At 43.7% G+C, this 70270-nt stretch overlaps 1 protein-coding gene across 2 annotated transcripts; it reads right to left on the bottom strand.

Annotated features, from left to right (window-relative positions):
• Window positions 1-12848: 12848 nt before the first annotated feature.
• Window positions 12849-24054, bottom strand: LOC123080054 (sister chromatid cohesion 1 protein 4). 2 transcript variants are annotated; one of them, XM_044502913.1, is made up of 15 exons: window positions 23483-24054; window positions 20297-20555; window positions 20122-20216; window positions 19990-20039; window positions 19493-19542; window positions 17605-19061; window positions 17336-17491; window positions 16826-17257; window positions 16591-16750; window positions 15858-15994; window positions 14540-15666; window positions 14319-14352; window positions 13913-14039; window positions 13693-13822; window positions 12849-13378 (listed from the first exon to the last, which is right to left on the bottom strand). In XM_044502913.1, exons 1-15 carry the CDS (start codon window positions 23604-23606, stop codon window positions 13280-13282), a joined length of 4437 nt encoding a protein of 1478 aa, XP_044358848.1. In that variant the 5' UTR covers window positions 23607-24054; the 3' UTR covers window positions 12849-13279. The 2 variants fall into 2 exon arrangements, with proteins under 2 accessions (XP_044358848.1, XP_044358847.1); XM_044502912.1 differs by having other exon boundaries at window positions 17336-17524; window positions 23483-24053.
• Window positions 24055-70270: the final 46216 nt, after the last annotated feature.

The following is a 70270-nucleotide window of genomic DNA, read 5'->3' as shown; positions in this document are numbered from 1 at the left end:
CTAGGGTCTAGGGTGGCTCAAGGTCGACGAAACCAGCTAAACCTATCAATTAAGGTTTTGGTGGCTCGGGGTTGACGAAAACACCTAAACCTATCAATTAGGCTCTAGGGTGGCTCGGGGTTGACGAAACCACCTAAACCTATCAATTAGGGTTTTGGTGGCTCGGGGTCGACGAAAACACCTAAACCTATCATTTAGGCTCTAGGGTGGCTCGGGGTGGACGAAACCACCTAAAAGAATCGATTAGGGTTTTGGGTGGCAACATAACAAGAGAATGATGAGGAAGCATTTTAAGTAGGTGAAACTATTCCTTTTGCAAATGCATTTAAGCATCAGTATAACATAAGCATTTTCCAATGCTTTGTATGTCATCATTTTCAGCAACAAACTAGCAACCATTTTCAGCATCAGTATAACATAAGCAGACAATACTTACTGCAGTTCAATACATTATAGGCATACATAACCATTGTTCACAATACATAGTGGAGTTCAAATGCACAATCCATCCTTTTCTCACAAAAGGATGAATAGCATAACTACTTGGTAAAGAAACAGCCAGAGTTCACAATTACTAGAACCATGCATTACAGAACCATAATTCTATGTTACTAGGTCATTGCACAACCATCCTTCCCAAAAGTTCTGCAATGCCCACTAATCTCACTTCATCTTGTTCAGTTCTGTAAGATGGCTTGGATCCCCTTGATCTTCTCCTTAAGCTTCTCCTCTGCCTTCATGAGCTCACAAATCTTAAGCTCTTGCATGTACTTCTCTTCATTATGGTTTTCCTTGAGCTTCAGCAGATCAGCAACCTGAAACTTCAACTCTAGCTTCTCTTGGGTGAGCTTCTCCTCAAACTTTGTGAAATCTGCATTCTTCAACTCCAAATTCATCCTAGCCTCACTAAGCAATTCCTTCTCTTTCATATTCTTCAACTTCAGGTTCTGGATGACAGTTGCTTGAGCACTTGTCAGGTTGCACAGGAGTTCATACTTCTATTGAAGCTTCTGTGTAACTCCATCTTTCTTTGCCATTTCTGCCTTCATACCAGCCACCAATTCAGCTCTGCATTGGTGCTGATATGTGATGTTGGACTGCAGATAACTGAAATCCACAACCCTCTCCTCCTGCATATCCACAAGTTGATGCACATCTTTCACTAACTTGTCATAGTCTGCATCCAGCTTGTTCTTTTCTTCTGTCAAATGGTGAATAGTTAAAGCACTTTCAAGATTATCATTCACCCTAGCAGACTTGCTCTCTTCAACCATTTACCAAAGCTTCAACAATGCATTCTCCATTGTGGGGGGGCACTGCTCATCAGCCCACTGAACAAACCCACAATTCTGACCTTCCTGGAAAAATAACAAGGACAAAATTTAGTACAATACAACTACTATGAGTAGTAAGCAACAGTTAGTTCATGGCAGTAGCTAATGTTGGTACTGACCAACACTGAATTTGCACAGCCATGTGCTAAGCAACAGGAGCACATTGTAAAATAACTTAATGTAATCCTACAATGGGTGATCAGTATATATTTAGCAGAGTAACACTCCATTCAACTTAGCATAATAACCAACTTAGAATTGGCCATTAATATAATGGAATCCTACAGCGTGCACTACCACTGTACCAGTGAACTACTTTGCCATATATCACTAACAAACGGAACATAGATATCACTGAATGAAAAGTTATCAAACCAGACTACATTAGCCTAGCTAAATACACTACATTAGCCTGCAGCAACAAACTAGCTAATGACAGTACCTACTGTTAGGAGTAAGCAATAGTTACTTATTAGGAGTAACACATCAGCTAATGGAGGGGCTAATGTGAGTACTAAGCAACACTGCATACAAGTATAAATAAATAGCATGTGCACACAACAGAGCATGCTTGAGCCTATATTTAGCAAAAATGCACTCCACTGAACTTAATATTCAGCATTCCTACAATGAGCACTACAGTAGGGCATATATGACTAACAAAATTACCATAGACATAACTGAATCACACTTGGCAAACAAGACTCTGTCACTTTCAATGAACACATCCTGTGCATAATCAATAAGGCAAGAAAAATACCGGCTCTGCACATGCTAAGAACCTTCTCATAGTCATTGCTCCTTCAAATGCAACAAGCCTCTCTGATGGCTTCCCATGCTTCTCGCACAGCACTATCAGATCTAGCTCAAGACCCTTGTAATCCAGGTCCTCAAGTGAGAAAGGCACCTGCCCAAGCAAAATCCAAGTTACCATCATGTGCAGAGGACGAGGACAAAGCAAATCAAACGAAATCCTCACAACAAAGACCACCTACACAGAAAAATCCCCAAAGTTTCTAAACCTAACCCTAACCCTAGCTCCAATGGAGTAACCGACCTGGTTGAGCCCATCGGTGGAGGTTTCGGAGTCCATGTACGGGAGGCTTGAGTTGTCATCGCTGCTCTCGTCCTCCAAAACCGTGGCTGCGGCGGCGGCGTGTGGCGGCCGGCGGGGGCGGGCGCAGGCGGCGGCGAGGCAGAGAGAAGGAAGAAGAAGGCAAAGCAGAGCGGAGGGGAATGAGCGGGGTCTGGCTCGGGCCGCACCAACCGCGCCTAAACAGTGCGACCCAGGGCTCGTGCGAGTCAGCGCGCGGGCACGCGCTCACTGGCCAGCGTGGCACCTGACGGGCGGGCCCAACCGGTTAGATTCTCTGTCAATACGTATAAAACGCACTTTTAGCCTCTTTTGCAACGTCTCGCTCTAAACTTAGTACTGCCACGTAAAAATTACCAATTTTGATACCAATCTGCGTTCAATGCCCCAATTGTGATACTTGTGTGCAATTTACTCTATTTGCAGTTCGAAACGAAAGTGAATAAGTGATCAACCCTCCGCCGTCCTTTTTTAGCCTGGTACCTAGGCAGAGGATTAATGATCACATGCACCCGACCCATGGATTCAAGGGAGACCGTTGCACGGCCTGTACCGTTCGTGCAACAATAATGCATGCAAGCACGCATGCCCGACGCCACAAGTATCGCACAGTTGCGCGCGCGCACACACACCGGGCAATCGACGACCGTACACCTAACCCGATCGCCTTCAGAAGGAATACAAAGGAGACGAGATCAGAGTACCACCTGCCCCGGCGGCCGTACGCCCGTCTCGCGGCGCATACGATTCGGACACTTTACCCACCGAGGGCTTACAATCAGCTTGGCACGCAGCCACCAGGGAAATTAATCGAGTGTGGTGATGAGTGATGACGACATTGACATGGTACATGTACACACACATATACTCCAGTGTGTGTACATGTAGAGTACCATGTCATACCGCCAGAGTAGTAGTCATACCGCCAGTCAGTACTCAGTGTCTACTTTTGAGGTTAATTGAGCGCATACTGTACAAGCTCGAAGCTTTCGGTAGTACTAGTTGTACAGGCATGCATGCATCCATTGATTGATCCAAGGACTGAGCACTTAATTACGTACTCGCTTTCTCGCCCTGAGTTACGAGAGCCGTTGCTGACAGCAGGAAGAATCCCGTGTTATTTTTGGCCGGTGACATGTGGGTCCAGCCCGAGAATATCGTCTGCCAAATGCATGGCATTAACTTTGAACAGTCTTCCCTCGAAAAGTAAAAAACTATGAACAGTCTGACTGGACATGTGCTGCACCGGCCACCCCTCCCGGTCGAAGCGAAGAAGGCAACGAACCTTCTCCTTCATGTGGCCGCCCATGCCGATGCCGATGCCGATGCCGACGCCGATGCATGTCGGTGGCCTCGACCTCGAGAGCGGCGACGAGTCGTCTGCGTAGCGTGGATGTTGCTGAAACAGAAGGGCGGTCTGGAAAACGCGCCCTGTTATGTTTCTTAATCCCGGCGACGTACTACTACTAATCCCAACAATCGCTCTCTCGCTCCTTGAGATCGGTAAACTAAACTAATCTCTTTCAGTGGACGTACTCTGTCAGTCATCGGGGCGATGCATGGGGGCCTGTAAACTGCAGGTAAAACGTGGACTGATGCCGTGCTCGATCTGCAGGCCGGGACCGAACGACACGCATCACCGGCGCCCGTATAATATATACTCTGCACGCACAACTGCCTGTCGACGACGGTGTATACTAATGTAGTAGGAGCAGTGGGTGGTGGACTGCTTGCGATGGTAGGCTTGTGCTCCTGCGTGTTGCGACGCTCACTGCAGCCGAGAAGACAGGCAATGGAAGAGTGCCGGCCCCAGCAGATCTCGGTTAACTAACTAGCGCCATCGTTAATCATGAATCGACCGAGACGAGGAGCGCCCACACCACACGTGAGTGTCGACGGACTGACAGCTGTGAGTGAAGCGTCAGTGGCCGACGTCGTGCCAGTCGTCGAGCAGCCCGGAAGGAACACCGTCGTCCCCGTTCCCCATGCATGCATTCCCATCTCTTCTGCCTCGTTCTTGTCGTGCGCGCGCCGACGCCGAGCCGACCTCGGGGGCACGCACTCGTACACCGGAAGGGAGCGCCACGGACACGCGTCGCCGTTGGCCTCCGGGCTCCTCGTGGCACTCAAAATCCTGTACCCCTCTGCAGATCACCGGGGGTAGAATTACTCGAGTACGTAGAGTGCATGCACTCCCGCTGTCGACGCCACGGAACGCGAGCCATGGGAGGGGCTGGCTACTCTACTAGTGCTGGAGCGAATGATGAAACGATATGAGTAGTGACGGTAGCCTCAGGTGTCGACCGTATCGGACAGGACGCAGCAACCACCGGTGCCCACAAGCACACTTGTTGCGATAGCCTACATAGGATTACCATTGCATTTCATGCATGATGAGGGCGGAGCAGGCAAATGCTGGTGGGCTGGGGAGATGCTACAGTACTGTACTGTGCCGCTGTGCATCAGTGCATGCTGGTGAATGATGCTGAACAGAATCTATATATCATCACTTTCCGTGTCAGCCTTTCTCGAGGGCCTTTGGTTTTCCGGCCCCCCTTTTATGGCGAAAGCGTTGTCCATCTTTTTAATCAGCGGTGGATACATGACGCATCGAACCATGATGTAGACCGGCGAACGAACCGAAACCCCATCCGCCTCATCTAGTAGTATGATCCATGCATGATCTCTCCCCCGCCCCGGCCTTGCGTCGTAAGCAAAACAAAAGAGGAAGATCTCTACCTGCTCCGTAAGACATTAGCGTTTGTGCTTGTGCGCGCGTGAGTTGTTCCTTTTGTTCGGTCCCTTTGCTCCACCGACTGGACCGTTGATTACCCGCCTGTCATCTGTGGATTATGTCAAGGTTTACTTACCCCGCATGCATGCATGACTAACTGCTGTTTCTTGGTCGTTTTCACGAACAGTTTGTCTAATTCACATCTAGATGTTTTTAAGGATGTCACATCTAAGCTTCCACAAATATATAATGCAGCAATAAAAAATAAAAAAAAGACTAGAATAAAAAAAATAGACCACAAACAGAATGGACATCAGTTTAGATGTGCCATAACTATGTTACATCTAGAATTATTCTCCCGTCTAATCGTGAGGGAGCACGTAAAAGGCAGATGGCACGATCAGCTGATATTTACATCCCACTTAATTCCAGGGAAATCGGTTGTGATGATGTGATCGATTCGGCCATGGGGACATATAGGATGGCGGCCCGGCTGATGAAACGCAGGAATCAGCAGAGGGTGACACTCCGGTAGCAGTCACTGTGGGTTGTTGCTTGCACCGAGTACTACATCACATACACGGCCTCTCAAGTGGAGAGCCACTTGGGTATGTATCTCTCTCGATCATTATTGGGGAAGCCAAGCCAAGCCAAGCGTGTATATTTATATAATTGCGGAATGAGGACAACGCGTATCATGGTATAGTCATGCGCAAACAAGCGATGCACCGTCACATGCCATGTGCGCCTACCTACCTAGCTTACATACACATACGCCGAATAAAAATGACAAGCGAACTTTCCGCGTTTAATAACCATGTCTACGCCGCATACATGCGTACACATACTACTTTGCAGATCAAGTGGGTGACGGAAAAGCAGCAGATTCCGTCGCAGAAACTTGTAGTATGCCTGGCCTGACCTTGAGCTGAGGTTATGTCTGAGATGACCTCTCCGCTTTAAGGCTTTATTAAGCACACGCTCTGTCCTCCTCCGCTCTCGGCTCTATTCTCAGTCTGCAGCGGTGATCTGACCTCACGGTCCACTGCAGCGTGTAGCTCAGATCAGTGGTCAGTGGCAGATCGAGTGAGGTGTTTTCAGGTGGGCAGAGTGATTACGAGGAGAAAAGGGCGGTCGATGGGTGCACCGACACGGCCGGGCACGTAGCCGTTCGATCCGTTCGATCACTCCTTGGCCCGTGGTGGAGTGCGGACGAGCCGTCACTGTAGAAGAAGACTAAGCGGCGGCACCGACCGGCGACGGGACGCACGTAACGTGCGCACGAGCGGCGTACACGCAGCTGTAGGCTCCGCGAGCGTTGCGGCGTCGAGGCAAACGCACTGTTTCGGGCTTTCGGCAGCCGCGCCGGGTCGTGGTGGCGCGATCGCCGGAGGTGGCGCCACGCCAAGAGCGCGCGGCAGTGCACAGAAACGCTTACAGAAATTCACGAACAGAATCAGTGAAGCGGTGGCATAATTTCGGCACCGACTTTGGGCCGTTCGTTTCCGTCGCTTTCTTCGTCTTGAGAAGGATATTTGTTGCTTTCCGGCGTGCTCTCTGCTCCGTCCATCCAGGAGGGAGGGAGGGAGGGATGAGGCAGCAGCATCGCACAGAGACTGTTGCCTGCACGTCGTCCTCCCACCGATTTTCAGTTGGTTCTTTCATCATCATTCGTTCCTACATTGCGTCGTCATCTACGTACATCACATTTTTTCTGAAGAAAAATCTTTCCTTTTTTCATGTACAGTGAGCGACAACACTTTTTTTTTTAAAAGGAGCGTACATTAATATCATGAAGATACCAATTACACCCAGCCTCAGCAACAACGCAAAGCCCCAGCGGCTCACGGATGCACACAACCCAGAAAAAAAGAAGAATTACAAAAAAAAGAAATGTCCCGCTAAAGTGATCTATTCCTTGTAGCAGCAAACCTAACACCATCAGAACAGCACCAGAGGTCCAGCTTCTCCAAAACCGACGCAACCAAGAAGAAAACAGTGCATAAGCATCGTCGTCACCCGATTATAGATCATAGGCTTTCGCCCTGGAGAAAATCCTTACTTACAAAACAATGCCTTCAACAAGGCCATTGCCAGGCACAACTAAATAAAGCCAGACCTTAGATTTTCACCCTGCAAGATAAGAATTTGAACTTCTCATGTGCTAACGCCCCACGTACGCTGCCTCAACTCACAAAACACCAAGCCGGTTTCTCAACGCCACAAGGACTCAAACCACCATTGCTAGTCCTCATATCGCGGTTGTCCTGACATTCTCCGCATCTGACTTCACCATAGATCAACAAAGACGTGTCCCATGATGGTAACAGATAGCAGAGCTTCGCAACGCTCCCTCTGAAACCAAACGGTCAGAAAAAACACGCGTGCGCGCGACCGAATTCAATTTGATCCAGCAATCTCCAGTCATGAGGCGCCCAAGGGAGTTCGCCCGAGGAGCCTTCCGGAACACGCCGCTCTAGGCCAGAAGCGGAAAGTAAGCCGATATTCGTTTTGGTGTGTGAGAAACCCAAGGACCGCCTCCATTATACTCAAGACTAGCAGGCCCCCATGCCTCCAGTCGCCATCCAGCGAGACGACATCATAGAAGAGGGCAGAACTGTGCACGGCTTCAGGGAGACGGCGAACATCAAGATCCCACAACACCTGCCTAGGTTGGGTCAATTGGTCCATATCAAAGTCCACGAGAGGCCCAGATTGCAAACCCAAACGCCCACCAACGTGATCGGAATGGCCACCTGCGGCACGCCGCCATCTCCTCACCGCCCTCCCGCTGAAGGACATCAGGCCCCGACGGGTAGGCCGCGCCGCCCTTGCCCTCCGCCTGCGCCCCACCTCCTCCCATGAGACGCCACCGAGAGCACCTCCTGCCCACGTCGAATGGACGGGATGGGCGCCGCTGCTGCCGCCGCAATCGACGGTACCAGCGGTGGCCAAAGATCGCAGCTTGGGTGTAGACTAGGGTTTTGGGGGGAGGGTGCCTCCGGAGCCGCTCGAGAGGGGAGCGGCTCGGGAGGGGAGGACCGGGTTATGTGCCGGATGCCGAGCGACAACACCTGAATGGACGGAGGGATTGACGAGGACAAAAGATGGATGCGTGCACCGACACGGGAACGTAGCCGTTCCGTTCGATCACTTGGCCCGTGGCGGAGTACGAACAAGCAGTGACTGTAACAGACTAAGGCCTTGTACAATGTAAGGTGCTTAGGACAAGTGCTTAGCAAAATAAATAAAGTTTTTTTAAGCACCAGTGCTTATCTCTATATGAGGGGTGCTTAATTAAGCGTCTGCTGTATGCAAATAAGCACCGGTGCTTCAGGAAAACCGGTTTATTTGTCTAAGCATCTCCCCTAAGCGGTTGTACCGATCGGCCCGCCGGCGGCAGGACGTACGCAGCGTACACACGAGCCGGCGTTCCAGGCAAACGCGCCAGGTCAGGTTGTCGCGGTGGCGTAGGCGTGGGATCAACGGAGACACGACCGCCACGCGAAGACGCGCGGCGATTTCCTGGAGCACGTATGATACGTTGCCTGCTTGATTTTCCCCATAATTTGGCGTGTCTCGACGCCGGCACGCATGCTCCACCTGGCCAACCGAATGCATTTGAGGTCTGTCTGGTTGCCTGCACAACACTCGGCCAGGCTCTAGAGGTGTAATTTTGAGTCGTTTGGTTACCCGCGCGTGTATCTGTGCCGCACACTACTCAAAGCAACTCAGGGTCTAACCTTGGAGGAACGGCCGAATAAATCGTTCCCGCTCGTCAGGCCCGATCGAGCGCAAGGACGGCAGGCGGCACGCAGTCACGGACGGGAGACACCATGTTGTGTTTTTTAAGCCACGCCATGAATTTCCTCATCCATGTCTCACTGCTCACTCTCCCCTCTCTCCATTGCCACTCTCTCTCACTGGGGCGGCATCGGGCATCGGCAGGTCGAAGATCTAAACGGCGACCAATGGCTTCATCACCCTTTTGTCAATGGCGGTAATCCCTTATCTGCCCGATTTGGGGATCCATGTAGGCATCAATTTAGACTTGGATGCTTCGATTTGGGTGTGCATTTGGGTTTAGGATCATATTTAGGATTTCATACACCTCGATTAGGGTGTGGATATGGGGTTAGATTTCGGTGTCAATATAGGACTCGATTAACGGTTCATAGGGCTCAAATTGGTATGTATGATGTTCTTGTTGTTGTGGTAGATGCACATATTTTTCATGATTAGTCCATGATAGTTTGTTACATGCATTGACCTTGTTCAATTTGATTAGCATGACAAGAGCTCCAAGGCAAAGTTCTTGGTAAGGGCAGTGCCTCGCAGAGGCATCAGAGGAGGCCAACAAAATCCAGCCATTTTCATGAGTCCAACTCACTTCTTCAAGGTGATTCTACTACCGATCCCAAATGGCTTCATAAACACATGGATACCTTCCAACAGGAAATCAAACTCAGGAAGAAGACCGACTTCACCTAGAAGGTCAAGCTCCGGGAGATCAGCGAGAGACTAGCCATGGATCAAGGGTTGGCCGGCTTCGCCGTTGCTCACTAGCTCCAGATCGGCTATGTCCTTGACCTTTTCGGAGCAGAGGTGGTGGCCTCGTGCGCCTCGCACGACAAAGCACTTGCCTTGATCCCCCCAAGTTTAATGTGTTTTTGTTAGTCCATCGGTCTATGACAATCTACTTATAACCATGTTGTCATTATTATGACTATGCTTGTTAATGTAGTGTGACAGATTGTTCAAATTGCTATGCTCTGTCTATGTGTGTGCGTGCGTGCATCGTGTGTGTTAGTAGTCTGACCACTCGAACAAGAGGTTAGCACATCGCATGCCTTGAGCGTAACCAAACAGCAGGGTGTTGCATCTTAGGTGCCACATGCTTGCAATCAAACGGCGCGCTCGTTGTTCGCCTCTAATGCAGGCTGAGTTTTTATGGATAACCAAGCTAGATGTAGAATATGATTTTTGGCAATGCATTAGCTCGGCCTCAGTGAACCGGGCCACAGATGCAAGGAGAGCAAAGTCCATACGTGTAAACAACAGACCCTTGGTTACCACGGAAACCAAACCTAGCGTGTTTTACATGGTTTCTCAAGGAAAACAAAAGAGGAAGAGGGAGGGAGGCTAAGGCTACCTGCTCCATCAAACATTAGCGTTTGTGCTTGTGCGCGTGAGTTGTTCCTTTTGTTGGATTCCATTCCATCGATTGCAAAACAAAGCAACCTCATCAGACAAAAAAGGGTTACATGGATTGGACTGGTTAACTGACTCTGATCTGTGGATTGTGTCAAGGATTACTTACCTCGTATGCATGCATGGATGAATGACCGTTGTTTCGTGGTCGTTTTCAGGGGTTAATTGACAGGAGCGGAACTATTCCTCTGTCTAATCGTAAGCACGTAAAAAGGCAAATGGCAAGATCATGTGATATTTACCTCATAACTAATTCCAGATAAATCTTTTTTTTGGAACTCAATTCCTGATAAATCAGTTGTGATGATGTGATCGATTTGATCATGGGGACATGAGAGGGGGGGCTGATGAAACTCACGAATCAGCAGAGGTTGACATTCCAGTACCAGTCATTGGCCCTGTTTGGACAATCTAACTTAGCTAGAGGTTAGAGTTAGTTTGTAGCTCATGGCAACTAACTCTAACCCATGGATTGTTTTTTTTGATGGGTTAGATGAAACTAGCTCCAATCTAACCCTCGTGTTTGGATACTTTAGGGCTATTTGAGTCCCAACTAGATCAAACTAACTATAATTCATGAATCCAAACAGGGCCATCGTAGGTTGTTGCTTCCACCGAGTACTACATGGCCACTTAACTCAAGTACCACTTGGGTATGTATCTCTCTCAATCATTCTGAATCCACGCATATGTATATATAATTTGGGAATGAGGACGATGCGTATCATGGTATAGTCATGCGCAAACAAGTGATGCACCGTCACTTGCCATGTGCGCCTGGCTCATATGTACGCTACGCCGAATAAAAATAGCGTGGTGCGCTTGGCAACTCAACTTTCCGCGTCTGATCATGTCTACACATCTACGCGTACATACTTTGCAGATCAAGCGGGTGGCCGAAAAGCAGCAGACTCCGTCGCCGGAAACTTGTATCCCTGAGCTTGAGCTGAGGTTTATGTCGGACACGACATGCGCACTTTAGGCGCACGCCTTGTCCTCCGCCACTCTCGGCTAACAGCCGAATGGTAGTTGCTGTGCGTTCTGCATCTTCAGCAGTGATCTGACTGCGCTGTCGAGCAAGACGGTGCGCTGCAGCGTGTAGCGCGCTCAGGTCAGTAGCAGACGGGGAGTTTTCAGGAGGCGAAGGACGGAGGTTGACGGTGGGATTAACGACGGAGGGGAATAGATGGATGGGCGCACCGACACAGGCAACCACGTAGCCGTTCCGTTGGATCCCTTGGCCCGTGGTGGAGCACGAACGAGCCGACACTGTAGAAGACTAAGCAGTTCGCGGCTCGGAGCACGTACGTGCGGCCGCTGCCTGCTTTGATTTCCCCCTTGATCTTGCCGCGTCGCGTCGTCGCCGGTCGCCACCGCGGCGGCATGCCGATTCGGACGAGGCGCGTTCGCCGTCCGTCGGTCGGTCTCTACCCCGGCAGGCAGGCAGGCAGGCAGGCAGGGAGGCTCCACCCGGGCAGCTGAATGCTGTTGGTCGCCATGGAGGTCTAGCAGCGTGTTTTACATGGTTTTCTCGGGTTGGAACTGCAGAGGGCGTCGGTGCGTATACAGATGAACAGATCACAATGCTGACTCAGAGCCCACTGGTTCGCCAACTCCACTGCACCGGTGCCGCTGTAGCTAGCCTAAGGCCGCCAAGCAACCGCGAGACGATCAGCACGATTCCGGCACCGACTGTCGCCGCGCCGTTCGTTTCGGCCACTTTCTTCAGAGCGGAATGGAATTTTGTAGCTTTCCTGGGTGACCTTCGTGCTCCGTGCCCCGTCCATCCTGGAGGGGCATCACATCAATCAGGCAGCATGGTACACGGACTGTTGGCGGCATGTCGTCCTCCCACCGATTTTGATCAATCAGCTAGTCTGCTTTTTATCACCATTCCTATATTGCGTCGTCGTCATCTACATCGGCCCTTTCTGCGTACGAGTATTATTTTCTTTTCCTTTTTCGGCTTAGAGTGAGAGCGAGACGCTTCTCTGCCACCTTTTTTTTTTATAAAAGCGTGACGCCTCGTGCAGTTGACGGGTCGCTCTGTAATCTTCTCCTTATCATAAATGCAACGGCGGTACGGTTGCAATTTTAGGACATGTACAAAGGTAGTATATGGATACAGATACCTCATGACAAAAAGTAGTTTGAGGCATCTATATTGATTTTTCTTCAATGCAAGCTACTACTAGTGGTGCTCATCAAAGAATAGAAAACGACTCTCACTACATATACATCCCAACTCTTCACTTTCACTTCAACTTTATGCGCCGGGCCATAGTTTCCTCTTCTCTGGGCTATGCATTGGCCATGCCCTTATTCATTCATGGATCAATAATACATTATCATCACGTTCATGTTATAATTCAGAGTCAACCAGAGGACAAAAAAGATGTTATCTTCATTCAGAGAACAAACGGGCAGAGAGACCAAACAGAGAAACTTCTTGCCAAGTTCTATCTAGACAGTAAAATTCAGTACTGAAACATGAGGAAAACTTCCAAATACAAGCAGTCCAACAGATCCAGATGCATACAGTTCCCAAGGACTGTTCAAGGAAAAACAACAGGCAGTCAATAACTTCCTCTGAGCCAACGACACTACCACATTACACGGCATATAAAACTTAGCTTTACACGGGCTAATCATATGTACACTGACATGGATGGAGCACAACAACACAGCCCTACTACTTCAGCTCGGCTCAGCTCTGCTAGGCACAGATTAGTGCGGGGGGGCACGATACTACTACGGAGGGAGATAAATTTAACAACAAACAACGAAAATCCAGGGGAGTCACGACGATAACGAAGATGAAGACAATCTGTATGTTGTTGATGGTGCTGTGACAGATATTGTAAGATGTATTGTATATCATGCCACTTTTGCTAGGGCGGTCTTGGTCTAGAAATCTGTCTTCAGGAGCTTGGACACTGGCTTCACGTTTATTAAACCAAAGGGAATTGGTTGGTCCACTTGAATGTAGTCCTTCGTCGACAGGACCTGTCAATGGAGCAGAGCACGTAAGTACTGATGGACTGTGATGGGTGGTACAATCCCATGCGGCGCGGGGTTCAAACAACCAGACTCGTCACAAGAGCGTTGCGGATCTAATCCGAAAGATGTTGCAGACCGAGACTATTCAAAGACAGCACCATCTTCATGGAATATGTTGAATGTAAAATGCTATGTTAAATGAAGATGTAACTATAAAATGCGGCCTACTTGCCTGCACACCTTTTTCTACAATGGGTAGAAATGCACTAGCATCAAGCAAAATAAGGTACAAAGACCATGAAGCAAAATTGATGACGTACCAAGGTCTCAAAGAACATCCTTGAGGCTTCTTTCCGAGACTTTCCATGTACCAGATGATCAATGACAACATTCTTTCTCCCCCGACCAGACTCTTCATCAAACAGAGTCTTGAGATATCTTGCAACACCCCTGCATACGGATAAATAGCAACACATGGTGAAAAAAACTGGGAAGGGTCTGACCACAAGTCTGAAGGAATTAAAATCAAGTCCATCATACTTGGTACGAGACGACCAGCCACTAAGTGCATCATGAGACTGGAATTCGTCAGGATTTGGCTCATCGTCGTCATCATCAAGATCAATTGCCTCATCAAAGTCCCCATCATCATCATAGGGTAGAAAATCTGAAACGATATACAGTAGAACTATGTTAAAAGCTTAATAAATCTTTCGCAGCGCAAGACCGACATAGTAAGCACATGATTGGGAAGAACTTCATGTACTATAATACTAGTTAACAAAATGGATTTGGGCATCCACGTCCGCAACATTTGTGAATCCGGTGACACAGGAAAAAAGGTGTCATGAAGATACATGGGACATGCTTTTTCTGATACAGCCATAATGAATCCACACCATGCTAGGGTACAAATTCATGGTTCTTATCTGGACAGAAGAATTACCTGTGTCGACACCGTGAATTGCGCTTCCAAAATCCTGTAATTTAAACCAAATACCAATTATCATCTGGCTTTAATGACAATGAAAATAAAACAGTGTATGTAGTTGCATTGCAAGATGTGCCAGAAGCAGCCAGTAGAATACAAGCATCATTTAGCAGTTATAGAAACAAAGCATTCCGTGAGTGTGTATAATAATAGTACAAACTTCTAGGTGGACTTACACTGCATTCCTTCAGTGCAAAGTCATGCCCAGTGTTGTCCATGTCCGTGAAGTCATGCCCCGTGTTGTCCATGTCCATGAAGGATCCTGCATTGTTTCCTTGCAAGCCAGAATTTTCTCCCATGGCCGACGCAGCATTATCATCCTCTGTTGGTTGAGGAAAACCAGGGGCATGTTCGGTGAATTCCAGTCCAGTAATCTCAGAAGTGGGCATCTCCCTATCCTCAAAAGTATTAATATCATTGCGAACAATGTCACTCAATTCCCCTTCCCGGCCATCCACTGCTTGTGCACAAGCTGGGCCAGAACTATGCAAAGCAACATCAGGAGCATCTGTTATAGTAGCAGAATCATGGGTTATGTCATCTTGCACAAAGAGAGGCGTATCAGCATTTGTATTCCTCTGCATATCTGCCGAAGCATCTTGATGGCAATCCTTATCCAGTGTATCAACATGAGCAGTAATGTTTGCAGCAGCATTTGTTTCGTCAACAAGTGGGATTTCTTTCCCGTCACCAAACTCAGTTACTTTTTCAATGTTGTTATCACGTTCATCAGATGGCATTTGCAAACCAAATGCAGCTGTACCGTCAACTGTATCAGTTGCTTCTTGTAGTGTAGCATCTAATTGAGCACCATCTGGTGGTCCCATATGAAGTTGGTGATCAAGAGCTGCACTGTCATTTGCACCAGAGATGCCAGCGTTGTGAGCTCCATCTGGTAGTCCCAGATCAAGAGCTGCACTGTCATTTGCACCAGAGATACCAACGTTGTGAGCTCCATCTGGTAGTCCCATATTTAGTTGGTGATCAAGAGCTGCAGTGTCATTTGCACCAGAGATGCCAACGTTGTGAGCTCCGTCTGGTAGTCCCATATTCAGTTGGTGATGAAGAGCTGCACTGTCCTTTGCACCAGAGATGTCAACATTGTTGGTATCTGGTAGCACCACGTGAGGTTGGTGATCAAGAGCTGCACTTTCCTCTGCACCAGAGATGCCAGCATTCCTGTTATCTGCTGGGTTAGTTTCAGACATGTCTACTTGTCGTTGCGGCTCCCTGTTATGTACGGTGAATTGAGAAACAGACTCATAGGTTCGATAGTGTAAACTGTTCAGGTCCTTGTGCATACCTAATTGGGAAGCAAAACATCCATGAGTAAAGAGTGGAAACATGGAATTAACACCAGTTACACACAACCACTAAATACTATAGAATAATATTAAGATGGCAAGAGTAATGGACCAATTAACTTCTGCTTAATTTGCTTCCTCTGGGGCACGAAAGAGGATACAGAAAATCGAAACAATTTAGAGAACTTACAGGAAAATATAGGCTCGCGGAATATATCATCTTCAAGTGAACCTTTCTCGATCATCCATATTTCAGTACGGGTGCATGGAGCCTTTCTACGGATGCGCCTTATATCCTCAGTACTAATCAACTGCTGCCGTATAATACTGGAGAAGGGAAGAGTCAATAAGTAAGCTAACAGTAGAACATTACTTGGACGAAATGATCTGTACTATTCAGTGATTGTATATTCTATGTGCATATTACAGTGGAATTGTATGCTGAAGAATGACAGTCTGATAAAGAAAGGTAGCAATAGCACACTTGTGAAGGTGCAATAGCTTGGCAAGAACATTTCTTACAGGACCTGCAATCTCAAAAGCATGCCACAATTTCTCCACTACATGCCCAATGACAAGAATGTTATAATAAGAAAACCTTAAAGAAAAGTGCAGCATGTTTTCTTTAGAAGAAAGAAACAAAAATTGTACAAATAATTTCTTGAAATGGTAAGAGGTACAAGAATTAACAGGTATATCGCACTGAGGGGAATGATGAATGTTTTACTAGCAATGGTCTTTGTTTCTACTGCAGCTGATTAAGACATGAATTAATTTAAGGATCCAAGGAAAGATCATCATATTAATTTGGACCAGGAAGCAAGTGACGGTAACAAAAGGACACAACAATACGTTTTGAAAGGATAGTCACACAGTTTCCACACACAAGTTCATTAGATGCAGGCAATGAAGCATATACGTACTCAGCATGTATAACCATGGCATCATCCATTTTCACTCTTCTCTTGGGTGTCCTGGTCTTGGGTGTCAATGCGGTCTTCGGTGTCAACCTTTGGCGTTTTGAAGTTGATGCATTAGGTGGTAATGGTGTTGAATCAAGCACCAATCCAGGGGTTCTACCAACTAATACAAAAAGATGTAATTAGACAACACAGGAAGATGATGCAACAAAAATTCTGAGGATTAAATTATCCATACCTAAAATGGATGCCAGTATATCATCATCGTTAGGAATAGCATCAGTGGTTCTTTGACCATGTGGTCTGCTGGACAAATTTTCAGTAGTCCTACTCTCTGGAGCTGGCATGCTATCCTCCAAGTGACGCTTTCTGCTACTAAGGCTACCTATTTTGTTACTTCCATCAGATTCAGTGATTCCTTTCTCTGCAGTTAACTGCCCCAAGTCATTTGTCTGGTGGAATCCAATATATGGAGCTGAGAGCATTCTCTCGCGTTCTGGGAAATTTGAGGTGAACATGTCATTTGGTCTATCATTATATGACATGTATTGCGGTATTGTTCCAGTGTTCTGTTGGAAAGCTGCAGTTGATATATTACTGTGTGTCATTCCTGGTGGCATTTCTTGTAAGTTATGTCCGAGAAACACATTAGGAGCATGCAGATTATACCCTGCCAAAAAAACATATTAAAAGATCAGATGGCCACAAAATTCTGACTTTGAAAAAAATACAATAAAGTCAACTCTACCTTGCACATTTCCTGATCCCTCATTAAAATGTGTTGGATGCCCTGTCACGTGTGGCTCGGTAGGACCACTAGGCCTACCCCAACTTGCTTGGGACAAGAAGCTTTGTTGTTGTTGCCCTGTCACCCATGGCTCGGTAGAACCACTAGGGTATGGCTCTACAGATACATTAGAAGTAAGAAAATTATACCCTGCCAAAAACATAGTAAAATATCAGATGGCCAGAAGAATTCTGACACTTCGAAAAGAAAAACAATAAAGTCAACTTTACCTTGCATGTTTACTGACCCCTCATTAAAATGTGTTGGATTCCCTGTCACGTATGTTTCGGTAGAACCATTAGCGCGCGGCTCCGAAGTATTCTGAACAAATGGCACACTTCCCATGGTTGCTTTAAAAGGCAGTGTTTGACCTGATACAGCTATATCCTCAGTATTTACCACCAGGTTTGATGTTTGTGGTTCTGGTGGCATATCCACAGTTGCAGAGTGTTGCCTCAGAAAATCCATCTCCCGTATAGCACGAGAAGACTCAACTTGCACAGGCTCAGACAATCTAAATTCAGCCATCTCAGAATCAACAGCGTCATTAGCATGTGCTGCACCTTGATGGAGAAAATCTGAGGGTGGAACAGCAAAATTATGCTGTACAGCACCAGAAGACTCAACTTGCACAGGATTGGCCAATCTAAATTCAGCCATCTCAGGACCAACAGTATCATTAGCATGTGCTGCAGCTGGATGGAAAAAATCTGAGGGTGGAGCAGCAAAATTCTCCGGTACAGCACCAGAAGACTCAACTTGCACAGGATTAGTCAATCTATATTCAGACATCTCAGCACCAACAGTGTCATTAGCATTTACTGCAGCTGAATGGAGAAAATCCGAGGGTGGAGCTACAGCACCAGAAGACTCAACTTGCACAGGCTTAGCCAATCCAAATTCAGCAATCTCAGCACTAGCAGCATCATTAGCATTTGCTGCAGCTGAATGGAGCAAATCTGAGGATGGAGCGGCAAGGTTCTCCTGTGCTGCACCGGAAGACTCAACTTGCACAGGCTTAACCAAGCTAAACTCAGCCATCTCAGCACCAACAGCATCATTAGCATTAGCTGTAGCTGAATGAAGAATATCTGAGGATGGAGCGGCAAGATTCTCCTGTACGGCACCAGAAGACTCAACTTGCACAGGCTTAGCCAATCCAAATTCAGCCATCCCAGCACCAACAGCATCATTAGCATTTGCTGCAGCTGAATGGAGAAAATCTGAGGGCGGAGCAGCAAAATTGTCAACCTTTGCAGCTTCCTCGTTGCTTGATGGTGAAGCTTTCCTTTGCGGACTCAGAACAGGACTTTCATGCACTCTGGAAGGAACTGTTTCTTCCATTAAGCCAGGTGTAGCCGGGGCTTGAGCGCTTACATACTCAGGAGATGCAGGAGATGCAGGATCATCACAAGGGAAGGGACTAGGATGATAGTATGAAGAAGATGGCCCTGCATCATCTTCATTGTGGAAAAGCATATCATTCAAATCAGGGGTACGCAAATTGTAACCAGTCCAATTAGGAATATTGTTCCTTAAATCATCTGCATTCGATTGATTTTGCTTGCTGGAACTAGAAGGTTCATCATCCATTTTGTTGTATGCTTCAGCCTCTTCATCTTTACTTGGGGTATCGTCAACATCCATATCAGTAGGATGAAGTGATGATTGACCTTGAACGATGATACTGGAGAGAAACGAAAAGAAGTCAAGGAATGTCACTGTAGCAAAATATGAGCCAAAAGGTAAGATGCAAGGCATTGCTACTTCAAAAATGCCTAAGCAACTAAGTAGTGAAAAATGTTTTCACAGTATGCATGACAAATCAATGAAAACTGCAACTCAGCATACAAACAGTTACTAACATATATGGAAGGACATCTAGATATCTGCCAGCAGAGGCTAGTAACTGATCTTCTTATAGTAGGTTTAAAATATAAAGTTTGGCACTAAAATCAAAGTAAACAGCCTGGAGAAACGTAAAATCATTTCTTGGAAACTACAAAAGTGAACCACTTGAATGAGAGCCCAAGTACAGGTCATGCAACCAGGCAATATAACAGATTCCAAGAAAAGCCAATGAGATAAGTGTTCAAAAGAGAAAAAATGTGACTTTACCCATCACCAGATTCAAGTTCAATTGGATGATCCTTCGCCAGCAATAATTCCTGAGGGGAAAAAAGGTCAGCATTTGAAGAGAGTTTAATTAAGTAAGTCACATGATGTAAAGAAGACAGAACGAATAGAGTTACAGGGCTTTCTTCAATCTTTGACTTACATAAACGACCTTAATTTCAATGAATTGGCACATTTATTATGTAAGGAACCAAAAATAACCCATTATAAATGACCTTATTTTCAATGAATTAGCACGTTTATTATGTAAGGAACCCAAAATAATCCAACGGATGGAAGACAAGTGCGGATAATTTCATAATTTCAAGAACAAATCAATGCATGGCACACTCAGAACCATTGATCAATTGTCCAATGTCATCCTCCAAATGATCCTATAAAAATCTTAAGCCTTAACAGCATACAAAATATAATGCACAATGTACACCACAAATGTTTGCAGCAGACACATGGAAAAAGGTTAATTAAGTTGAGATTACCTCCTCCAAATCAAAACCCATATGTGAAGAACTGCCATCACCAAATCTTTCTGCACATTTAGATATGCTTAAATCATTAACAGATAAGTTCATAATTGAAAAGTAGAAGATGTGAACACAGAAAGGACCAACCATCTAAACCAAATTCAGATGTTGAATATCCTGTTCTCTCTGGGTTGTCTTGCAGGGTAATCTGTTCTTTTGAGCTTACATGATGATCGATGTCCCTGGAGCATGGTGGAAAGTCTTTAGACAACTGAAGAGCATATTTTAAACAAACCTATCACACCAAGTGTCATGACCTTACCCCTGAAATTCAGCCTCCGGTAACTCAAAATCATCAAGATGGAATGTCTCAGGGAGTGTTATAGAATGATAAGGAGCAGTTGATTCTTCAGGGGGGAGATCAACAGCAGCAGACCTAAATGCTTGTTTTATCTTGAGCAAAGCCTCACTGCAATCATGAAATAGGTAGTTGACCTTCCGAGAATAGATTCTGACCACGCCTACCATAAGATGGCTGGATAACCGCAGTGCAATTGGAACCTCAGGGAATATAATTGAATCTGCAGGAATATTGATAATTAGCACTCAGCCAAAAAAAAGAGAACATGGCACATAGAAATGAGAAATATCAGGACAACAAAGCATTTCTATCCAAAAGCATATCAATTGCCATAGAGATTGTTTCAGAGATGGGTGGTGAGTTGCCCTGTCCAACTGACTCATAATACAGTAACAAAATAACAACGTTCTCTAGTTCCTTCAGAGTAAGTATGTGCCAGTCATAAAGTGCTGATTTTTTTTACTTTGTGAGTTTGTGTTTATAAAATCTTCCTCTGATTACCCACCAAACTGCTGATTAACTAGAAATATTAATGCCATGTGAGAGATCATTGCTTCCACATACTGGAAACTCGAGATAAATCTTCTCACCGAGCAACTTTCTAAGCTGATGCTCTTGCTCAGTGATGGTGTACCCGTGATTTCTGATTATCTGTGCCCATCTCTTCATCAATAAGTATGATTACATGCGTCAAGAACGCAGTTTATGGAGCACAATGGCTCGGTCAAAATGATAAGAGCCTACAGCAAAGAATGCCAGAAAAGTAGCATCTGCATGAGACCAAAAGCGTCCTACCTGACACTCCACCGCTTGACTCGTGACATAGAAGACTACTTCTGTCAACAAAAAGATAAACTATCCACACATAGGTTCTTTTTTTCATTAAGAGAAAATTACACCTACCATTTTTGTTTGACAGAATGATAATCGTTAACAGGGAATTCCATAATAATAACTAGCAATACTTCTGGGCACAAAAATGCATGTGCATGCTAAGAACCAGAAAGCACCAATTCTCTAGAAAATTTTCTAGGTTAAGAAATAATAGAAGTACACGTGATTTTTTGTTAGAAATTCTACGGCTCAACGTCCCTTGGTAAAACATGTAATCATGATATGCATGTGACAACACAATAACATATGTTATACGGAAATTGGAATAAAATTTCTAGTAGTCTTAGCTGCCTAAAATCATTATAAACCTAGCATGACAGTACCTGAAAGTAACAGGAAAATAAATATATATGTATCTCAGGTTTGCTGCACAACGCAAAACTAGATGAAGTTTTCTTGGGTCAACTCCAAATCCTATTTGTCTCAATCCAAGGTTTCTCGCCAAGAAGTGCTACACTTACACATCATCACTGCCTAATTCTTTCAAGTACATGGTTCCTCATAATATGGAGCATCATGTGTTAAATTTTATACTTCAAATGGATAGTGAGACGGATTAGTTGGTTACGCTTTGGAGCATTTCAGTATTATCATTGTCTACATGAAGAAGTGAGGGTATTTTTACTTTAAATGGAAGCATCACCTTTACATTTAGCAAGACAGCATTGCTTATGAAGAAAGAAAGTAAATGTACTCAATCATTACTCAAACCTCCAAAGATAATAGGGTTGTGGATTACTACCTCCAATACACTCAAAGATTACTTGAGAGTTAAAAAGCTCTTCGGCTTTCAAGCAATAACTCAATAGGCATAGCAATACACATGATATTCAGTTCCTTAACTTTCTATTTGTTGGCTTTATTTCCAAAGCATTGTCTTCGAGTACTCTGTCTGGATACAACAACAACAACAACAACTTTTGGGTTTCACCTCCATAAGAGTGGCTGAGTTTTAACATTGGCTCGCCAAGCCTATCACAACCCTCCTCCTTTACCCGGGCTTGGGACCGGCTATGTTGAGACAACATAGGCAGAGTTCTTCGTGTACTCTGTCCGGATATTGAACATAATCTCCTTGCGTTGCCTTTTATTTTAGATTATTATTTGTACACCATTTATTCTCTACAGGATCGTAAACAGAAAATAATTCCAAAGTGCAACAGTAGCTAAAGCGCACATTTACTGGAAGTCTTCCCTCTCGCTTTATGCTTCATTTTAGTACGTGTACAACTAAGAAAATCAAATTAACTGTATCGAGAAAATAAAACAAATAGCCATTCAGGAGGTTAAATTTGAAACAGCATACGCTGAAGAAAACTCTCATGTGTATGTTTCCAATCATGGTCAGCACGTGTGAGTTTTGTAATATCACTACTCATCGTATGTAAAATGCATAAATACACTTCCCCAAAACAGATACGACAAAACACAACAACTAGTCAAGCAGTAGTCTGCCTACAAAGGTGAACTATTATCGTTAGACCATAGACCGTAGACAGTACACATGAGGCATGAGGTGCCTAGAAAGGTGAACTATTATCCTTAGACCATAGCCGGTAGACAAGTACACATGAGACACGAGGCCTCAGGAAGCTGCTAACATTCTCGGACTATAAGCTTTACCTAACCATTATGATAAGACTTTAAAAGTCCACCAGTAGCTGTAAATACAAAAATCTTAGATCTTTGTAACTCTTGGTGACCTAGCGACTAGTGAGGATCAAGGTGACATTTCCTTTCACCCCTAGAAAGCAATGAACCACAATAGGAAAGCTCTAAAAGCATGGCTCTTTTCAAGATCCCATCGACGAGACTATATAGAAATGCACCTGAACCGTTAACATTACTTAACAAACAACTCAAATGGGTAGAAAACTTCTACGTACTACTCAGACAGTAGCAAGGAGATAAATACCATGTAGTGCAATACCAGTAATCCAGCAGTCGAGCATATACAAAAAAAAACTGCTTGTTGGCATGCTCAGCAACTAATCACACATCCGCTGGCGACGACTGGGAGCTGGTTAGGCTAGCAGCCGGCAAAAAGGTAACATATTTACTAATCCACTAGCAATAACTAAGCAATAACTAGGCAATAAGCATACATCAACGCCATAAACGCGCCAAATATGGCAAATTTTAAGTGTTGACAGATACAGCAGCAATGAAATGAGCGTTAGCAAAAGAGCATATTTTTCTGCCACTCTGCATGGCAGATCCGAAAGAGCTTGTGAGGCAGCGGAAACCACCCACCTACGGAGACGCCGATGTCCGTGTCCGTGACCTGGTTCTTGCGCAGCTTCCGCTCCAAGTGCGCGGCGATCCATATGGTCCCGAGGGGGCCCTTCTTGGCCAAGATGAACTGCGAGTAGAACATCTCCGGCTCCCCTCCGCGGCACTCAGACGGAGCGGAGCACGAAACCCTAACCTGAGCTCAGCTCACCTCAGCTCCCCGACGGACAGGGAAGAGCAAGCAAGCTCCCGCCTTCACGACATCCCCCCCGCCGCCGGAAATCCAGGCCCTAGGCAGAGGGAACCCGCAGCTCGCCGCGGCCAGACGCTCGTCTCCGGCTCCAATCGCCCGGAAGGGGAAGCTCCGGGAGGGCGAAATGCGAGATGGAAACCCTAATCTGGTGGCGTACGGGTGGGGAACCCTAGAATTGGGCGGGGCTGGGGGCCGGGGCGCGCGGGAGGAGGTGGGGATCTGGGGATTCGGCGGGGGCGCGGGCGATTGAGGCGAGCGATTTGGGAAAATTTGGAATCTTTGGGGGAGCGGAGCGGGGAGTTGAACTTGACAGTGTGTGGGCGAGCGACCTGCTGTGTGAGGGGAGAGAGAGCTCGACGAAGCAAAAGTGCTACACGCTTCGCCGCCGCACCCCCGATGAGTTTATAAATTACATTTGGGCTCTCGCGCTGCCTGTATCGGGGGTGTTTCTGTTCGTTGCGGGATAGTCTAGGGGGCGTAGTGTAAAACAGGCGAGTTGGTAATAAATGTGCGGTTGCCAGGGCGAGAAAACCGCGAGAGAATATCGTGCGGTCGTGTGGCCGCCGTCGGATCCGGCGACGCGGGGTATCGCGTCCGTGCGACCGTGTCGTGGGGGGGGGTCGTGTCGTATCGGGACAGCGGCACGCACGTCTCGCGCCGTGCAATGGAAGCTACTACTGCTTCAGGCCGGTTCAGGCGCCTGTTTTCGGCTAACTGGTTCGTGCCAGCCACGTAGTCCCTCCGGCCCGGCACAGAGGCCGGATATGGAAATGCTAGTGGTCAAGACAAAGGCGTGAATCTTGCAGGAATGTTCGGATCAGTTTTCGGCCAGGAGGCCAGAAATCCCAAGGTGAAGTAATTGAGACGGGGCAAGTGAATTTTGAACAAATGCTTGGATTAATTTCCTGCCCAGAGGCCAGATATACTTCTAGAAGTGCAAGTAATTAAGACGAGTGATTTTCACTCATCTTAATGACGTTTGCGATGGCGAAAAAATGTCTTGCTCCGGAGAAAAGGTTTCTCGCCCCGCTTCTTAAATGCATCGCTCGCCTTTCTCGGTCTAACCTTGCGTCCGCGTGCCTAGCGGAGTGCCTTGGTGAATCGAGGCGAGCGAGCATTGACGCCTTGTCGGCCGTTACGGGTCCGAGATAAGTGTGCCAGTGGGGTTTGGAGCATGTGTTGTGTCTTTTTACCACCCCCTCTGTTTCTCTGTAGTTTGCATATAAAATTTTGTCAGAAGTCAAAAAAAATTGATCAACTATATAAGAAAAATATCATTTAGATGCATCATGAAATTAATTTTTATGCTATATAACTTTTTCAATGCAAATGTCAATATTTTCTAAGATGAAATTGATGGAACTTTACATAGTTTTGATTCAAACAAACTTTATACGCATAGTAAGAAGAAACGAAGGGGAGCACTTGGCATTGGTAGCAAGTCAACAGGGCACCAAGGGCATGTATAACCGTATACTTTGCGGTACCTTGTAGATTTGGCCTGGACGTTAGACGCATGACCCGTGAAAGATTTGGTATTAATGTTGACATACAAATGGACTAATGAGCCCACTAAAATGATGAGCAGATCTTAGTATCAGTTTGTGAAGGTTGTCGTGAACGTCAAAAAAGTGGAAGAAAACTCAAGCGTCTTTTAACGCATGTTATTTTATAGTGTTTATTTGCTTTTCTTGAGCTTAGGAATCCCGCGCTATTTAATAGGGGATTTAGTTGATTTAGTCCTTCCTCGAAACACCTCTACACCACATAGCCTTTCTCTTCACTAGAAATTTCAAAGACGAAATGCCAAAAATCCTAGTTGTTCTCCCTTTTAAAGTGTAGCTCTCGACAACCCGGAACGTCCCGAACGTGCAAGATGGGCCAGCACGAACTGAGCTCCCATTGGACCGTCCAAGCTCAGGTCCAAGGTCGCTCAGTTTGGTGCCGGACTGTTCGGGCTAGCATCCACGACAAGTCCAGGATCGCTCAGTTTGCACATCAGACCATTCGGGCTAGCATCTGTGGCGAGTTCATGGTCGATCGGTTTCCCGCCGGGCTATCTAGGACAGAGGCACGTTGAAAGGACGTGAATGTCACCTAGAGGGGGTGAGTAGGCATTTCGGTTTAGGCTTGAATAAATGTGAAATAAAACTAACGTTACGACAAGCACAAAACCTAAACAAGCTGGCTCAATTATGTGCACCAACAAATTATGCTAATTAAACAAGATAATCAAGTATGTGATAGCAAGATATATAACTTGAAGTATGATGGCTATCACAAAGTAAGTGCATAAGTAAAGAACTCAGGTAAGAGATAACCGAGGCACGTAGAAACAATGATGTATCCCGAAGTTCACACCCTTGCGGCCGTTAACCTCCGTTAGAGCGGTGTGGAGGCACAATGCTCTCGAAGCGCCACAAATGGCTCACCGTATTCTCATCAGGCCCTCATGAAGACCCACAAGTATAGGGAATCACAACAGTCTTTAAGGGTAGTATTTCACCCAAAAATTATTGATTCGACGCAAAGGGAGCCAAAGAATATTTATATGTCTTAGCAATTGAGTTGTCAATTCAACCAGACCTAGAAAAATATTTATCTGCAGCAAAGTGTTTAGTAGTCCGGTAGTTTGATACTCCCTCCTTCCATGTATATAGGGCCTAATGCATTTTTCGAGGCTAACTTTGACCACATGTTAGAGTAATAATATATGACATGCAAGTTACACAAAGTACATCATCAAACTCGTACATGAAAGGAGCTTCTAATGATATAATTTTCACATTATACATCTTAAATATTATTAATCTTCTCAATAGTCAGCGACAACCTCAAAAAATGTATTAGGCCCTATATATATGGAAGGAGGGAGTAGGTTTTTATAGTAGCGGTAACAGTACCAATAGTAACAGTAGAAGTTTTGCAGTGACTGGAACAGTAGCAGTAATAATAGTAACTTAGCAAACACAATGGGAGAAAAGCGTAGGCATTGGATCAGCGATGGATATTTGTATGGATGACATCCGTCATATAACAGTCACAATCTAGAGCGATACACAATAGCTCCAATTCATCAATTCGATGTAGGCATGCATTCCGTATATAGTCATACATGCTTATAATAAAAACTTGCATGACATCTTTTATAATTGTCCTACCCTCCCATGGCAGCGGGGTCCTCAAGGAAATCTAAGAGTAATTAAGGTCTCCTGTTAATAAAGCACCGGATAGAAGCATTAACACATGGTGAATACATGAGCTCCTTGAATTATGTCATTCCGGGAGAGTATCCCAATTATTGTCACCTTGGAGTCTACGGTTAGCAGATAGGATCACGAACTCAAATATATTGATGAAAACATAAAGGGTTCAGGTCCGAAATTATGGCACTTGGACCATAACCACAAGCATTAAGCATAGCAAAGTCATAGCAACTTCAATCTCAGAACATAGTGGATACTAGGGATCAAGCCCTAACAGATTGACTCGATTACATGATAAATCACATCCATCTCCGCCATCGTCCAGCAAGCATACGAAGGAATTACTCACCCCCGGTGGTCAGCATCATGGAATTGTTGATGGAGAAGGGTTGCTGATGACAATGATGACAAAAACCCTTCTCCAGAGTCCCGGACGAGCTCCAGATCAGCCCTCCCGACGAAGAACGGGAGGTGGCGGCGGCTCTGTATCATAAAACGCAATTAAACTCCTTTTTTTTCTCGGGAAGACGGTACTTATGGAGGTGGAATTAGGTCAGACGGCCGCCTATGGACCCACCAGACATTGGGGCGCGCCTAGGGGTAAGTGCGCTCTGCTACCCTGTGAGCAGCTAGTGGCCCCCTCCAGTGGATATTTGCACCAGACTTTTTATTTAATCAATAAAAATTCTCTGCCAAGTTTCGTATGATTCCGAGAACTTCTATTTCTGCACAAAAAACAACACCATGGTAGTTTTGCTGAAAACAATGTCCGTCCGGGTTAGTTTCATTCAAATGATACAAATTAGAGTCCAAAACAAGAGCAAAAGTGTTTGGAAAAGTAGATATATTGGAGACGTATCTGTTGGAAATATGCCCTAGAGGCAATAATATTGTATTATTATATTTTCATTATTCATAGTTAAGAGTTTATATTCCATGCTATAACTGCTATGATCCTGGAATATGCGATTCAGTGGAAACTCATATGCACGTTGATACGTCTATTTTGCATCATGTTTACCTACTGTTATTTATAATGTTTTTATGCATAATAATGCTTTTTGGAGTAATTCTAATGCCTTTTCTCTCATAATATGCAAGGTTCACACAAAGAGGGAGAATTCTGGCAGCTGGAAATCTGGACCTGGAAAAGCTATGTCAGGCCACCTATTCTGCACAACTCCAAATAAGCTGAAACTTCACGAGGAATTTTTATGAAATAAATAAAAAAAATACTAGAGTAAATAACTACCGGAGGGGGCCCACCTGGTGAGCACAAGACACCAGGGCGCGCCTGGCCCCCTAGGCGCACCCTGGTGGGGTGTGCTCAGCCCAGCCCACCTCCGGTGCCCATCTTCTGGTATATAAGTCATTTTGACCTAGAAAAAATGGGGAGAGGACTTTCGGGACGGAGCACCGCCGTCTCGAGGCAGAACTTGTGCAGAAGCACTTTTGCCCTCGGGCGGAGCGATTCCGCCAGGGGAACTTCCCTCCCGGAGGGGGAAATCATCGTCATCATCATCACCAACAACTCTCCCATCTTGGGGAGGGCAATCTCCATCAACATCTTCAACAACACCATCTCCTCTCAAACCCTAGTTCATCTCTTGTGTTCAATCTTGGTACCGGAACTATAGATTGGTGCTTGTGGGTGACTAGTAGTGTTGATTACATCTTGTAGTTGATTACTATATGGTTTATTTGGTGGAAGATTATATGTTCAGATCCAATATGCTATTTAATACCCCTCTGATCTTGAGAATGATTATCGTTTGCGAGTAGTTACTTTTGTTCTTGAGGTCATGGAAGAAATCGTGTTGCAAGTAATCATGTGAACTTGATGTGTGTTCGATATTTTGATAGTATGTATGTTGTGATTCCCTTAGTGGTGTCGTGTGAACATCGACTACATGACACTTCACCATATTTGGGCCTAAGGGAATGCATTGTGGAGTAGTAATTAGATGATGGGTTGCGAGAGTGACAGAAGCTTAAACCCTAGTTTATGCGCTATTCCGTAAGGGACCGATTGGATCCAAAAGTTTAATGATATGGTTAGAATTTATTCTTAATACTTTTCTCGTAGTTGCGGATGCTTGCGAGGGGGTTAATCATAAGTAGGAGGTTTGTTCAAGTAAGAACAACACCTAAGCACCGGTCCACCCACGTATCAAATTATCAAAGTAGCGAACACGAATCGAACCAACATGATGAAAGTGACTAGATGAAATTCCCGTGTACCCTCAAGAACGCTTTGCTTATTATAAGAGACCATTTTGGCATGTCCTTTACCTCAAAAGGATTGGGCTACCTTGTTGCACTTTTGTTACTACTATCGTTACTTGCTCGTTACAAATTATCTTGCTATCAAACTACTCTGTTACTTACAATTTCAGCGCTTGCAGACATTACCTTGCTGAAAACCACTTGTCATTTCCTTCTGGTCCTCGTTGGGTTCGACACTCTTACTTATCGAAAAGGCTACAATTGATCCCATATACTTGTGGGTCATCAAGGCTCTTTTCTGGCTCTGTTGCTGGGGAGTGAAGCGCTCTTGGTAAGTGGGAATTGGTAAGGAAAAATTATTACTACCTGATGAAATTTATTGTCACTTGTTACTATGGAAAACAATCCTTTGAGGGGTTTGCTCGGGGTATCTTCACCTTGACCGGAACCATAATTAGTCACCCCTCAACCTACTGCACCTACTGAAAATATTGAATATGAAATTCCTTTGGGTATGATAGAACAACTGTTAGCTAATCCTTATGCAGGATATGGAACCGAACATCCTGATATGCACTTGATATATGTGGATGAAATTTGTGGATTATTTAAGCTTGCAGGTTTATCCGGAGATGAAACTAGGAAGAAGGTTTTCCCTTTATCTTTGAAGGGAAAAGCATTGGCATGGTATAGGCTATGAGATGATATTGGATCTTGAAACTGGAATCGATTGAAATTGGAGTTTCACCAAAAAAATCCTATGCATCTAGTTCATCGTGATCGGAATTATATATATAATTTTTGGCCTCGTGAAGGAGAAAGTATCACTCTAGCTTGGGGAAGGCTTAAGTCAATATTATATTCATGCCCCAATCATGAGCTCTCAAGAGAAATTATTATCCAGAATTTTTATGCTCGACTTTCTCATAATGATCGATCCATGCTTGATACTTCTTCTGCTGGTTCTTTTACGAAGAAGACTATTGAATTCCGGTGGGATCTCTTAGAAAGAATTAGATGCAACTCTAAAGATTGGGAACTCAACGAAGGTAAAGAGTCAGGTATTAAGCTTAAGTATGATTGTGTAAAATCTTTTATGAATACCGATGCTTTTCAAAAGTTTAGCACTAAATATGGACTTGACTCTGAGATAGTAGCCTCATTTTGTCAATCTTTTGCTACTCATGTTGATCTCCCTAAGGATAAGTGGTTTAAATATCACCCACCTATTAAAGAAGAAATTAAGAACCGGTAATAGCTAAAAATGAAACCATTATCTATAATGTTGATCCAGTTGTTCCTACTGCTTATATTGAGAAACCACCTTTCCCTGTTAGGATGAAGGAACATGCTAAAGTTTCAACCGTGGTCAATAAAACTTATATTAGAACACCTAAACCAGCTGAACAAATCAAAGTAGAATCTAGTGTTGCTATGGTTAAAGATCTCCCGGAAGAAAATATAGATGGGCATGTTATTTACTTCTGTGATGAAGCTGCTAGAATTGCCAAACCCGATAAGAAGCATAAACATAGACCCGTTGTTGACATGCCTGTTGTCTTATTTAAAATAGGAGATCACTGTTATCATGGTTTATGTGACATAGGTGCTAGCGTGAGTGCTATTCCTTTTACCTTATATCAAGAAATGAATGACATAGCACCCGCTGAAATAGAAGACATAAATGTTACTATTAAACTTGCTAATAGAGACACCATCACACCACTTGGGATTGTTAGGGATGTTGAAGTCTTGTGTGGGAAAATAAAATATCCTACTGATTTTCTTGTTCTTGGTTCCCCACAAGTTGACTTTTGTCCCATTATCTTTGGTAGATGATACGTCTCCAACGTATCTATAATTTTTTATTGTTCCATGTTGTTTTATTATCAATCTTGGATGTTTTATAATCATTTTATAGTCATTTTATATCATTTTTTGGTACTAAACCTATTGACATAGTGCCAAGTGCCAGTTGCTGTTTTTTCCATGTTTTTTACATTGCAGGAAATCAATATCAAACGGAGTCCAAATGCCACGAAACTCCATGATGATTTTTTACGGGCCAGAAGGAAGGCAATGGGCCCTGGTTGCACCTGGGGGGTGCCCCGAGGGGGGCACAACCCACCAGGGCGCGAGCTGGTGGGTTGTGCCCACCTCGGGTGCCCCCCGGACCGCCTCTTTGCTCTATAAATACCCCTAAATCCACAAACCCTAGGGGAGTCGACGAAATATTCATCCAGCCGCCGCAGAGTCTAGAACCACCAGATCCAATCTAGACACCATCACGGAGGGGTTCACCACTTCCATTGGTGCCTCTCCGATGATGCATGAGTAGTTCTTTGTAGACCTTTGGGTCCGTAGTTAGTAGCTAGATGGCTTTCTCTCTCTCGCTGAATTCTCAATACAATGGTCTCTTGGAGATCCATATGATGTAACTCTTTTGCGGTGTGTTTGTTGGGATCTGATGAACATCGAGTTTATGATCAGTCATATCTTTTTATATCCATGAAAGTTATTTGAGTTTCTTTGATCTCTTATATGCATGATCTCTTATAGCCTCGTATTTCTTCTCCGATATTTGGGTTTTGTTTGGCCAACTTGATCTATTTATCTTGCAATGGGAAGAGGTGCCCGGTAGTGGGTTCGATCTTACGGTGCTTCATCCCAGTGACAGAAAGGGAACCGACACGTATGTATCGTTGCTACTAAGGATAAAAAGACGAGACCTATATCTACCGCCATAGAGATAAACAGATCTTGTCTACATCGTGTCATTGTTCTTATTGCATTACTCCATTTTTCCATGAACTTAATACACTAGATGCATGCTGGATAGCGGTCGATGTGTGGAGTAATAGTAGTAGATCCAGGCAGGAGTCGGTCTACTAATCTTGGACGTGATGCCTATGTAATGATCATTGCCTAGATATCGTCATAATTATTTGAAGTTCTATCAATTGCCCAACAGTAATTTGTTTACCCACCGTTTGCTATTTTTCTCGAGAGAAGCCACTAGTGAAACCTACGGCCCCGGGTCTTATTTCTCATATATTTGCCTTGCGATCTATTTTTCCTTTGCATTTTATTCAGATCTATTAAACCAAAAATACCAAAAATATCTTGCTGCATTTTATTTTATTTGCGATCTATTATTTCAATCTATCACAATTTTCTCCCATCAACGTGCCTTCTGGCGCCGTTACCCGAAAGGGATTGACAACCCCTTTAACACGTCGGGTTGCGAGTGGTTGTTATTTGTGTGCAGGGGCTGTTTACGTTGTGTTGCTTGGTTCTCCTACTGGTTCGATACCTTGGTTTCATTACTGAGGGAAATACCTACCGTTGCTGTGCTACATCATCCTCTCCTCTTGGGGGAAACACCGACGTAGTATTGGCAAACATCATCAAGGGAATTTTCTGGCGCCGTTGCCGGGGAGGATCTTCAACATAACCAGGTTCCTAATCACAAATCTCATCTCCTCACAATTTTACATTATTTGCCTTTCGCCTCTCGTTTTCCTCTCCCCCACTTCATAATAATTTGCCGGTTTATTCGCCTCTCTTTTTCCATTCGCCGTTCTCTTGCTTTCTAGTCTCGATGGCTAGCGTCCCTGATACGTGTCCAACGTATCTATAATTTTTGATTGTTCCATGCTATATTATATTCTGTTTTGGACATTAATGGGCTTTATTATACACTTTTATATTATTTTTGGGACTAACCTATTAACCGGAGGCCCAGCCCAGAATTGCTGTTTTTGCCTATTTAAGAGTTTCGCAGAAAAAGAATATCAAACGGAGTCCAAACGGAATGAAACCTTCGGGAACGTGATTTTCGGAACGAACGTGATCCAGAGGACTTGGACCCTACGTCAAGAAAGCTACCAGGAAGGCACGAGGTAGGGGGCGCGCCTACCCCCTGGGCGCGCCCTCCACCCTCGTGGGGCCCACATTGCTCCACCGACGTACTTCTTCCTCCTATATATACCTACGTACCCCCAAACTACCAGATACGGAGCCAAAAACTCCGCCGGAGGGGGCATTGATCACGGAGGGCTTCTACATCAACACCATAGCCTCTCCGATGATGCGTGAGTAGTTTACCTCAGACCTTCGGGTCCATAGTTATTAGCTAGATGGCTTCTTCTCTCTTTTTGGATCTCAATACAATGTTCTCCCCCTCTCTCGTGGAGATCTGTTCGATGTAATCTTCTTTTGCGGTGTGTTTGTTGAGACCGATGAATTGTGGGTTTATGATCAAGTTTATCTATGAACAATATTTGAATCTTCTCTGAATTCTTTTATGTATGATTGGTTATCTTTGCAAGACTCTTCGAATTATCAGTTTGGTTTGGCCTACTAGATTGATCTTTCTTGCAATGGGAGAAGTGCTTAGCTTTGGGTTCAATCTTGCGGTGTCCTTTCCCAGTGACAGTAGGGGCAGCAAGGCACGTATTGTATTGTTGCCATCGAGGATAACAAGATGGGGTTTATATCATATTGCATGAGTTTATCCCTCTACATCATGTCATCTTACTTAAAGCGTTACTCTGTTCTTTTGAACTTAATACTCTAGATGCATGCTGGATAGCGGTCGATGTGTGGAGTAATAGTAGTAGATGCAGGCAGGAGTCGGTCTACTTGTCGCGGACGTGATGCCTATATACATGATCATACCTAGATATTCTCATAACTATGCTCAATTCTGTCAATTGCTCAATAGTAATTTGTTTACCCACCGTAATACTTATGCTCTCGAGAGAAGCCACTAGTGAAACCTATGGCCCCCGGGTCTATTTTCCATCATATTTAATCTTCCAACACTTAGCTAGTTCTATTGATTTTTATTTTACTTTGCATCTTTATTTCTCTTTGTCATAAAAATACCAAAAACATTATCTTATCATATCTATCAGATCTCACTTTCGTAAGTGACCGTGAAGGGATTGACAACCCCTTTATTGCATTGGTTGCGAGGATTTTATTTGTTTGTGTAGGTGCGAGGGACTTGTGCGTGGCCTCCTACTGGATTGATACCTTAGTTCTTAAAAACTGAGGGAAATACTTACGCTGCTTTACTGCATCACCCTTTCCTCTTCAAGGGAAAACCAACGCAGTGCTCAAGAGGTAGCAAGAAGGATTTATGGCGCCGTTGCCGGGAAGGATTACGCGAAGTCAAGTCAAGATTTGAATGCCGACAACGAGCCATTTCTGGCGCCGTTGCCAGGGAGTCTACGCAAAAGTCAACATACCAAGTACCCATCACAAACCCTTATCTCCCGCATTACATTATTTGCCATTTGCCTCTCGTTTTCCTCTCCCCCACTTCACCCTTGCCGTTTTATTCACCCTCTTTTTTCTGCTCGCCTTCCTTTCGCCATGTCAGAATCAAAAAGGGTTGGGGTTTCTCTCCCGAGTTTTAGTACTTTGGACGATCCTTCTATCCTATCTAAACTCATAAATAATGATGTCATGGAAAAACCTGCCGAAGTTATCAATGAGAATCTTAATAATTTTGATGAAGATGGTTCCGGAATTTTTCGTTATCTACTCGATGAATCTTTGAAATATGCTTGGGATAGACTGTTAAGGATCCAGGCTAACTATGTGCCCCAATACCAAATTGAAATTTACTTAAAAAGCTTTTATGTTGCCCTACCGTCTTCATTTAAGCATGTCTTAGATTCCATATTTGAAGAAGGTTTTCTTGAAGGGGATGCCGTAGATACCTATGAAAATATGAAAACCATATTTGGGCACCCCATGAATGAGAAAGTTGAATCTACATCTCTTTTGCTCTCCTACCAAAACGAATCTATCAAAGAGATAAAGGCTAGCTTAGATACAAATTTCCGTAACGTGCTTAATCTTTCTTCTACCATTAATAGCCACGCGCTTTATCAAAATAGAAAGATTAATTCCATAGATAACAAGTTTGCTCTTTTCTTCCCTAAAACCAAATATGGCAATACCTAGATCTATCCTTGCTTTTATGCCTAGTTAGGGGCGTTAAACGATAACGCTTGTTGGGAGGCAACCCAATTTTATTTTTAATTTTTTTCTTTTTCCTTCTGTTTAGGAATAAATATTTGATCTAGCCTCTGGTTAGATGTGTTTTTATGTTTTAATTAGTGTTTGTGCCAAGTTTAACCTATAGGATCTTCTTGGATGATAGTTATTTGATCTTGCTGAAAATACCAGAAACTTTCTGTTCACAAAAATAATTGTTAAAAATCACCAGAACGTGATAAAATATTGATTCCAATTGCCGCTGATCAATAAACAAATTGTCTAGGTCTTCCTATTTTGGCTGAATTTTTGGAGTTCCAGAATTTGCGTTAGTTACAGATTACTACAGACTGTTCTGTTTTTGACAGATTCTGTTTTTCGTGTGTTATTTGCTTATTTTGATGAATCTATGGCTAGTAAAATAGTTTATAAACCATAGAGAAGTTGTAATACAGTAGGTTTAACACCAATATAAATAAAGAATGAGTTCATTACAGTACCTTGAAGTGGTGTTTTGTTTTCATTCGCTAACGGAGCTCACGAGATTTTCTGCTGAGTTTTGTGTTGTGAAGTTTTCAAGTTTTGGGTGAAAGATTTGATGGATTATGGAACAAGGAGTGGCAAGAGCCTAAGTTTGGGGATGCCCATGGCACCCCAAGATAATCTAAGGACACCAAAAAGCCAAAGCTTGGGGATGCCCCGGAAGGCATCCCCTCTTTTGTCTACTTCCATCGGTAACTTTACTTGGAGCTATATTTTTATTCACCACATGATATGTGTTTTGCTTGGAGCGTATTGTATTATTTGAGTATTTATTTGTTAGTTTACCACAATCATCCTTGTTGTACACACCTTTTGAGAGAGACACACATGATTCAGAAATTGTTAGAATACTCTATGTGCTTCACTTATATCTTTTGAGTTATATAGTTTTTGCTCTAGTGCTTCACTTATATCTTTTAGAGCACGGTGGTTGTTTTGTTTTATAGAAACTATTGTTCTCTCATGCTTCACTTAGATTATTTTGAGAGTCCTACAAAACAGCATGGTAATTTGCTTTAATTATGATAGGCATTCAAGATTAGTAAAAAAAATCTTATGAGTGTGTTGAATATTATGAGAAGTTTGATACTTGATAATTGTTTTGAGATATGGAGATGGTGATATTAGAGTCATGATAGTTGAGTAGTTTTGAATTTGAGAAATATTTGTGTTAAAGTTTGTGATTCCCGTAGCATGTGATAACCCACAAGTATAGGGGATCGCAACAGTTTTCGAGGGTAGAGTATTCAACCCAAAATTATTGATTCGACACAAGGGGAGCCAAAGAATATTCTCAAGTATTAGCAGTTGAGTTGTCAATTCAACCACACCTGGATAACTTAGTATCTGCAGCAAAGTATTTAGTAGCAAAGTAATATGGAAGTAACGGTAACGGTAGCAAAAGTAATATTTTTGGGTTTTGTAGTGATTGTAACAGTAGCAACGGTAAAGTAAATAAGCAAAGAACAATATATGAAAAGCTCGTAGGCATTGGATCAGTGATGGAGAATTATGCCGGATGCGGTTCATCATGTAACAGTCATAACATAGGGTGACACTGAACTAGCTCCAATTCATCAATATAATGTAGGCATGTATTCCGAATATAGTCATACGTGCTTATGGAAAAGAACTTGCATGACATCTTTTGTCCTACCCTCCCGTGGCAGCGGGGTCATAGTGGAAACTAAGGGATATTAAGGCCTCCTTTTAATAGAGTACCGGACCAAAGCATTAACACATAGTGAATACATGAACTCCTCAAACTATGGTCATCACCGGGAGTGGTCCCGATTATTGTCACTTCGGGGTTGCCGGATCATAACACATAGTAGGTGACTATAGACTTGCAAGATAGGATCAAGAACTCACATATATTCATGAAAACATAATAGGTTCAGATCTGAAATCATGGCACTCGGGCCCTAGTGACAAGCATTAAGCATAGCAAAGTCATAGCAACACCAATCTCAGAACATAGTGGATACTAGGGATCAAACCCTAACAAAACTAACTCGATTACATGATAAATCTCATCCAACCCATCACCGTCCAGCAAGACTACGATGGAATTACTCATGCACGGCGGTGAGCATCACGAAATTGGTGATGGAGGATGGTTGATGATGACGACAGCGACGGATTCCCCTCTCCGGAGCCCCGAACGGACTCCAGATCAGCCCTGCCGAGAGAGTTTAGGGCTTGGCGGCGGCTCCGTATCGTAAAACGTGATGATTCCTTCTTCTCCTATTTTTTTCTCCCCGAACACGAATATATGGAGTTGGAGTTGAGGTCGATGGAGCAACATGGGGCCCACGAGGCAGGGGGCGCGCCCAGGGGGGCAGGCGCGCCCTCCACCCTCGTGGACAGGTGGAGGCCCCCCTGACGTGGATTCTTCTTCCAGTATTTTTAATATTTTCCAAAAATATGTTCCGTGGAGTTTCAGGTCATTCCGAGAACTTTTGTTTCTGCACATAAATAACACCATGGCAATTCTGCTGAAAACAGCGTCAGTCCAGGTTAGTTCCATTCAAATCATGCAAGTTAGAGTCCAAAACAAGGGCAAAAGTGTTTGGCAAAGTAGATACGACGGAGACGTATCAACTCCCCCAAGCTTAAACCTTTGCTTGTCCTCAAGCAATTCAGTTGATAAACTGAAAGTGATAAAGAAAAACTTTTACAAACTCTGTTTGCTCTTGTTGTTGTAAATATGTAAAGCCAACATTCAAGTTTTCAGCAAAGATTATGACTAACCACATTCACAATAACTCTTAGGTCTCATGTTTACTCATATCAATGGCATAATCAACTAGAAAGCGATAATAATAAATCTCGGATGACAACACTTTCTCAAAATAATCATAATATGATATAACAAGATGGTATCTCGCTAGCCCTTTTTGTGACCACAAAACATAAATGCAGAGCACCTTTAAAGATCAAGGACTGACTAGACATTATAATTCATGGTAAAGGAGATCCAGTCATAGTCATACCCAATATAAATTAATAGTAATGGATGCAAATGACAGCAGCGCTCTCCATCTGGTGCTTTTTAATAAGAGGGTGATGACTCAACATAAAAGTAAATAGATAGGCCCTTCGCAGAGGGAAGCAGGGATTTGTAGAGGTGCCAGAGCTCGGTTTTAAAGCAGAGATAAATAATATTTTGAGCGGCATACTTTCATTGTCAACATAACAACCAAGAGATGGCGATATCTTCCATGCTACACACATTATAGGCGGTTCCCAAACAGAATGGTGAAGTTTATACTCCCCCTCCACCAACAAGCATCAATCCATGGCTTGCTCGAAACAACGAGTGCCTCCAACTAACAACAGTCCCGGGGGAGTTTTGTTTGCAATTAATTTTGATTTAGTTTGCATAAAGCATGGGACTGGGCATCCCGGTGACCAGCCATTTTTTCATGAGTGAGGAGCGGAGTCCACTCCTCTTGAGAATAACCCACCTAGCATGGAAGATACGGACAACCCTAGTTGATACATGAGCTATTCGAGCATACAAAACAGAATTTCATTTGAAGGTTTAGAGTTTGGCACATACAAATTTACTTGGAACGACAGATAGATACCGCATATAGGAAGGTATGGTGGACTCATATGGAATAACTTTGGGGTTTAAGGGATTGGATGCACAAGCAGTATTCCCGCTTAGTACAAGTGAAGGCTAGCAAAAGACTGGGAAGCGACCAACTAGAGAGCGACAACAGTCATGAACATGCATTAAAATTAATGAACATTGAGTGCAAGCATGAGTAGGATATAATCCACCATGAACATAAATATCATGAAGGCTATGTTGATTTTGTTTCAACTACATGCGTGAACATGTGCCAAGTCAAGTCACTCGAATCATTCAAAGGAGGATACCACCCCACTATACCACATCACAACCATTTTAATAGCATGTTGGCACGCAAGGTAAACCATTATAACTCATAGCTAATCAAGCATGGCATAAGCAACTATAATCTCTAATTGTCATTGCAAACATGTTTACTCATAATAGGCTAAATCAGGAACGATGAACCAATCATATTTACAAAAACAAGAGAGGTCGAGTTCATACCAGCTTCTCTCATCTCGATCAGTCCATCATATATCGTCATAATTGCCTTTCACTCGCACGACCGAACGGTGTGTAAAATGATAATAGTGCACGTGCATTGGACTAAGCTGGAATCTGCGAGCATTCAATAGACAGGAGAAGACAAGGCAATATGGGCTCTTGGTTAAATCAACAATAATGCTTATAAGAACCACTTCAACAATTTAATCATGGTCTTCTCCTAGCGACCCCCAAAGAAAAGAAAAGAAATAAAACTATTTACACAGGAAAGCTCCCAACAAGCAAAAGAAGAACATGAAATCTTTTTGGGTTTTCTTTTTAATTATTACTACTACAGCAAGAAAGTAAACTAGCTAAAAGCTACTACTATTTTTTTTGTTTTTCTTAAGGTTTATCAAACGCACAAGAAGAAAGCATAAAAAGGAAAAATAAACTAGCATGGATATTACAGTGAAAAAGTATGAGCACCGACAACTAGCAATGAGTGTGTGAACATGAATGTAATGTCAGTGAGAAATACGTACTCCCCCAAGCTTAGGCTTTTGGCCTAAGTTGGTCTATTGCCACGGATGGCCTGGCGGATATCCATAGTTGTAATTGGGGTCGTACTGAGATGCAGCGGCTATTGCCTCCTGACCTGCAGCGTGAGGGTGAGCTGCCTCCGCCCTCCTCTCGTACTCATCTGCCTCCTCTCTAGTAATAAAATGTCTTCCTTTTGCCTGATAATCAAAGAAGGCAGGAGCAGGGAGAGTAATATGGACAGCACGACGTCTGTCAAAGATTAAGCGATACTGGAGGGACTGCTCATTCCTCTCAAGAAATCATCGGAAGGCCATTCACACGGCCGAACCTCCGCGGTGCGAGGCAAATTATATTTGGGCCTCTCTGCTTCCTCACTTTTCTTTTCCTTCGAGCTTCGGCTTGATGAGCCCCTCAAAAATCTCTTCATTATTTTCTGAAAATTTCTGATTTTTTTAGTAACTTCAAATAAAAGTGAATCAAGCTCAACAAAATTGATAGCAACTACTCCTACAAGTGCCTAGAGCTTATATCATGCATTAGAACTACTTAGAACCATATAAATTTGACATGTAAGCTCAAGAACATGGTCACCTAGGCAGCACAAATTTGCAATGAATAAAGCACTAGAACAAAAACTAATTGGACCAATGGAGGAGTCACATACCAAGGAACAATCCCCCCAAGCAATTTTGTGAGAGGTGCTTTGAGCAAGGAGATCAAAAATCGCAGCAAAATGAGCTAGAACTCGTGCTTGAGCTGGATGGTGATTATTTTTTTGGGAGGAAGAAGAAGTGTGTGGGTGCAGGAATAAGTGGAGTGGAGCCACCATGGGCCCACGAGGCAGGGGGCGCGCGCTGGACCCTCGTGGCCAGGTGCTTGCTTCCCCTGATGTGTTCTCAGTGCCAGATATTCTCAAATATTCCAGAAAAAATCATATTAAATTGGCAGGGCATTTGGAGAACTTTTATTTTCGGGGTATTTTTATATTGCGCGGATAATTCATAAAACAGACAGGAAAATACTATTTTTGCCTTATTTCAACTAAATAACAGAAAGTAGAGAGAGGGTACAGAAGGTTGCGCTTTCTAGTTTCATCCATCTCATGCTCATGAAAAGGAATCCACTAACAAGGTTGATCAGGTCTTGTTAACAAACTCATTCCGAATAACATGGAACCGAAGAAATTTCGAATAACACTATGTTACCTCAACAGGGATATGAACATCCCCAATAATAAGAATATCATATTTCTTCTTGACAGTAGGAAGAGGAAATTCAAAACCTCCAAAAATAATTGATGGAATCTTTCCAATAGAATTGATACTGTGGATTTGAGGTTGTTTCCTCGGAAAGTGTACTGTATGCTCATTACCATTAACATGAAAAGTGACATTGCCTTTGTTGCAATCAATAAAAGCCCCTGCAGTATTCAAAAAAGGTCTTCCAAGAATAATAGACATACTATCGTCCTCGGGAATATCAAGAATAACAAAGTTCGTTAAAATAGTAACGTTTGCAACCACAACAGGCACATCCTCACAAATATCGACAGGTATAGCAGTTGATTTATCGTCCATTTGCAAAGATATTTCAGTAGGTGTCAACTTATTCAATTCAAGTCTACGATATAAAGAGAGAGGCATAACACTAACACCGGCCTCAAGATCACACAAAGCAATTTTAACATAATTTCTCTTAATGGAGCATGGTATAGTTGGTACTCCTGGATCTCCTAGTTTCTTAGGTATTCCACCCTTAAAAGTATAATTAGCAAGCATGGTGGAAATTTTAGCTTCCGGTATCTTTCTTTTATTTGTAACAATATCCTTCATATACTTGGCATAAGGATTCATTTTGAGCATATCAGTTAAACGCATACGCAAAAAGATAGGTCTTATCATTTCAGCAAAGTGCTCAAAATCCTCGTCATCCTTTTTCTTGGATGGTTTAGGAGGAAAAGGCATGGGTTTCTGAACCCATGGTTCTCTTTCTTTACCGTGTTTCCTAGCAACAAAGTCTCTCTTATCATAACGTTGATTCTTTGATTGTGGGTTATCAAGATCAACAGCAGGTTCAATTTCTACGTCATTATCATTGCTAGGTTGAGCATCATCATGAACATTATCATTAACATTTTCATTAGGCTCATGTTCATTACCAGATTGTGTTTCAGCATCAGAAATAGAAATATCATTTGGATTCTCAGGTGTGTCTACAATAGGTTCACTAGAAGCATGCAAAGTCCTATCATTTTTCTTTTTCTTCTTTTTAGAAGGACTAGGTGCATCTAAATTATTTCTCTGAGAATCTTGCTCAATTCTCTTAGGATGGCCTTTAGGATACAAACGTTCCTGAGTCATTTTACCAGTTCTAGTAGCCACTCTAACAGCATAGTCATTATTCTTATTATTTAATTCATTGAGCAAATCATTCTGAGCTTTAAGTACTTGTTCTACTTGAGTGGTAACCATAGAAGCATGTTTACTAATGAGTTTAAGTTCACCTTTAACTCTAGACATGTAATCACCCAAGTGTTCAAGCGTATCGGAATTGTATTTTAATTGTCTACCAAAATAAGTATTAAAATCTTCTTGCTTAACCATAAAGTTATCAAACTCATCCAAACATTGGCTAGCAAACTTAATAGGAGGGATCTCAGCTTTATCATATCTATAGAGAGAATTTACCTTTACTACCTGTGTCGGGTTATCAAGACCATGAGTTTCTTCAATAGGCAATGAATTAAGATCATATATTTCTTCAACAGGCGGTAAATTAAGACCATGTATTTCTTCAATAGGAGGTAAATTCTTAACATCTTCAACTTTAATACCTTTTTCTTTCATAGATTTCTTTGCCTCTTGCATATCTTCAGGACTGAGAAATAGAACACCCCTTTTCTTCGGAGTTGGTTTAGGAATAGGCTCAGGAAGTGTCCAATTATTTTCATTTGTCAACATATTATTCAATAAAATTTCAGCTTCATCCGGTGTTCTTTCCCTGAAAACAGAACCAGCACAACTATCCAGGTAATCTCTGGAAGCATCGGTTAGTCCATTATAAAAGATATCAAGTATTTCATTTTTCTTAAGAGGATGATCAGGCAAAGCATTAAGTAATTGGAGAAGCCTCCCCCAAGCTTGTGGGAGACTCTCTTCTTCAATTTGCACAAAATTATATATTTCCCTTAAAGCAGCTTGTTTCTTATGAGCGGGGAAATATTTAGCAGAGAAGTAATAAATCATATCCTGGGGACTACGCACACAACCAGGATCAAGAGATTTAAACCATATCTTAGCATCACCCTTTAATGAGAACAGAACTATTTTAAGGATATAAAAGTAACGAGTTCTCTCATCATTAGTGAACATGGTGGCTATATCATTTAATTTAGTAAGATGTGCCACAACAGTTTCAGATTCATAGCCATAAAAAGGATCAGATTCAACCAAAGTAATTATATCAGGATCAACAGAGAATTCATAATCCTTATCAGTAACACAGATAGGTGAAGTAGCAAAAGCAGGGTCAGGTTTCATTCTAGCATTAAGAGATTGCTGCTTCCATTTAGCTAATAATCTTTTAAGATCGTATCTATCATTGCAAGCTAAAATAGCTCTAGCAGCTTCTTCATCCATAACATAACCCTCAGGAACAACAGGTAATTCATATTTATTAGGGGGAGAGTCTTCATCATCACTATCATCAATATTATCGGTTTCAATAATTTCATTCTCTCTAGCCCTAGCAAGTTGTTCATCAAGAAATTCACCAAGTGGCACAGTAGTATCAAGCATAGAAGTAGTTTCATCATAAGTATCATGCATAGCAGAAGTGGCATCATCAATAACATGCGACATATCAGAATGAATAGCAGAAGCAGGTTTAGGTGTCGCAAGCTTACTCAAAACAGAAGGTGAATCAAGTGCAGAGCTAGATGGCAGTTCCTTACCTCCCCTCGTAGTTGAGGGATAAATTTTTGTTTTCGCGTCTTTCAAGTTCTTCATAGTGACCAGCAGATATAAATCCCAAGTGACTCAAAGAATAGAGCTATGCTCCCCGGCAACGGCGCCAGAAAATAGTCTTGATAACCCACAAGTATAGGGGATCGCAACAGTTTTAGACGGTAGAGTATTCAACCCAAATTTATTGATTCGACACAAGGGGAGCCAAAGAATATTCTCAAGTATTAGCAGTTGAGTTGTCAATTCAACCACACCTGGATAACTTAGTATCTGCAGCAAAGTATTTAGTAGCAAAGTAATATGGAAGTAACGGTAACGGTAGCAAAAGTAATATTTTTGGGTTTTGTAGTGATTGTAACAGTAGCAACGGTAAAGTAAATAAGCAAAGAACAATATATGAAAAGCTCGTAGGCATTGGATCAGTGATGGAGAGTTATGCCGGATGCGGTTCATCATGTAACAGTCATAACATAGGGTGACACTGAACTAGCTCCAATTCATCAATATAATGTAGGCATGTATTCCGAATATAGTCATACGTGCTTATGGAAAAGAACTTGCATGACATCTTTTGTCCTACCCTCCCGTGGCAGCGGGGTCCTAGTGGAAACTAAGGGATATTAAGGCCTCCTTTTAATAGAGTACCGGACCAAAGCATTAACACATAGTGAATACATGAACTCCTCAAACTATGGTCATCACCGGGAGTGGTCCCGATTATTGTCACTTCGGGGTTGCCGGATCATAACACATAGTAGGTGACTATAGACTTGCAAGATAGGATCAAGAACTCACATATATTCATGAAAACATAATAGGTTCAGATCTGAAATCATGGCACTCGGGCCCTAGTGACAAGCATTAAGCATAGCAAAGTCATAGCAACATCAATCTCAGAACATAGTGGATACTAGGGATCAAACCCTAACAAAACTAACTCGATTACATGATAAATCTCATCCAACCCATCACCGTCCAGCAAGCCTACGATGGAATTACTCACGCACTGCAGTGAGCATCATGAAATTGGTTATGGAGGATGGTTGATGATCACGACGGCGACGGATTCCCCTCTCCGGAGCCCCGAACGGACTCCAGATCAGCCCTGCCGAGAGAGTTTAGGGCTTGGCGGCGGCTCCGTATCGTAAAACGTGATGATTCCTTCTTCTCCTATTTTTTCTTCCCGAACACGAATATATGGAGTTGGAGTTGAGGTCGGTGGAGCAACAGGGGGCCCACGAGGCAGGGGGCGCGCCCAGGGGGGCAGGCGCACCCTCCACCCTCGTGGACAGGTGGAGCCCCCCTTGACGTGGATTCTTCTTCCAGTATTTTTAATATTTTCCAAAAATATGTTCCGTGGAGTTTTAGGTCATTCCGAGAACTTTTGTTTCTGCACATAAATAACACCATGGCAATCCTGCTGAAAACAGCGCCAGTCTTGGTTAGTTCCATTCAAATCATGCAAGTTAGAGTCCAAAACAAGGGCAAAAGTGTTTGGGAAAGTAGATACGACGGAGACATATCAGCATGCACGTATGGTGAACCGTTATGTGATGAAGTCGGAGCATGATTTATTTATTGATTGTCTTCCTTATGAGTGGCGGTCGGGGACGAGCGATGGTCTTTTCCTACCAATCTATCCCCCTAGGAGCATGCGCGTAATACCTTGCTTCGATAACTTGTAGATTTTTGCAATAAGTATATGAGTTCTTTATGACTAATGTTGAGTCCATGGATTATACGCACTTTCTTCCTTCCACCATTGCTAGCCTCTCCAATATCGCGCACTTTTCGTCGGTATCATACCCCCACCATATACCTTCCTCAAAACAGCCACCATACCTACCTACCATGGCATTTCCATAGCCATTCCGAGATATATTGCCATGCAACTTACCACCATTCAGTTTATTATGACACGCTCCATCATTGTCATATTGCTTTGCATGATCATGTAGTTGACATTGTATTTGTGGCAAAGCCACCGTTCATAATTCTTTCATACATGTCACTCTTGATTCATTGCATATCCCGGTATACCGCCAGAGGCATTCACATAGAGTCATATTTTGTTCTAAGTATTGAGTTGTAATTGTTAAGTTGTAAGTAAATAAAAGTGTGATGATCATCATTTTTTTAGAGCATTGTCCCAAGTGAGGAAAGGATGATGGAGACTATGATTCCCCCACAAGTCGGGATGAGACTCCGGACTAAATAAAAAAAAAGAGGCCAAAAAAAGAAGAAGAGAAAAGGCCCAAATAAAAAAATGAGAGAAAAAGAGAGAAGGGACAATGTTACTATCCTTTTACCACACTTGTGCTTCAAAGTAGCACCATGATCTTCATGATAGAGAGTCTCCTATGATATCACTTTCATATACTAGTGGGAAATTTTTCATTATAGAACTTGGCTTGTATATTCCAATGATGGGCTTCCTCAAAATGCCCTAGGTCTTCGTGAGCAAGCGAGTTGGATGCACACCCACTTAGTTTCTTTTGTTGAGCTTTCATATACTTATAGTTCTAGTGCATCCATTGCATGGCAATCCCTACTCACTCACATTGATATCTATTAATGGGCATCTCCATAGCCCGTTGATACGCCTAGTTGATGTGAGACTATCTTCTCCTTTTTTGTCTTCTCCACAACCACCATTCTATTCCACATATAGTGCTATGTCCATGGCTCACGCTCATGTATTGCGTGAAGATTGAAAAAGTTTGAGAATATCAAAAGTACGAAACAGTTGCTTGGCTTGTCATCGGGGTTGTGCATGATTTAAATACTTTGTGTGGTGAAGATAGAGCATAGCCAGACTATATGATTTTGTAGGGATAACTTTCTTTGGCCATGTTATTTTGAGAAGACATAATTGCTTAGTTAGTATACTTGAAGTATTATTATTTTTATGTCAATATTAAACTTTTGTCTTGAATCTTTCAGATCTGAATATTCATACCACAATTAAGAGAATTACATTGAAATTATGCCAAGTAGCATTCCACATCAAAAATTCTGTTTTTATCATTTACCTACTCGAGGACAAGCATGAATTAAGCTTGGGGATGATTGATACGTCTCCAACGTATCTATAATTTTTGATTGTTCCATGCTATATTATATTATGTTTTGGACATTAATGGGCTTTATTATACACTTTTATATTATTTTTGGGACTAACCTATTAACCGGAGGCCCAGCCCAGAATTGCTGTTTTTTGCCTGTTTCAGAGTTTCGCAAAAAAAGAATATCAAACGGAGTCCAAATGGAATGAAACCTTCGGGAACGTGATTTTCGGAACGAACATGATCCAGAGGACTTGGACCCTACGTCAAGAAAGCTACCAGGAAGGCACGAGGTAGGGGGGCACGCCTACCCCCTGGGCGCGCCCTCCACCCTCGTGGGGCCCACATTGCTCCACCGACGTACTTCTTCCTCCTATATATACCTACGTACCCCCAAACTACCAGATACGGAGCCAAAAACCTAATTCCACCGCCGCAACCTTCTGTACCCGTGAGATCCATCTTGGGGCCTTTTTCGGAGCTCCGCTGGAGGGGGCATTGATCACAGAGGGCTTCTACATCAACACCATAGCCTCTCCGATGATGTGTGAGTATTTTACCTCAGACCTTCGGGTCCATAGTTATTAGCTAGATGGCTTCTTCTCTCTTTTTGGATCTCAATACAATGTTCTCCCCCTCTCTCGTGGAAATCTATTCGATGTAATCTTCTTTTGCGGTGTGTTTGTTGAGACCGATGAATTGTGGGTTTATGATCAAGTTTATCTATGAAAAATATTTGAATCTTCTCTGAATTCTTTTATGTATGATTGGTTATCTTTGCAAGTCTCTTCGAATTATCAGTTTGGTTTGGCCTACTAGATTGATCTTTCTTGCAATGGGAGAAGTGCTTAGCTTTGGGTTCAATCTTGCGGTGTCCTTTCCCAGTGACAGTAGGGGCAGCAAGGCACGTATTGTATTGTTGCCATCGAGGATAACAAGATGGGGTTTATATCATATTGCATGAGTTTATCCCTCTACATCATGTCATCTTACTTAAAGCGTTACTCTGTTCTTTTGAACTTAATACTCTAGATGCATGCTGGATAGCGATGTGTGGAGTAATAGTAGTAGATGCAGGCAGGAGTCGGTCTACTTGTCGCGGACGTGATGCCTATATACATGATCATACCTAGATATTCTCATAACTATGCTCAATTCTGTCAATTGCTCAACAGTAATTTGTTTACCCACCATAATACTTATGCTCTCGAGAGAAGCCACTAGTGAAACCTATGGCCCCCGGGTCTATTTTCCATCATAGTTAATCTTCCAACACTTAGCTATTTCTATTGCTTTTTATTTTACTTTGCATCTTTATTTCTCTTTATCATAAAAATACCAAAAATATTATCTTATCATATCTATCAGATCTCACTTTCGTAAGTGACCGTGAAGGGATTGACAACCCCTTTATTGCGTTGGTTGCGAGGATTTTATTTGTTTGTGTAGGTGCGAGGGACTTGTGCGTGGCCTCCTACTGGATCGATACCTTGGTTCTCAAAAACTGAGGGAAATACTTACGCTGCTTTACTGCATCACCCTTTCCTCTTTAAGGGAAAACCAACGCAGTGCTCAAGAGGTAGCAGTCCCTACTCCTCCTTTGTCACCAGATTTTGAAGTCTTGTACTTCAAACAAAGACAAGGAGAAAATTTGAAAGATGCCTGGTATAGGCTTATGGAATCGTATCGTATTTCCAACTTAAAGGGGGATGCCAAGGTTTTGCTTCATAATTTTTACATAGGATTGGCTTTGCATCATAGACAACTTCTCGATTTTGCCGCTAAAGTAAATTTTATTGAACTTGCTGCCAATGCTGCCTATGAAATCTTAGAGAGAATTTTGGGAATTCCACCTCAAAAGAAGGGGTTTCATTTTACCCACGAGGGAGCTCAAATGTTGGACAAACTTGGTGATTTGCATAAACATATGGTTGAAATACAGAAATATAATGAACCCCTCAAACACCTCAATGGTAGTATCAATCTCATGAATACTCTGAGCACTCTCTTCAACAAGCGATTGGATATTTTGGATCTTAAGATGGTTTCTTTTCTGGAGAATTTAGGGAAGCGTAAAGAGCCTCCCGGGTTTGAGAAAACCCTTACAAAAGTTGCCAAAACTTCGGAGGATGATAAAACTTAGATCCTTGATTTATGCCTAGCTAAGGGCGTAAAACTATAGCGCTTGTTGGGAGGCAACCCAATGAATAAAATTTATTTTTGCTTTTTGCTTTCTGTTCTTGTGTGTTCACACAATTATTCTACTGGTATGATTGTGTTTTTTGTGTTTTAATTAGTGTTTGTGCCAAGTAGAACCAATAGGATCTTCTTGGGTGATAGTTGTTTGATCTTGCTGAAAAAGACAGAAACTTTCCACTCACAAAAATAATTTTCATAAATTACAGAAAAGAGCTTTTGCCCTGATTCTTTTTGAAGAAGATTAATATACAAATTACCCTGGTCGTCCTATTTTTGTAGGATTTTTGGAGTTCCAGAAGTATTCGCCAAAGTCAGATTACTACAGACTGTTCTGTTTTCTTTGTGTTGTGTGCTTATTTTGATGGCTCTATGGTTTTCTTTGATGAGTTTTTGCCATAGAAAAGTTGGAACACAGTAGATATTATGAAAAAACAAAATATGAATTAGTTTGATACATCACTTATAGTAGTGGTTTGCTTTCTTATACTAATGGATCTCACAAAGGTTTTGTTGAGTTTTGTGTGATTGAAGTTTTCAAGTTTTGGGTTATCTTACGATGGATGAAGGAAAGATGCAAGAGCCTAAGCTTGGGGATGCCCCGGCATACCAAGCTATTATCCAAGAATGAGCAACCAACTAAGCTTGGGGATGCCCCCGAGTGGCATCCTCGCTTTCTTCCAACAACTTTCGGTATTTTACTCGAGGCTATATTTTTATTCGTCACATGATATGTGTTTTGCTTGGAGCGTCTTGTATGATATGTGTATTTGCTTGTTTTATTTTGTGGTTTAAGTCAACAATCCTTGCTGGACACACCTATTTGAGAGAGCCAAAATTATATCGTGACTTGTTAGAATTGCTCTCTATGCTCACTTAAATCTTTTATGAGCTAGGACTTGCTCTAGTGCTTCACTTATATCTTTTTGAGCACGATGTGCTTAGTGTTTTTGAAGAAATGCTTTCTTGCTTCACTTAGATTTATTTGAGAGTTAGTAAATTTTGAAGAAATTCTCTCTTGCTTCACTTAAATTATTTTGAGAGAAAGAAAATTTGTTATGCTCATGATCTTCACTTATATTTGTTTGAGCTTATGAAAAGCAACACATAAAAATTAGTCCCAAAGTGATAGATATCCAAGAAGGATAAACAAAAATGTCATGAAGGTCATTGGACAAAATAAACTTGATTCTTAGTAATAGTTTTGAGATATGATGATGTGATATGTGAGTTATGTTGATGAGTAATTGTGCTCTAGTAAGAATATTGGTGTTAAGGTTTGTGATTCCCTATGCATGCACGAAAGTCAATAATCATGCAATGAAAATTATATCCTACTTGTGGTGCATTATTCGATGTTAATTATGCTTAATGCTTGCTTATGAGATTATTCGTTTCTTGGTTGGTCGCTCCTCAATCTTTTTGCTAGCCTTCATTTTGCACCAAGTATGACCTTTACTTGTGCATCCAAAATCCTTTAAACCAGTTTTGCCACATGAGTCCACTATATCTACCTATATGCGGTATTATTTTGCCGTTCTAAGCAAACTTTCATGTGCCATCTCTAATTTTCAAAATAAACTTCTCTTTTGTGTGTTTGTTTCGCTCACGGAACGGTAACGGGTGGCTAATATTTTCCATGCTAGATGTGTTATTCTCAAGATGAGTGTTTATTCACTTGTCATTGCATGAGAGTAAGGCAAAGGTTTTAGGGATGCCCAGTCCCGAAATGCAAAAAAAAATATTTACTTTATGTTGTCAAATAATAAATTCCTTGGAAAGTGTTGGTATGGAGGGCACCCGTGGATACGGCTAGCCATGGAAAGTGAAAGAATGGTGGAAAAAGGAATAACCTTTATTTTCTGTTTGGGAACCGCCTATGGCATATCTAGCATGGAAAGTGTTCGTAGCTCTACATTGTTTTCGTTGGTGGGATGGATACACCTCCCAAAATATTTTATCTCTACCTTTTTCGCGTTGAGCTCTGGCACCTCTACAAATCCCTACTTCCCTCCGTGAAGGGCCTTTCTTTTAATTTATACAATTTTTATTTTTACTTTGAGTCTCCATCTTCTCTTATAAAAAGCACCAACTAGGAGGCAATATGATCGTGCTCAAGTATTGGGTGTAGTTAATATTCGAGTGTGTTTCACAAATGGATCAATGTTTGAGCATGATGGGCTAGGGATAACTTATTTTAGCATTGATATTTTGAAAGACATGGTTGCTTGTGGATATGCTTGAGTATCTAAATTATTATGTCAAAACTAGACTATTGCTTTGAATCACATAAAAGTCCAAATGTCCATGCTATAAAGAAAAGAATATGATATGACTTGATGAACAACACTCCACATCAACAATTCTGTTTTTATCACTTACCTACTCGAGGACGAGTAGGAGTTAAGCTTGGGGATGCTGATACGTCTCCAACGTATCTATAATTTTTTATTGTTCCATGCTGTTTTATTATCAACCTTGGATGTTTTTTAATCATTTTATATCATTTTTTGGTACTAACCTATTGACACAGTGCCAAGTGCTAGTTGCAGTTTTTCCCATGTTTTTTACATCACAGGAAATCAATATCAAACGGAGTCCAAATGCCACGAAACTCCATGATGATTTTTTATGGGCCAGAAGGAAGGCAATGGGCCCTGGTTGCACCTCGGGGGTGCCCCGAGGGGGGCACAACCCACCAGGGCGCGCCCTGGTGGGTTGTGCCCACCTCGGGTGCCCCCCGGACCGCCTCTTTGCTCTATAAATACCCCAAAAATCCACAAACCCTAGGGGAGTCGACGAAATATTCATCCAGCCGCCGCAGAGTCCAGAACCACCAGATCCAATCTAGACACCATCACGGAGGGGTTCACCACTTCCATTGGTGCGTCTCCAATGATGCGTGAGTAGTTCTTTGTAGACCTTCGGGTCCATAGTTAGTAGCTAGATGGCTTTCTCTCTCTCGCTGAATTCTCAATATAATGGTCTCTTGGAGATCCATATGATGTAACTCTTTTGCGGTGTGTTGTTTGGGATCTGATGAACTTCGAGTTTATGATCAGTCATATCTTTTTATATCCATGAAAGTTATTTGAGTTTCTTTAATCTCTTATAGCCTCGTATTTCTTCTCCGATATTTGGGTTTTGTTTGGCCAACTTGATCATCTTGCAATGGGAAGAGGTGCACGGTAGTGGGTTCGATCTTACGGTGCTTGATCCGAGTGACAGAAAGGGAACCAACACGTATGTATCGTTGCTACTAAGCATAAAAAGACGAGATCTATATCTACCGCCATATAGATAAACGGATCTTGTCTACATCATGTCATCTTTCTTATTGCATTACTCCGTTTTTCCATGAACTTAATACACTAGATGCATGCTGGATAGCGGTCGATGTGTGGAGTAATAGTAGTAGATGCAGGCAGGAGTCGATCTACTAATCTTGGACGTGATGCCTATGTAATGATCATTGCCTGGATATCGTCATAATTATTTGAAGTTCTATCAATTGCCCAACAATAATTTGTTTACTCACCGTTTGCTATTTTTCTCGAGAGAAGCCACTAGTGAAACCTACGGCCCCCGGGTCTTATTTCTCATATATTTGCCTTGCGATCTATTTTTCCTTTGCATTTTTATTCAGATCTATTAAACCAAAAACACCAAAAATTATCTTGCTGCATTTTATTTTATTTGTGATCTATTATTTCAATCTATCACAATTTTCTCCTGTCAACGTGCCTTCTGGCGCCGTTACCCGAAAGGGATTGACAACCCCTTTAACACGTCGGGTTGCGAGTGGTTGTTATTTGTGTGCAGGGGCTGTTTACGTTGTGTTGCTTGGTTCTCCTACTGGTTCGATACCTTGGTTTCATTACTGAGGGAAATACCTACCGTTGTTGTGCTACATCATCCTCTCCTCTCGGGGGAAAGACCGACGTAGTATTGGCAAACATAATCAATAGACCTTTCTTGAACACCGTTAATGCTAAAATAGATTGTGAGAAACAAACTGTCGGTGTTAGATTTGGTGATGAGTCTCATGAGTTTAATTTTTCCAAGTTTAGTAGAAAACCTCATAAAAAAGAATTGCCTAGTAAGGATGAAATAATTGGTCTTGCTTCTATTGTTGTACCTCCTACCGATCCTTTAAAACAATATTTGCTAGACCATTAGAATGATTTGCATGTGCATGAAAGAAATGAAATAGATAAGATTTTCTTTGAACAACGTCCTCTGCTTAAACACAATTTGCCTATTGAAACTCTTGGAGGTCCTCCTCCACCTAAAGGTGATCCTGTGTTTGAATTAAAACAGTTGCCAGACACTTTGAAATATGCTTATCTTGATGAGAAGAAGATATATGATGTTATTATTAGTGCTAACCTTTCAGAACATGAAGAAGAAAGATTATTGAAAGTTCTAAGGAAGCACCGAGCTGCTATTGGATATACTCTTGATGATTCAAAGGGCATTAGTCCCACTCTATGTCAGCACAAGATTAATATGGAACCTGATGCTAAACCGTTGTTGATCACCAACGTCGATTAAATCCGAAGATGAAAGAAGTGGTAAGAACGGAAATATTAAAACTTCTAGAAGCAGGTATAATCTATCCTATAGCTAATAGTAGATGGGTAAGTCCTTTTCATTGTGTCCCTAAGAAAGGGGGTATTACCGTTGTTCCTAATGATAAGAATGAACTTATTCCACAAAAATTTGTTACAGACTATAGAATGGTAATTGATTTTAGAAAATTAAACAAAGCAACTAGAAAAGATCATTACCCTTTGCCTTTTATTGATCAAATGCTAGAAATATTATCTAAGCACACACATTTTTGCTTCCTTGATGGACATTCTGGCTTTTCACAAATACCTGTCTCTCAACCTGATCAAGAAAATACCACTTTTACTTGTCCTTTTGGAACCTATGCTTATGGACGTATGCCTTTTGGTTTATGCAATGCACTTGCTACCTTTCAAAGATGTATGACTGCTATATTCTCTGACTTTTGTGAAAAGATTGTTGAGGTTTTCATGGATGACTTTTCTGTTTATGGGAAGTCTTTTGATGATTGTTTAAGCAATCTTGATTGAGTTTTGCAGAGATGTGAGCAAACAAACCTTGTCTTGAATTGGGAGAAGTGCCACTTTATGGTCAATGAAGGTATTGTTTTAGGACATAGAATTTCTGAAAGAGGTATTGAGGTGGACAAAGCTAAGGTTGATGCAATTGAGAAAATACCATGTCCTAAAGATATCAAAGGTATTCATAGTTTCCTTGGTCATGCTGGTTTCTATAGGAGATTTATCGAAGACTTTTCTAAAATTTCTAGGCCTCTTACGAATCTTTTGCAAAAGGATATTCCTTTTGTTTTTTATGATGATTGTTTAGAAGCCTTCGAAATAGTCAAGAAAGCCTTAATTTCTGCACCTATTGTTCAACCACCTGATTGGAACTTGCCTTTTGAAATTATGTGTGATGTTAGTGATTATGTTGTTGGTGCTGTTCTAGGACAAAGAGTTGATAAGAAACTGAATGCTATTCATTATGCTAGTAAAACTCTAGACAGTGCACAACAAAATTATGCTACTACTGAAAAAGAATTTCTAGCAGTGGTGTTTGCTTGTGATAAATTTAGATCCTACATTGTTGATTCTAAAGTTATTGTTCACACCGATCATGCTTCTATAAAATATCTTATGGAAAAGAAAGATGCTAAACCTAGACTTATTCGATGGGTTCTCTTGCTACGAGAATTTGATTTGCATATCACTGATAGAAAAGGAGCTAAGAACCCCGTAGATGATAACTTGTCTAGGTTGGAGAATGTCCTTGATGACTGACTACCTATTCATGATAGCTTTCCCGATTAGCAGTTAGCTGCAATAAATGTTTCTCATAACACCCCTTGGTATGCTGCCTATGCTAATTACATTGTTGCTAAATATTTACCACCTAGCTTCACATACCAACAAAAGAAAAAATTCTTCTATGATTTAAGCCATTACTTTCGGGATGACCCGCATCTTTATAAAGGAGGAGTAGATGGTATTATTAGACGTTGTGTGCCTGAGGATGAACAGGGACAAATCCTACGGAAATGTCACTCCGAAGCTTATGGAGGACATCATGCTGGAGACATAACTGCTCACAAGGTATTGCAATCTGGGTTTTATTGGCCTACTCTCTTCAAGGATGCTCGTAAGTTTGTCTTATCTTGTGATGAATGTCAAAGAATAGGTAATATTGGTAAGCGTCAAGAAATGCCTATGAATTATTCACTTGCTGTTGAACCATTTGATGTACGGGGATTTGATTACATGGGACCTTTTCCTTCCTCTAATGGGTATACTCATATTTTGGTTGTTGTTGATTATGTCACTAAGTGGGCAGAAGCTATTCCAACTAGTAGTGCCGATCACAACACCTCTATTAAAATGCTTAAGGAAGTTATTTTTCCAAGATTTGGAGTCCCTATATATTTAATTACTGATGGTGGTTCACACTTTATTCATGGTGCTTTTCGTAAAATGCTTGCCAAGTATGATGTTAACCATGGAATTGCATCACCCTATTGATGTCCGCTAGACTACGTCGGTATTTCCCCAAAGAGGAAGGGATGATGCAGCACAACGATGGTAGGTATTTCCCTCAATGATGAGACCAAGGTTATCAAACCAGTAGGAGAACCAAGCAACACTATGTAAACATCACCTGCACACAAATAACAAATACTCACAACCCGACGCGTTAAAGGGGTTGTCAATCCCTTTCGGGCAACGGCGCCAGAAATTGGCAATCAGACGTGATAAAAATATGATAGATTGGATAAATAGGTCTCGAATAAAAGCAAATTAAAATAAAGTGCAACAAGGTATTTTTGGGTTTTTGGAAATATAGATCTGAAAATAAAAGCAAATAAAAGTAGATCACAAAGGCAAATATATTAAAGAAAAGACCCGGGGGCCATAGATTTCACTAGTGGCTTCTCTCGAGAAAAATAGCAAACGGTGGGTAAACAAATTACTGTTGGGCAATTGATAGAACTTCAAATAATCATGACGATATCTAGGCAATGATCATTATATAGGCATCACGTCCAAGATTAGTAGACCGACTCCTGCCTGCATCTACTACTATTACTCCACACATCGACCGCTATCCAGCATGCATCTAGTGTATTAAGTTCATGGAAAAACAAAGTAATGCAATAAGAACGATGACATGATGTACACAACATCTATTTATGTAGAAATAGACCCCATCTTGTTATCCTTAATAGCAATGATACATATGTGTCGGTTCCCTTTCTGTCACTGGGACAAGCACCGTAAGATCGAACCCATCACAAAGCACATCTTCCCATTTCAAGATAAATAGATCAAGTTGGCCAAACAAAACCCAAATATCGGAGAAGAAATAGGAGGCTATAAGCAATCATGTATATAAGAGATTCAAAGAAGACTCAAATAACTTTCATGGATAAAAAGATAGATCTGATCATAAACTCAAAGTTCATCTGATCCCAACAAACGCACCGCAAAAAGACTTACATCATATGGATCTCCAAGAGACCATTGTATTGAGAATCAAAATATAGAGAGAGGAAGCCGTCTAGCTACTAACTACGGACCCGTAGGTCTACAAAGAACTACTCACGCATCATCAGAGAGGCACCAATGGACATGATGAACCCCTCCGTGACGGTGTCTAGATTGGATCTGGTGGTTCTAGAACTTGCGGCGGTTGGAATTGATTTTCGTCGACTCACCTAGGGTTTCTGGAATATTGGGGTATTTATAGTGTAAAGAGGCGGTTCGGGAGGCAACCGAGGTGGGCACAACCCACCAGGGCGCGCCTGGGCTTCCAGGCGCGCCCTGGTGGGTTGTGCTCCCCTCGGAGCACCCCCCAGGTGCTTCTTCGGCCCACTGGATGTCTTCTGGTCCATAAAAAATCCACAAAAAGTTTCGCGGCGTTTGGACTCCATTTGGTATTGATTTCCTGCAATGTAAAAAACATGCAAAAAAACATCAACTAGCACTTGGCACTATGTCAATAGGTTAGTACCAAAAAATGATATAAAATGACTATAAAATGATCGTAAAACGTACAAGAATGATAATATAACAGCATGGAACAATCAAAAATTAAAGATACGTTGGAGACGTATCAGCATCCCAAGCTTAATTTCTGCTCGTCCTCGAGTAGGTAAATGATAAAAACAGAATTTTGGATGTGGAATGTTGCCTAACATGTCATCTCATATTCTTTTCTTTATAGCATGGACATTTGGACTTTCATATGATGCAAAGCAATAGTCTAGTTTTGACATGAGGACTTAAATACTCAAGCGTACCAACAAGCAACCATGTCTTTCAAAATATCAACGCTAAAATAAGTTATCCCTAGCCCATCATGCTCAATCATTGATCCATTCATGAAACACATTCGCATATTAGCTACACCCAATGCTCAAGTACGATCATAGTGCCCCCTAGTTGGTGCTTTATAAGAGAAGATGGAGATCAAATTAAAAATAAAAATTGCATAAAGTAAAAGAAAGGCCCTTCGCGGAGGGAAGTAGGGATTTGCAGAGGTGCCAGAGCTCAACGCGAAAAAGATAGAGATAAAATATTTTGGGTGGCATGCTTTTCCTGTCAACGAGAATGATCGAGTAGTTCCCAATACTTTCCATGCTAGATATATCATAGGCGGTTCCCAAACAGAAATTAAAGTTTATTCCTTTTTCAACCATACTTTCACTTTCCATGGCTAGCCATATCCACGGTTGCCCTCCATACCAACACTTTCCAAGGAATTTATTATTTGACAACATAAAGTAAATGCATTTTTTCATTTCGGGACTGGGCATCCCTAATACCTTTGCCTTACTCTTGTGCAATGACAAGTGAATAAACACTCATCGTGAGAATAACATACCTAGCATGGAAATATATTAGCCACCCCCTACCGGTTCATGAGCGGTACGAGCACACAAAAGAGAAATTTATTTTGAAAATTAGAGATGGCACATACAAATTTGCTTAGAACGGCAAAGGAATACCGCATATAGGTAGGTATGGTGGACTAATGTGGCAAAACTGGTTTAAAGGATTTTGGATGCACAAGTAGTGATCATACTTAGTGCAAAATGAAGGCTAGCAAAAGATTGAGAAGCAACCAACCAAGAAACGAAAAATCTCATAAGTGAGCATTGAGCATAATTAACACTACCGAATAATGCACCACAAGTAGGATATAATTTCATTGCACAACTATTGACTTTTGTGCTTGCATAGGGAATCACAAACCTTAACACCAATATTCTTACTAAAGCATAATTACTCATCAACATGACTCACATATCACATCATCATATCTCAAAACTATTACAAGGAATCAAGTTTATTTTGTCCAATGAACTTCATGAAAGTTTTTATTGTATCCTTCTTGGATATCTATCACTCGCGTGAAAGGTGGCTAGAAGGACGATCGCACGCCGCATCAATAAAAGGGAAGCAGATACGCCCGTTCTCGTGCAGAGACGGGTAGAAGTAGAAACCTGGTTGAGCCTGCATGCGAACCTCATTGTAGCGCAAGAGCCTCGAGTGCAGCAAACTGGATGGCCTGAGATGAAGTGGAAGTGAAACCACCCTTAGAGGAACAAGTATAAGCACCAGAAAGGGAACAGTGGTGTAAAGTGACCTCCGGGTAATACTCGTACAGTGAGCCGGCCAGATGCTCCCGATACACCTGGTACACTAGATCAGCGCCCTCTGGGTAGAGTCGACGCCACACGTTATGAAGTAGATGCGGTGAGGTGTAGGGTGCTGGCTCAGACTGGTACAGGTACGAAACCGGAGCCATCAACACTCACAATCATTAGACGGTTAGCAATAACAATAAATAAAATGCAACAACCAATTGCTACTACTACCGGCACTCAAAACAAAACTAGCTACCGTTCCCACTAGCGCGTCAACGGTCTAGTGTGTCCTACAGTTAGCGCGGCGCTGATACCAAGCGTTGTGGCACCCCAGCTCAGAGCAACCGGTTTACCTTGCATTCCCAGCCCAGAGATCAAGTCTTCTAGCAACACACAACATCTTGGTACAGAAAACAACCGCTTTATTGATGCTAGCGGAAACATAGGTTCGATATTAAATCAAGTAGCGAGGCCAAGTGGCACACACGGTGCGGCTGAAAAATATGTACATTATTTAATGAACATGAAGGGGGCCTCGATCACGACAACTACGCGAGAGCGGAACGACGACGAAGCGAAACTCCATAGCACAGGGACACCAATGTGGACACGATCTAGACACGAGAAGCACTCCGATCCAGTAAGACTTTCCTGAAAGCTGGCATGACACGCCATGTCAGTATATTGAATGTACTTGCAAGCTCACAACAAGCATAAGCATAATGGCAAACAATATCATGACAATTAATCAAGTTAAATGCATTGCAATAACATACTACTTATGCTGTGAATCATCTTATGCACCGAGTCCCTCGGACTCTCTTACCAGATGGGTTACCTCGTAACCAGAACGGTGATCATGCCCGGATCACAAACGAAACCAAACACTTTGGTTCCCACAACGATCATCTTCATGATCTCACAAATCTCATCACTTAACTAGTGCCAAGCATAAGAATTTAGTGTGCAAGATTACTTAATCATGTTGATCCATGGTGTGACTTACTCACGAGCTATGTCCGTAACCGAGGACGCGGCTATCGATAGATTTAATAAACACTCTGCAGATGTTAGCACACTGTACCCACATCACGGAACCCATGGCCTCGCACTTCCATTCGGGTGGACCAACGGCATTACGACAGAACCCTCCCATTGCCATGACACTCTCCCGGCCACTCCGACTAACTCCCCTCTGGGCTAAGTCATGGGTGGTCCCATGTATACCAAAGACATAAATGGCCACCGTCGTGGCAAAACAAATCAACGGTCCCAAACGGGGACTAGGTACCATAACAACAACGGGCACACAAGGTTATGTCTGCTTACCGGGCCAGGGTACCGCATGCCCGTAACCTTCCCTTGTTGGAGGTACCGACCAGAGGCATGACAACGGGCCGAATAAAGACCTTGCCATAAAGGCAAATGTGGTTGCACTGGGAAAAACTAGATTCAGTGGCACCATGAATCGATCAGCATTATGTTCAAGTTGAATTAACATCATCTTTAACTTGAAATGAAAATAACTCGAGTCACAATATGCCATGAACATGCAACTATTCGACATGCATCGCATATCACATAGAGTAAACAGATCAACATCATTAAAGTTTTCTACTTGCACTAGTCATCACTAAACTTTACTGATTTTACTTCACTGTTTTTAACACTCATCATTTTTAGTTATGCCACAATATATTAAAATCAATAACTCACATAAAGAAAATTCTACCGATCATATCCAGAAACATAACCACACAATCAAAACTACTTCTACTGCCTCATACTAGTACATGCATTCAAACACTATTGTAAACTAAGCATTTCAACCATGACAAAGTAACTAGCATAAGCAATATTCATTTAAATAATTAAATGCATGAAATAACTCATATTCAAGTTAGAAAAATCATAAATATTGAAATGACACCATGCAAATGTTGATGTGGCTTGCCTTAGTGTGGAGGAGGTTCACACTCCTCCTGGTTATCTTCAAGACAAGCTTCTCCCTTTGAAAATATTTAAAAACAGCAAAAGAAAATATCAAGAATCATTCTTAAATTCACCAGAAATTCTAGACAGTAGAGAAAAAAATCTCCAATTTGGTGTGCTGCTAGAATATTCCAATACAAACACAATGCAAAAAGAATCAATTCATTTGGACTTATGGTTTAAAAGTTATGGCTGGTCAAAGTTTCTGGTCAAAGTATTTGAATTAAATTTGAAATAAAAGAAATCCAGGGGGTGACGTCGAAGACGTATTCTGAGAATACGCCTCCACTTGAACCGCTTCGGGCGTGAGTGGAGAGGCTGAAAGTGGGCCCAGCCTGTCGGGTGTGGGGAGAGAAAGAGAAAAATAGAGGGGTGGCGGTGCCCCGCCGGAGCTCATGCCAGCGAGGAGGGCTCGTCGGCCGATCTGAGAGGGAGGGATGGGTAGAGGAGGTCACGACGCACCTGCCTGTACCCGTGGCTTGGCAAGAGGTGGCCGTAGCAGCTCGGAACCAACGTCTCAAGCGGCGGCTGCGGTCGGGTCTCGACGGAGATGAAGAAGACGGCGGAAGGAGGCGATTCCAGGGGCTCCAACAAGGTCAGCTGGCATCAACGGACCACCAGGGAGTCGCCAGAGAAGAAGCTGGAGCTTGAGGAGTAGTGGAGAGGTGGGGGCAAGCAGAGGGGATCGCCGGCGAGCTCGAGCTTGAGGGCGGAGGCCCGAGGCCTGCCCGGCCGGGCTGCGGCTCCTCTACTGCTTGTGGATGATGGTGGAGTGGTTTGATGAGCTCGGAGAGGCCAGGGGGTCGCTATTTATAGATGGAGGGGGTGGGGGTTCTCGGCTCCGCCGGAGCTCTTTGGAAGGCGGCGCACGGCGATGAGGGGTGCCAGGGAGAGGGAGAGGGCTCAGCGATCACGTGGCAACTGTGGAAGCTCGCGGACGAGCACATGGCGCGGGCTCGGACGAAGATAGTGGCACGGGCGCACTGTGGCTTTGGCCGCGTCGTGCCCGTGCTCGCTGCGGCGGCTCCGGCATCGGCAAGCGCTAGGGAGAGGTCAAGCGTGAAGAGTCGAGGCTGGTGGCGCGGTGCGGCAGTTGACGGCGAGCGCTGAGACGAGCACGCGCTGAATAGAGGCTTGGGCGCAGCATAGAGCGCGTCGAACGTGTGCCAGAGCTCGTGTCCACATGCGGTCACCATGCTAGCTCGGCCAAAACGACGCCCAGGTGATGCCAAACCATGTCCCTCGTGTTGTCCGTGCAGTGTTTAGTCTAGGAGAAGAGATGGCACACTACCAGGCCGACCGGATTGAACGTGAGCTAACCAGCAAGTTTCTGGACAACAGCTTGTGCATTGTTTTTGGAGAGGTTCTAGAAGGGGTTTAGGGCTAATCTCCTGGGGTTAGGGTTTTCTTAGGAGGGTAATGAAGCTCAAAAATTTTCAGCTCCATTGGGTTAAGGAAAAATGCACTTCTTGTAGAAACTGCATTTTGAGGCCATAACAGAAAAGATTTTCTTTAGCAAAAATATTCCAAAAACCTATGCAATATTTTTGCTCGGGGAGGTGTGCCAAAGTCCAAGGAATATTTGGGAATTTTCTTGGATTTTTGTGGCAAGAAAAATGAGGGTTGCTTCGGAGCATATGTGACTGAAATGATTTTCAGAGAAGGAAATGAATATTTTTCATTTATGAAAAATATTCCTAGGGCCATTTTGGGATTTATCAGAGAGGTAATGATGATTTTGAGAGAGATGGGTCACTTGGGTGAAAATCAAGGACATGCCCAAGTGTTTAAGTCCAAGTGAGTTGATTCACAAAAACTCCAACTTCAAAACCAAAGGCAAAGAAATCCGGAAAAAGAGAGAAGGCAAAAACCAGGCTGTCACAATACACTAGATGCATGCAGGATAACGGTCGATGTGTGGAGTAATAGTAGTAGATGCAGGCAGGTTTCAGTCTACTAATCTTGGACGTGATGCCTATATAATGATCATTGCCTGGATATCGTCATAATTATTTGAAGTTCTATCAATTGCCCAACAGTAATTTGTTTACCCACTGATACGTCTCCAACGTATCTATAAGTTATGAATTATTCCTGCTATTATATTATCATTCTTGGATGTTTTACAATCATTTTATAGCAACTTTATATCATTTTTTGGGACAAACCTCTTTACCCAGTGCCAGTGCCAGTTACTGTTTATTGCTTGTTTTTTACATCGCGGGAAATCAATGTCAAATGGAGTCCAAACACCACAAAACTTTTTGTGGATTTTTATGGACCATAAGACATCCAATGGGCCAGAGCAGCACCTGGGGGGTGCCCCGAGGGGGGCACAACTGTGACGCCCCCGATTTGACCGTACACTAATCATGCACACAAATGTGTACGACCAAGATCAGGGACTCACGGGAAGATATCACAACACAACTCTAAAACATAAATAAGTCATACAAGCATCATAATACAAGCCAGGGGCCTCGAGGGCTCGAATACAAGTGCTCGATCATAGACGAGTCAGCGGAAGCAACAATATTTGAGTACAGACATAAGTTAAACAAGTTTGCCTTAAGAAGGCTAGCACAAACTGGGATACAGATCGAACGAGGCGCAGGCCTCCTGCTTGGGATCCTCCTAACTACTCCTGATCGTCGTCAGCGGCCTGCACGTAGTAGTAGGCACCTCCAGTGTCGTAGGTGTCGTCGTTGACGGTGGCGTCTGGCTCCTGGACTCCAGCATCTGGTTGCGACAACCAGGTAGAAAGGAAGGGGGGAAAAGAGGGAGAGAAGCAACCGTGAGTACTCATCCAAAGTACTCGCAAGCAAGGAGCTATACTACATATGCATGGGTATATGTGTAAAGGGGCATATCAGTGGACTGAACTGCAGAATGCCAGAATAAAAGGGGGATAGCTAGTCCTGTCGAAGACTACGCTTCTGGCAGCCTCCATCTTGCAGCATGTAGAAGAGAGTAGATTGAAGTCCTCCAAGTAGTATCGCTTAGCATAATCCTACCCGGCGATCCCCTCCTCGTCGCCCTATTAGAGAGCGATCACCGGGTTGTATCTGGCACTTGGAAGGGTGTATTTTATTCAGTATCCAGTTCTAGTTGTCATAAGGTCAAGGTACAACTCCGGGTCGTCCTTTTACCGAGGGACACGGCTATTCGAATAGATAAACTTCCCTGCAGGGGTGCACCACATAACCTAACACGCTCGATCCCATTTGGCCGGACACACTTTTCTGGGTCATGCCCGGCCTCGTAAGATCAACGCGTCGCAGCCCCACCTAAGCACAACAGAGCGGTCAGCACGCCGGTCTAATCCTAAGCGCGCAGGGGTCTGGGCCCATCGCCCTATGCACACCTGCACGTTGCGAACGCGGCCGCGAGCAGACCTAGCAACCCACACGATCACGGCGGTTACGTCAAAGCGGTCCAACACGACGCGCGCCACTCAGTCGCTGACGTCACGAAGGCTTCGGCTGATACCACGACGCCGGGATACCCATAACTACTCCCGCGTAGATGGCTAGTGCGTATAGACCAAATGGCCAGACTCAGATCAAATACCAAGATCTCGTTAAGCGTGTTAAGTAACCGCGAACGTCGACCAGGGCCAGGCCCACCTCTCACCTAGGCGGTCTCAACCTGCCCTGTTGCTCCGCCACAAAGATCCACTTGCGGGTACTCCTTCGAGCCGACCCGACTTTAGTCATCACATGTGTCATGTATATAGTATATAAGTATATACCCGTGATCACCGCCCAGGTGATCACGGCCCGATAGTATAGCACAACAGACGGACAAGAATGTAGGGCCACTGATTGGTAACTAGCATCCTATACTAAGCATGTAGGATTGCAGGTAAAGGTAACAACAGTAGTAGCAAGGATAGGCTATGCATCAGGATAGGATATCGAAAAGCAGTAACATGCTACACTACTCTAATGCAAGCAGTATAGAGAAGATTAGGCGATATCTGGTGATCAAGGGGGGGGGGCTTGCCTGGTTGCTCTGGCAAGTAGGAGGGGTCGTCGACTCCGTAGTCGAACTGGGCAGCAGCAGTGTCGGTCTCGTAGTCTACCAGAGAGAAGAGGGGGAAGAAACAGTAAATACAATGCAAACATAAGCATGACGATGCGTGACATGACAATGAGCGGTGCTAGGTGTGTCCTAACGCGACAGTAGGTGGTACCGGCGAAGGGGGAACATCCGGGAGGTATTCCCGATGTTTCGCGTTTTCGGACAGACGGACCGGAGGGGGAAAGTTGCTAGTTCGATAGGTTAGGGAGGTGTGGTGGACGAACGGACTGCGTATTCGGATTCGTCTCGTCTTTCTGAGCAACTTTCATGTAGAAAACATTTTCATCCGAGTTACGGTTTAAAAGATATGAATTTTCAAAGTTTATTTGAATTTCTGGAATTATTTGAATTAAGCAAAAATGAATTATGATGTCAGCATGAGGTAATGCTGACGTCAGCAGGTCAACAGAGCGGTTGACCAGGTCAAACTGACCAGTGGGCCCTACCTGTCATAGACAGTGGGCTAACAGAAGATTAAACTAACTAATTTTAGTTAATTAACTACTGGACCCCACCTGTCAGTGCCTAATTAGATTAATTAATTAGTTTTATTTATAAAAACATTTTTTTTTGTTAATTATGCAGCGGGGCCCGCATGTCAGTGGCTGGGCCTGCCCAGTCAGCAGTTGACTGGGGTCAACCCAGTCAACAGGGCCCCAAGGGCCCACACGTCAGCCTCACAGGGGAGGCCACGCGGCGCCACGTCGGCCAATGGCCGGAGACGCGCCGGAGTTGACTCCGACGAGCCAAACGCGGCGGCGCGGCTCGGGAGGGGCGCGGGTTTCGCGGACGGGGGGTCTGCGGGGTTGTGGCTGGGCGCGTTCGACGCGGCTCGGCGCCGCGCATCCAACGGTGGTGGCCGGAGTGGCTGGAACGGACGGGGGCGAGCGCTTCGAGCTTGCCGGCGGCGAGGTGCTTCGGGCGAGCAACGGGAACGGTGGTACGGCGCGAGATCGGGCAATCCAGAGAGCGGGGCGAGGCCTACGTGCATGCGTGAGCAAGATGGGCGCTAGCTAAAGACCAAAAGGTCGCCGGAACGACGCCGGCGACGTGCTAGGCGGCGGAGGGTGCAGCCTAACGCGGCGCGGTGGCTACGGCGAGCTAGCTAGCTAATGGAGAGGGGGAGGAGGTAGCGGAGCTCACCGCGCGGCACACGGAGGCCGGTGAGGGGCTTAGTAGCAGCAGCAGTCGCCGGAGTCGAAGAAGACGGCGGCGACCCGAGGAAGAAGGCGACGGCGTTGGGGGGTGATGTAGGGGGTCCCGGCTCGAGCAGGTGGTCGGGGAGGACGGGCTCGACGCGGCGGAGCTCGTGGACACGTCGGGGAGGGGAACGGGGCTCGGTGGCCGCGTGAACGACGGAGAACGGCGGCGACCGCGTCGAGCCTGGGGAAGGAGGGAGCGGCGTGGATCTAGGGGGGGGGAAGGGAGAGGCGCAGAGGCCGAGAGGGTGAGCGGGGGCGAGTGGGAGAGGGGCCCGAGGAGGCGGGGGAGCGCTGGCGTCCTTATCCTCCCCCGTCGCCGGCGAGGGGGGGTGCGGCGGGGACCTGCCCTGTTCCGACCCCGGTCGGGGGAACATGGAAGGGGAGGGCGAGTGGGAGAGGTGGGCTAGGACGGCTGGGCCTGGGGTCGGCCCAGTTGGGCCAGGGGTCCAGTGGGGGGGGCCTTCTCCTTCTCTTTTTTTCTTTGTTTGTTCTGTTTTCTTTTGTATTTTCTTTTTATGTTTTATTTCATTTAAAAGTATTTAGGCATTTTATAAAAATGTGTTTTCTCCACAATAATTATCAGTGCAATTTCTGGCATGGCCCGAACATTTTTGTTTAAATTTTTGAAAACTTTTATTTTCCACTTTAAATTTAATTGAAGTTTGAATTAGGAGTTTGAAAAGAAATGTGATTCAAATGTGATCAAGCCCTGTTTAGCAACATGATTAGCTTAATCACAGAGAGTTACTGTAGCATGATTCTCGGGGTGTTACAAATCTCCTCCACTACAAGAAATCTCGTCCCGAGATTTAGGAGGTAGAAGGAAACAGTGCGGGGTATTCTTCGCGCAGACGATCCTCTCGTTCCCAAGTGGCCTCCTCTTCAGAATGGTGCGACCACTGGACTTTGAGAAACTTGATCGCCTTCTGACGTGTGCGGCGTTCAGCTTGGTCGAGAATGCGGACCGGATGCTCCTTATAGGAGAGGTCTTGCTGCAATTCGAGCACTTCATGATCCACAGCTCGGATTGGGTCCTTGAAGCAACGGCGGAGCTGTGACACATGGAACACATCGTGAACCTGAGAAAGGTTCGGCGGTAGCTCCAGTTGGTATGCCACTTTTCCACGCCTTTCGAGAATAAGGAATGGGCCAATATATCGAGGAGCTAGTTTGCCCTTGATTCCGAAGCGGTGAGCACCCTTCATAGGTGTGACTCGAAGATAAGCCTTTTCGCCAGGTTGATAGACCATGTCTTTATGATGACGGTCATACTGACTCTTCTGACGTGACTGAGCAGTCTTGAGATTCTCGCGAATAATGCGGACTTGTTCTTCGGCATCTTGGATAATATCCGGACCGAAGAGTGGACGTTCCCCAGTTTCTGACCAGTTCAGAGGGGTTCGGCACTTTCGTCCATATAACACTTCGAAGGGGGCCATCTTCAGACTAGCTTGATAGCTATTATTATAAGAGAACTCAGCATACGGGAGAGATTCCTCCCATTTCTTGCCGAAGGAAATAACACAAGCTCGAAGCATGTCTTCGAGAACTTGGTTGACGCGTTCAACTTGTCCTTGCGATTGAGGATGAAACGCAGTACTGAATGACAGATGAGTTCCCATAGCTTCTTGGAAACTTGCCCAGAATCTTGAAGTGAATAAGCTGCCACGGTCTGAGCTGATAACCAATGGAATACCGTGGAGTGAAACAATCCTGGACATATAGAGCGTTGCCAACTGGCTAGCAGTGATCGTTTCTTTGACTGCCAGAAAATGTGCAACTTTGGAAAGCCGGTCAATGACGACAAGAATAGCATCATTACCTTTCTGTGATTTGGGAAATCCAGTGACGAAGTCCATCTCCACGTGGTCCCATTTCCATTCAGGAATAGAGATAGGTTGCAGAGTTCCAGCAGGCCTTTGGTGTTCTGCTTTGATACGACGGCAAACGTCACACTCAGCAACATAACGAGCAATGTCTTGCTTCATATTAGACCACCAGAATCTCTGACGGATGTCTTGGTACATCTTTGTACTACCAGGATGGATACATAGAGGCGTATCATGAGCTTCCTTCATAACTTCCTGTGTCATATCCAGGTTTTTCTCTGCACATGGCACCACTAGGCGGCCCTTGAAGTATAAGGTGCCATCTTCAGCAATGGTGAAGAATGAGGGCTTTCCTTCTGCGAGGTAGCGCTTAATCTTGTGGGCTTCAGAGTCATACTTCTGTAGCCTTTTGATGCTGTCCTCGAGATCTGGTTTAGCAACTAGGGTATTGAGGGAACCCTGGGTAACAACGTGGAGGTTCACCTTGCCAAACTCCTTAGGAGGGGGAGCGAGTGCACCCGGAGGAACAATATGGAGGTTCAGCTTCCTGAATTCTTCAACAAGCGAGGGCTGAACTTTGTGAACCTGGAGGTGGTTGCAGTAAGACTTGCGGCTCAAGGCATCAGCCATTACATTAGCCTTGCCTGGCGTATAGGAAATACCCAAGTCAAAGTCTGCAACAAGCTCCATCCATCTCTGCTGACGGAGGTTCAGGTCTGGCTGAGTAAACAGATACTTCAGACTTTGGTGGTCGGTGAAGATCTCGCAACGATTACCGAGAAGGTAATGTCGCCACTGCTTCAGCGCATGAATGACAGCAGCAAGTTCGAGGTCGTGAACTGGGTAGTTCTCTTCGTGAGGGCGCAATTGCCGAGAGGCATAAGCAATCACTTTGCGGTCTTGCATTAGGACACAGCCTAATCCTTGACGGGAAGCGTCGCAGTAAATGACAAAGTCCTTCTTAGTATCAGGTGGAGCTAGAACTGGAGCAGAAGTCAACTTGTCTTTGAGTGCCTGGAAACTTTCCTGACATTTGTCTGTCCATTGGAACTTGACGCCCTTATGCAACAGGTTAGTCAGAGGCCTGGCGATCTTGGAGAAGTTCTCGACGAATCGACGGCAATAGCTGGCGAGACCGAGAAAACTTCTGACTTGCTTAACGTTCTTGGGAGGAGTCCAATCAAGAATAGCCTGAACTCGTTCAGGGTTGACGGCAATACCATCCTTAGAGATGACATGCCCAAGATAGGTTACTTCCGGTAGCCAGAATTCACATTTGGAGAACTTGGCATATAGTTGATGCTCTCGTAGCTTTTCCAGCACAAGTCGAAGATGTTCAGCATGTTCTTCTTCGTTCTTGGAAAATACCAGGATATCATCCAGATAAACCACAACGAACTTGTCGAGGTAATCCATGAATATATAGTTCATCAGACGAGAGAAGGTGGCTGGAGCATTGGTTAAACCGAAAGACATGACGGTGTACTCGTATGAACCATAGCGAGTCACGAAGGCGGTCTTTGGGATATCCTCTTCGCGAACACGGATCTGGTGGTAGCCCAACCTCAAGTCGAGCTTAGAGAACACTGACGAACCCGCCAGTTGATCATACAGATCATTGATCCGAGGAAGGGGGTATTTATTCTGAATGGTAGCTTGGTTTATAGGACGGTAGTCTTGAACTAACCGGTTTGTCCCATCCTTCTTCTTGACAAAGAGAGAAGGTGCTCCCCAAGGAGAGCAACTTGGGCGAATGAATCCTTTGCGAAGAGATTTGTCGATTTCCTCCTTAAGCTCAAGGAGTTCATGCGGCGGCATTTTGTAGGGTCGCTTGGCTATAGGAGTGGTGCCTGGTTTCAAGTCGATGATGAATTCGACAGCTCTAGCAGGGGGAATCCCTGGAAGTTCTTCAGGGAAGACGTCGAGGAATTCACGCACGACGGGAATGTTTTCAATGCCCTCGAGTGGTGCAGCGTTCAATGCATTCAATGCATAGAGCCTTGCCTCGGCATTTTGCACCAGATGGGCTTGGTAAGTAACTATCTCATCTGAAGGGTGTAGCAGATGGACGGTCTTAGTGGTGCAAACGATTGAAGCAGTATGCGCTTTTAACCAATTCATTCCCAGAATGAGATCAATGCTACAGGACTTCAGTACGATGGGAGAGACAAGAAATTCCAGTCCTTCAATTTCAACAGTAACGTCGTGACTAACCATAGAGGTTTGACATTGGCCCGCAGGGGTGTGTACCACTAGCGGAGTGTTTATCTCTTCGTAATTAATGCCATGCAGGAATGCAAATTCTGCTGATATGAATGAATGGGATGCTCCTGTATCAAATAAAACGGATGCTGGTACTGAATTTACGAGGAGTGTACCCATCACAGTAGCAGGCTGGTCTTGAGCTTCGC

This window comes from Triticum aestivum, chromosome 3D (genome assembly GCF_018294505.1).
Source record: "Triticum aestivum cultivar Chinese Spring chromosome 3D, IWGSC CS RefSeq v2.1, whole genome shotgun sequence".
Lineage (NCBI taxonomy): Eukaryota > Viridiplantae > Streptophyta > Magnoliopsida > Poales > Poaceae > Triticum > Triticum aestivum.
The sequence above is the reverse complement of the archived record's forward strand: the minus strand, read 5'-3'. Positions and strand labels throughout refer to the sequence as shown.

Coding starts and splice junctions, on each gene's coding strand:
- LOC123080054 (XM_044502912.1), bottom strand. CDS start 23,606: ATGTTCTACTCGCAGTTCATCTTGGCCAAGAAGGGCCCCCTCGGGACC. Junction 17,258..17,335: donor GGGATCAGGAAATGTGCAAG/GTAGAGTTGACT, acceptor TTTTTTTGGCAG/GGTATAATCTGCATGCTCCT. Junction 15,667..15,857: donor CCGCGAGCCTATATTTTCCT/GTAAGTTCTCTA, acceptor CTTCCCAATTAG/GTATGCACAAGGACCTGAAC.